Raw genomic sequence first — 71,854 nt, 5'->3', positions numbered from 1 at the left:
GCTGATTCCCCCAAGGGGTTGCTGTATGCTGATTCCCCGATTCATTGGTGGTTGTTAACTGCGGAACCCACCGATAACGGTTAACATTCCGAGTGTTCAACGAGTAAATTGGGAAGGTGAATATTCATATATGTGGTGGACAAGTTTATGGGAGGAATATTGGGTTTGATACTTAATCAACCCATGTATAAGATGGGAGGAAAATCAAAAATACAAAAAGAGACAATTTGAATGCAAAACTGTTTTGAATGGCAGCAGTTGGGAAACTTTGAAAAATCACCATAAATGGTGGAAAATGAGTTAGAGGTTGAATAATAAATGAAATTGAAGTTAAATGAGTCTATTTTCATATGAAAGAAATAGAGCAAGTAAAAGAGTTGAATATTTCGAGATATTTGAATTTTACTGAGACAGGGATGGATTGATTTCGAAATCCCGTGTCCCAACTTTGGAAAATCACCAAAAATTGTACAAAAATAATTATGCCTTTAAAATTATATTCCTGGATTCCTTATTGAGTTTATTTTTAATAGAAACAAACGAGAACATTGTTTGAAATTTGTACAGAGATTTATGTGAATTCAAGTAAGGGGAGGTCAGGACTGTCGGGCAGTGAAATAGGGGAAAATTTAAAGAATAAAATGTACTAATTGGCCCAACAAAAAATTCTAAAAATTTTATGGTGGAAAGGTATATGAATCTACGTTCGGGTAAAATTTACAGAATTCAATTTGGAGCCCTGTAGCTCCAGATAAAAATAGATTAGTGACCATGACGCAGAAAAACAATTTGCTGGAAATGGAACAAACAATAGATTTAATTGTGATTAAAAATTGTTTTAGGGTGGAATTATGTGAGAAATTTATTTATTCGTCATATGTTTACTTACTAAGCTATATGCTTACTCGTTTTCATTTTCCCCTTGATTATAGTGATATCCATCAACCCGGAACTTGGACGGAGTCAGACAATCATCCACACTATCATCATCGTTTGGGTATTTTACTACTAGTATTCCGGAAATATGGCATGTATAGACGACTTTATGTAATATGGCGAAACTATGTAAATATATATATTATGGTTCGGTTTAAATTGTGGTGTTAGTAATGGTTAAATTGTGTATGATTATACAACTGATCTTGGTTGGAAATATTGAAATGTGTTTGAAAATTTGCAGGAGGTTTAAGTAAAAATAAGCAGAAATGCTGTCGAAATTTTTTAAAAAGTTAGTAATGCCTCATACTCTTTTCCGGTAAGGAATACGGGTAAGGGGTGTTACATTTTAGTGGTATCAGAGCTACGGTTTAGTAGGTTCTCGGACCAATAAAATATGTGTGAAAGTCAGTCTATACATGCCATAAATATATTGTGATAGTGTGATGATTTCTGACAATTTAAAATTTTGTTTTATATAGTAAATGGATCTTGACCGAGGTATGGAAGATGATGTTGAAAGTAACGCACCGGCTCCCACACAAGGGACCGCGCATGAAGAGAGTAGACATGAAACACATGGACAGGATGAGGCTCGGGAAGCCTTCCTTCGGATGATGAGTGATTGGTATCTGAGAATATGTCCGCAAATCCGAATGTTCCACCTCTTCCACCCTCCTATTCCTCAACCGGTCCCGTAGCTCCAATGAAGTCGTTGAAGTGGTGAGATCAAGTAAACCACCCGTGGATAGAATTCGAAAGCATGGAGCTGAAGATTTCAGGGCTAATGTTGATGATGATCCGGAAAAAGCTGAGTTTTGGCTTGAAAATACTATCCGAGTAATTGATGAATTATCTTGTACTCCTGAGGAATGTTTGAAATGTGCTGTGTCTTTATTGAAGGATTCGGCATACCGTTGGTGGAAAACATTAATATCGGTGGTTCCAAAAGAAAGAGTTACTTGGGACTTCTTCCAGGAAGAATTCAGAAAGAAATATGTAAGCCAGCGGTTTATTGATCAAAAACGTAAAGAGTTTCTCGGATTGAAACAGGGCCGAATGTCAGTAGCAGAATATGAACGGGAGTTTGTCCGGCTTAGTAAATATGCCCAGGAATGTGTACCTACAGAGGCTATTATGTGTAAAATATTTGAAGAGGGGCTAAATGAAGATATCAGATTGCATGTTGGGGTTTTAGAGCTAAAAGAATTTGTGGTATTAGTTGATCGGGCCTGCAAGGCTGAAGAGCTGAGTAGAGAAAAGAGAAGGGCGGAGATGGAAACTCGAGATGTAAGAAAGAGGTCAATGGGCAGGACATGGCAATCCCAACCGAAGAGGTTTAAAGGGATGGATTCACGACCAACTGGTTCAGTTGGGTATTCACGCAAAGACCGAGGGAGGTCATATTCCGGAGCTATAACTCGAGCTACCTTAGTGGCAAGTGTGGGCAATGTAGGAAATACCAGACCTGAATGTCAACAGTGTGGCAGGCGACATACAGGTGAGTGTTGGGGATTTAAACGAGCTTGTTTCAGGTGTGGTTCTCAAGAGCATTTTGTAAAAGATTGCCCTTAGAGAATAGAGGAAGAAAATTTACAAAGAGCTGGATCGGGTGATATTGTCAGTAGAGGCAGACCACTGAGAAATGTGGGGAGCAAAGCCAGTGGTAAAAGTGTGGTAAAAGATGCAGCTGGAAGATCAGAAACTAAAGCGCCTGCCAGGACTTATGCCATACGCACTCGAGAGGATGCGTCATCTCCCGACGTGATTACTGGTACATTTTCTCTTCATGATATTGATGTTATTGCTTTGATTGACCCTGGCTCTACTCATTCATATGTATGCGTGAATTTGGTATCTAGTAAGAAATTGCCTGTTGAAAACACTGAATTTGTAGTTAAAGTATCAAATCCTTTAGGCAAATGTGTCTTAGTCGATAAGGTTTGCAAGAATTGTCCCTTGATGATTCAAGGTCACTGTTTCCCGGCTAATTTGATGCTGTTACCATTTGAGGAGTTTGATGTTATTTTGGGGATGGATTGGTTAATATTGCATGATGCCAAGGTAAATTGTAGACAGAAAATCCTTGAATTAAAATGTGAAAACGGTGAAATCCTCCAGGTTGAAACAGAGGAGCTGAATAATTTGCCTATGGTGATTTCACATATGTCTGCTCAGAAATACTTGAGAAAGGGATGTGAAGCTTATCTTGCTTATGTATTGAATACTGATATAACCGGGTCGAAGCTGGAATTAGTGTCGGTAGTCTGTGAATTTCCAGACGTATTTCCAGAGGAATTACCTGGGTTACCCCCGATTAGAGAAGTTGAATTTGCTATTGACTTGTTACCTGGTACTACACCGATTTCTATTGCACCGTATCGGATGGCTCCGACTGAATTGAAAGAATTAAAAGCTCAGTTGCAAGAGTTGACAGATAAAGGATTTGTGAGACCGAGTATTTCTCCTTGGGGTGCTCCTGTGCTATTCTTGAAAAAGAAAGATGGCTCTATGAGACTTTGTATTGACTATCGTCAGCTCAACAAAATGACTATAAAGAACAAGTATCATTTGCCGAGAATTGATGATTTGTTTGATCAACTAAAAGGGGCAACGTTGTTCTCAAAGATCGATCTGAGGTCTAGTTACTATCAGTTAAGAGTTAAAGAGTCCGATGTGCCAAAAACTGCTTTTAGAACGAGGTATGGACACTATGAATTTCTGGTAATTCCTTTTGGGTTGACTAATGCTCCGACTATTTTTATGGATTTAATGAACCGAATTTTTCGGCCGTACCTGGATAAGTTCGTGGTGGTGTTCATAGATGATATTTTAATTTATTCTCGGGATGAATCCGAGTATGCAGAGCATCTGAGAACTGTGTTACAGATTCTGAGAGAAAAGAAATTGTATGCTAAATTCAGCAAAAGTGAGTTTTGGCTTCGTGAGGTTGGATTCTTGGGACATATAGTTTCAAGTGAAGGTATTCGGGTTGATCCAAGCAAAATTTCAGCAATTGTTGATTGGGAGCCACCAAAGAACGTGACCGAGGTCAGAAGCTTTCTGGGCTTAGCTGGGTATTACAGACGCTTTGTCAAGGGATTCTCGATGATTGCTTCTCCTATGACTAAGTTACTACCGAAGAATGTCAAGTTCGAATGGACTGATAAATGTCAACAAAGTTTCGAGAAATTGAAGGCTTTATTGACTGAGGCACCAGTGTTGGTACAACCTGAGTCAGGAAGGAGTTTGTAATTTACAGTGACGCATCGTTGAATGGTCTTGGGTGTGTGTTAATGCAAGAGGGCAAAGTAATAGCTTATGCTTCAAGACAGCTAAAACCACATGAGAAGAATTATCCGACTCATGATTTAGAATTGGCTGCCATTGTTTTTGCTTTAAAAATTTGGCGTCATTATTTGTATGGTGAAAAGTGCCGAATTTTCACTGATCATAAGAGTTTGAAGTATTTAATGAGCCAAAAAGATTTGAATTTACGACAACGAAGATGGCTCGAGTTAATTAAAGACTATGAGCTAGTGATTGATTATCACCCCGGGAAAGCTAATGTGGTTGCTGATGCCTTAAGCAGAAAATCTTTATTTGCTTTAAGAGCCATGAGTACGAGATTAACTTTATCTGATGATGGTTCAATTTTGGCTGAATTGAGAGTTAGACCGTTATTTCTTCAGCAGATTCGGGAAGCTCAAAAGAATGACAATAAATTGCAAGCCAGAAGAGCTCAGTGTGAAGCAAGCGTTGATTCAGATTTTCAAATTGGTTCAGATGACTGCCTAATGTTCCGGGACAGAATATGTGTACCAAGAAATGATGAGCTAATTTGGACCATTTTATGTGAGGCACACAGTGGTGATTTATCGGTCCATCCAGGTAGTGTGAAAATGTATAATGATTTGAAGAAGTTGTATTGGTGGCCGGGCATGAAAAAGGATATCTCGGAATTTGTATCAAAGTGTTTAATCTGTCAACAAGTGAAGGCTGAGCATCAAGTACCATCGGGTTTACTTCAGCTGGTAACGATTCCAGAGTGGAAGTGGGACAATATTACGATGGATTTTGTGACATAATTGCCTTTAACTCCAAAGAAGAAAGATGCTATTTGGGTAATTGTTGATAGATTGACAAAGTCAGCCCATTTTATTCTGATACACATTGATTACTCACTTGACAGGTTGGCGGAATTATATGTTGCTGAAATAGTGAGATTACACGGGGTGCCTAAATCTATTATATCAGATAGAGATCCGAGATTTACTTCGAGGTTTTGGATAAAGTTACAGGAAGCCTTGGGTACGAAATTGAATTTCAGTACTGCGTTTCATCCGCAAACTGACGGGCAATCAGAAAGAGTGATTCAAATTTTTGAAGACATGCTCCGGTGTTGTATTTTAGAATTGGAAGGCAGTTGGGAGAAATATATACCATTGGTTGAATTTGCTTATAACAATAGCTATCAGTCAAGTATACGAATGGCACCGTATGAAGCATTATATGGGCGTAAATGTAGAACTCCTTTATATTGGACTGAGCTCGGTGAGAACCGGATTCATGGAGTTGACTTGGTGAAAGAAACTGAAGAAAAAATGAAAATAATCCGTGACTGCTTAATGGCTGCTTCAGATTGGCAAAAGTCGTATGCGGATTTAAAGAGGAAAGAAATTGAGTTTCAAGTAGGTGATAAAGTGTTCTTGAAGGTATCTCCATGGAAGAAGATTCTGAGATTTGGTCGTAAAGGCAAATTGAGTCCACGATTTATTGGACCGTATGAAGTTATTGAAAGAATTGGACCTGTAGCTTATCGGTTAGCTTTACCGGCAGAGTTGGAAAGGATACATAATGTATTTCATGTATTGATGTTGCGACGTTATCGTTCGGATCCTTCACATATAGTTTCTCCTACAGAGATTGAAGTTCGACCAGATATGACTTATGAGGAGGAACCGATAAAGATTCTGGCTCGAGAGGTCAAACAGTTAAGGAATAAAAGTGTAGCCTTAGTGAAAGTGTTGTGGCAAAAACATGGAATGGAAGAGGCTACATGGGAACCGGAGGAAGTTATGAGGAAACAGTACCCGAACCTCTTTTCTGGTAAGATTTTTGGGGACGAAAATTCCTAAGGGGGGAGAATTGTAATAGCCCGACTTTGGGCCTAGTCGGAACAGTAGTTTCGGGACCACAAATCCGACGAGGGAAAATATGGTTATTATTATATTTTTATGGTCTACAATTCTACGGAAAAATTTCGTAAAAATTTCGTTCGAAAATTTTGACGTTTGGGCACTCAATTTAGTCAAAAGGACTAAATTGTAAAAAGTGAAAAAGTTGAGTTCTATATGTTAGAAGTGTCTAATTGATATGAAATTATAAGTTGGGGGTCCTTATGTGGTAAATAGACCATTAGTAATTGATGGACAAAAAATAGACATAAGAAATGGGTGAAATAGATTTTTTTAAATGGGGGCATTTTAGTCATTTGGTAATAAAAAGAATAAAATAGGAAAAAGATGAAGAAAATCATCATCTTCTCCATAAGTTGCTGTCGAATTTTAAGGGACACCATAGCTAAGGTTTCTTTGCTTTCTCAAGCTCATAGTAAGTGCATCCTAGCCCCGTTTTTAATGTTCTTCGCATTTTTGGAATCCTCGTAACTCGGTTTAGCTTATTCTAGCAATAATTCGTGTTAGGGCTCATATTTGGAAAAATACCCATACGTGAAATGTGTCTATTTTTATATTTTATGGTAGAATATGAAGCTAGAAATTATGTTAAACAATTTTTGTTAAGCGATTTTAAGCGAAAACGGGTAAATAGACAAAATGGGTAAAAATACTTAATGTTCATAAATGTGTGTTAGAGTGGGAATTAGATGTTGCTATAGAAGAGAAAAATGTTCATCATGTCATAAAACATAAGAATGAGAGATGAAATATAATTTCCGAGCTTAGGGACGAAAATGTAAACATGTAAAAGTTTGGGGGCAAAATTGTAAATTTTCAAAAAGTTGGGTGGATGATTATTTTAATAAATGTGAACATTAAACGAGTTAAATTTGCTATTATAGATCAAGAGAGACAGGAAGATTATCTCAAACGAGGAAAAGAAAAGATAGTGGAATGAATTGCAAAATTACGATATTTTGCACCGAGGTAAGTAAACACGTGACTTAATGTATTATTTTGGTATTATTTGATATATGTTGAGATTTATTTGAATATAAAATAAATGTTTGGCAAGATTCCAAAAATGTTGTTAAATTGGGAAAGGTGATAAGGGGTTGCAAAACACGGTTTTTGGTTGAACACTCGGAATAGGCCGGAGCATATTGCATATAAAGGGGTTGCTGTGTGCTGATTCCCCTATACATTGGTGGTTGCTAAGTGCTGATTCCACCGTATTTTAAATGTGAAAGGGGGTTGCTAAGTGCTGATTCCCCCGAGGGGTTGCTAAGTGCTGATTCCCCTACCTATTGGTGGTTGCTAAGTGCTGATTCCACCGTATTTTAAATGTAAAAGGGGGTTGCTAAGTGCTGATTCCCCCGAGGGGTTGCTAAGTACTGATTCCCCGACCCATTTTGTGATTGCTAAGTGCTGATTTCACCGCATCTGAAATGTGAAGGGGGTTGCTAAGTGCTGATTCCCCCAAGGGGTTGCTGTGTGCTGATTCCCCGATTCATTGGTGGTTGTTAACTGCGGAACCCACCGATAACGGTTAACATTCCGAGTGTTCAACGAGTAAATTGGGAAGGTGAATATTCATATATGTGGTGGACAAGTTTATGGGAGGAATATTGGGTTTGATACTTAATCAACCCATGTATAAGATGGGAGGAAAATAAAAAATACAAAAAGAGACAATTTGAATGCAAAACTGTTTTGAATGGCAGCAGTTGGGCAACTTTGAAAAATCACCATAAATTGTGGAAAATGAGTTAGAGGTTGAATAACAAATGAAATTTAATTTAAATGAGTCTATTTTCATATGAAAGAAATAGAGCAAGCAAAAGAGTTGAATATTTTGAGATATTTGAATTTTACTGAGACAGGGATGGATTGATTTCGAAATCCCCTGTTCCAAATTTGGAAAATCACCAAAAATTGTACAAAAATAATTATGCCTTGAAATTTATATGCCTGAATTCCTTATTGAGTCTATTTTTAATAGAAACAAACGAGAACATTGTTTGAAATTTTTATAGAGAGTTATGTGAATTCTAGTAAGGGGAGGTCAGGACTGTCGGGCAGTGAAATAGGGGAAAATTTAAAGAATAAACTGTACTAATTGGCCCAACCAAAACTTCTAAACGAAAATATCAGATTGCATGTTGGGGTTTTAGAGTTAAAATAATTTGTGGTATTAGTTTATCGGGCCTGCAAGGCTAAAGAGCTGAGTTGAGAAAAGAGAAGGGCGGAGATGGAAACTCGAGATGTAAGAAAGAGGTGAATGGGCAGGACATGTCAATCCCAACCGAAGAGGTTTAAGGGGATGGATTCACGACCAACTGGTTCAGTTGGGTATTCACGCAAAGACCGATGGAGGTCATATTCCAGAGCTAAAACTCGAGCTACCTCAGTGGCAAGTGTGGGCAATGTAGGAAATACCAGACCTGAATGTCAACAATGTGGCAGGCGACATACTGGTGAGTGTTGGGGATTTAAACGAGCTTGTTTCAGGTGTGGTTCTCAAGAGCATTTTGTAAAAGATTGCCCTGAGAGAATAGAGGAAGAAAATTTACAAAGAGCTGGATCGGGTGATATTGTCAGTAGAGGCAGAGTATGAGGCATTACTAAATTTTCTCCCCACATTTCTCAGTGGTCTGCCTCTACTGACAATATCACCCGATCCAGCTCTTTGTAAATTTTCTTCCTCTATTCTCTCAGGGCAATCTTTTACAAAATGCTTTTGAGAACCACACCTGAAACAAGCTCGTTTAAATCCCCAACACTCACCAGTATGTCGCCTGCCACACTGTTGACATTCAGGTCTGGTATTTCCTACATTGCCCACACTTGCCACTGAGGTAGCTCGAGTTTTAGCTCCGGAATATGACCTCCCTCGGTCTTTGCGTGAATACCCAACTGAACCAGTTGGTCGTGAATCCATCCCTTTAAACCTCTTCGGTTGGGATTGACATGTCCTGCCCATTGTCAAATTCTTTTAACTCTAAAACCCTAACATGCAATCTGATATCTTCGTTTAGCCCCTCTTCAAATCTTTTACACATAATAGCCTCTGTAGGTACACATTCCTGGGCATATTTACTAAGCCGGACAAACTCCCGTTCATATTCTGCTACTGACTTTCGGCCCTGTTTCAATCCGAGAAACTCTTTACGTTTTTGATCAATAAACCGCTTGCTTACATATTTCTTTCTGAATTCTTCCTGGAAGAAGTCCCAAGTAACTCTTTCTTTTGGAACCACCGATATTAATGTTTTCCACCAACGGTATGCCGAATCCTTCAATAAAGACACAGCATATTTCAAACATTCCTCAGGAGTACAAGATAATTCATCAAATACCCGGATAGTATTTTCAAGCCAAAACTCAGCTTTTTCCGGATCATCATCAACATTAGCCCTGAAATCTTCAGCTCCATGCTTTCGGATTCTATCCACGGGTGGTTTACTTGATCTCACCACTTCAGCACTTCGTGGAGCTACGGGGACCGGTTGAGGAATAGGAGGGGGTGGAGGAGGTGGAACATTCGGATTTGCACGGACATATTCTGTATACCAATCACTCATCATCCGAAGGAAGGCTTCCCGAGCCTCATCCTGTCCATGTGTTTCATGTCTACTCTCTTCATGCGCGGTCCCTTGTGTGGGAGCCGGTGCGTTACTTTCAACATCATCTGCCATACCTCGGTCAGGATCCATTTACTATATAAAACAAAATTTTAAATTGTCAGAAATCATCACACTATCACAATATATTTATGGCATGTATAGACTGACTTTCACACATATTTTATTGGTCCGAGAACCGACTAAACCGTAGCTCTGATACCACTAAAATGTAACACCCCTTACCCGTATTCCTTCTTTGGAGCAGTATGAGGCATTACTAAATTTTTAAAAATTTTCGACAAAGATTTCGCTTATTTTACTTAAACCTCCTGCAAATTTTCAAACACATTTCAATATTTCCAACCAAGATCAGTTGTATAATCATACACAATTTAACCATTACTAACACCACAATTTAAACCGAACCATAATATATATATTTACATAGTTTCACCATATTACATAAAGTCGTCTATACATGCCATATTTCCGGAATACTAGTAGTAAAATACCCAAACGATGATGATAGTGTGGATGATTGTCTGACTCTGTCCAAGTTCCGGGTTGATGGATATCACTATAATCAAGGGGAAAATGAAAACGAGTAAGCATATAGCTTAGTAAGTAAACATATGACGAATAAATAAATTTCTCACAAAATTCCACCATAAAACAATTTTTAATCACAATTAAATCTATTGTTTGTTCCATTTCCAGCAAACTGTTTTTCTGCATCATGGTAACTAATTTATTTTTATCTGGAGCTACAGGTCTCCAAATTGAATTCCGTAAATTTTATCCGAAACTAGATTCATATAAATTTCCACCATAAAATTTTTAGAATTTTTGGTTGGGCCAATTAGTACAGTTTATTCTTTAAATTTTCCCCTATTTCACTGCCCGACAGTCCTGACCTCCCCTTACTAGAATTCACATAAATCTCTGTACAAATTTCAAACAATGTTCTCGTTTGTTTCTATTAAAAATAAACTCAATAAGGAATCCAGGAATATAAATTTCAAGGCTAATTATTTTTTTACAATTTTTGGTGATTTTCCAAATTTGGAACACGGGATTTCGAAATCAATCCATCCCTGTCTCAGTAAAATTCAAATATCTCGAAATATTCAACTCTTTTGCTTGCTCTATTTCTTTCATATGAAAATAGACTCATTTAAATTCAATTTCATTTGTTATTCAACCTCTAACTCATTTTCCACCATTTATGGTGATTTTTCAAAGTTGCCCAACTGCTGCCATTCAAAACAGTTTTGCATTCAAATTGTCTCTTTTTGTATTTTTGATTTTCCTCCCATCTTATACATGGGTTGATTAAGTATCAAACCCAATATTCCTCCCATAAACTTGTCCACCACATATATGAATATTCACCTTCCCAATTTACTCGTTGAACACTAGGAATGTTAACCGTTATCGGTGGGTTCCGCAGTTAACAACCACTAATGAATCGGGGAATCAGCACACAACAACCCATTGGGGGAATCAGCACTTAGCAACCCCCTTCACATTTCAGATGCGGTGGAATCAGCACTTAGCAACCACCAAATGGGTCGGAGAATTAGCACTTAGCAACCCCTCGGGGGAATCATCACTTAGCAACCCCCTTTTACATTTAAAATACGGTGGAATCAGCACTTAGCAACCACCAATAGGTAGGGGAATCAACACTTAGCAACCCCTCGGGGGAATCAGCACTTAGCAACCCCCTTTCACATTTAAAATACGGTGGAATCAGCACTTAACAACCACCAATGAATAGGGGAATCAGCACACAACAACCCCTTTATATGCAATATGCTCCGGCCTATTCCGAGTGTTCAACCAAAAACCGTGTTTTGCAACCCCTTACCACCTTTCCCAATTTAACAACATTTTTGGAATCTTGCCAAAAATTTATTTTATATTCAAATAAATCTCAACATATATCAAATAATACTAAAATAATACATTAAGTCACGTGTTTACTTACCTCGGTGCAAAATATCGTAATTTTGCAATTCATTCCACTATCTTTTCTTTTCCTCGTTTGAGATAATCTTCCCGTCTCTCTTGATCTATAATAGCAAATTTAACTCGTTTAATGTTCACATTTATTAAAATAATCCTCCACCCAACTTTTTGAAAATTTACAATTTTGCCCCCAAACTTTTACATGTTTACATTTTCGTCCCTAAGCTCGAAAATTATATTTCATCTCTCATTCTTATGTTTTATGACATGCTGAACATTTTTCTCTTCTATAGCAACATCCAATTCCCACTCTAACACACATTTATGAACATTAAGTATTTTTACCGATTATGTCTATTTACCCGTTTTCGCTTAAAATCGCTTAACAAAAATTGTTTAACATAATTTCTAGCTTCATATTCTACCATAAAACAGTAAAATAGACACATTTCACCTATGAGTATTTTTCCAAATATGAGCCCTAACACAAATTATTGCTAGAATAAGCTAAACCGAGTTACGAGGATTCCAAAAATGCGAAGAACATTAAAAACGGGGCTAGGATGCACTTACTATGAGCTTGAGAAAGAAAAGAAACCTTAGCTATGGTGTCCCATAAAATTCGGCAGCAACTTATGGAGAAGATGATGATTTTCTTCATCTTTTTCCTATTTTATTCTTTTTATTACCAAATGACTAAAATGCCCCCATTTAAAAAAAATCTATTTCACCCATTTCTTATGTCTATTTTTGTCCATCAATTACTAATGGTCTATTTACCACATAAGGACCCCCAACTTATAATTTCATATCAATTAGACACTTCTAACATATAGAACTCAACTTTTGCACTTTTTACAATTTAGTCCTTTTGACTAAATTGAGTGCCCAAACGTCAAAATTTTCGAACGAAATTTTTACGAAATTTTTCCGTAGAATTTTAGACCATAAAAATATAATAATAATCATATTTTCCCTCGTCGGATTTGTGGTCCCGAAACCACTGTTCCGACTAGGCCCAAAGTCAGGCTGTTACAAGAGTTGTGCTTGTGTGTGTGAGGTCTCAAGTTCGAGTCCCTTTATGTCTAAAGTGAAATTTACTTTTATTTTTTATTTTTATTTTTTATCGTGGGCCACCCTGGTATTGATTTGCTGAATGAGTTTAAATTGTTAGTACTTGGATAGAATATTTAGGAGTTGGTTGGATTTAATAATATTTATCTTGGTTAAAAAAAAAGAAATTATCTCAACAACCTCCCTTGCTTGTCGTCCCATATTCCTACTTTTTCCATATGTTTCTTTTGATTTTTGACTCTTAGAAACTGCCAAGAAATTTCGTTCAGTCATTGTTTCTATTCCCTGTTACTTTTCCATTTTTTCTCTTCTTGTTTCTTTATCATAATTTCTTAGGAGATCGTGCATTTTCCTTGATTCTCTTTGGTTTTGTTAAATTGATTTATGGCTTTTGTATTGCCATCGACATTATGGTATTGTGGTCTTGAGCAGGGGAGAGTAGTGCTTCGCGGTGTAAGTACTATTGTCTGTATCTTCTGTATTTTATTCGATTAATATCATTTTCGCATGCAAGATGGGTGAGTTTAATGATACGATAATTCACATTCTAATTGATTCGATAAATATAATAAGTAAGGGTTGTGGTTCGCATGACGTATTTCCATTAAGTTAGTAGTTTCGGAGGACTGTTGTCTTCATATAGGTAAGTGATCGAACACTCAAAAGGTTAATTTTTGGTTTGGTAATGTGTATGCTAGCATTTTTGACGAATTAGTAAATTTTTTCCAAATTTGTTGTTTAAAATATTATTTTTAGTTCTGGAAATCTCGTGGTTGAATTTGTATAAGAAATTATCCAAGTGTATGACTAGAATCCGTAAAAAAAGAACAATAGAAAGTCGAAAACCCCACTGTCGGCATCACATGGTCGTGTGTCAGGTAGTGTGCTAGGCCTTGTGCCAGACCATGTAGATCACATGGTCTTGGTTGTTTGGGGCATGTGGGCCACACAAGCATGTGTAGGCCGTGTCTAAGGTTGTGTGGGCCACATGAGTGTATGGGCCCAATTTCTGAAAATTTACCCTTAGGCCGTATTTCTCGTGCGCAACAAATTTAGTCCTTTCTTAGGGTCTGTATGGTATAAATATGTCTATATATCATGATTTCTGATGCTCTGTCTCTGTTAAACATGACTTATGAACGCATGAGATGTTTGTTATATGAATAGTATGATGTGTTAATGCTAATATGATCTAAATATGATGTGTATAGCATGTATGCCATACACACATTTGATATCTGTTTAATTTTGCATGTGCATTGGGGAGGAATTATGATTACGAAAGAAGTTTTGGCAATTTAATCTATCTGCCTTATCTTGTAACACCCCAAACTTGGCTTAAATGCTATGACCAGATTTTGAGGAATTACATCAACTTGTTTAAAATTTTTTGTTTTAATCAAACTCTAAGTGTGTTTCGAAACATAAAATTTGGAAAGACCCTCACAAACATTTAGAAATACTTAAGTTCGGAATCACTTATTTCAAACCCTGAATTTGATTTCAAAATCGTGTTTTAAAAGTAACAATTTTGGCAAATCTTTTCCAACTTTAAGACAACATATGTTAAAAACTATTTGTTTATTTTTAGAAAAACATCTATGGGGTTATTAATTTTGCAGCGAAAGATTTTCAGTGTTTTAAATTTAAACACCGAATTTTAAATTGTTAACCCGTGTGGTTTAACAGCTATGGTGTTAAAATTCCAAAAAACAAGCAAACAAAACAAAAACCAAAAACAAAGCTCAAAACAGATTATTAACTTAGAAAACCACCATATTTTAATTAATTGAGAAAATAATTGGAGCTTTCGTACGCCAACCAGTCCTAAGTCAGAAGTTTACCTAAAAATTCAAAAATCAAACAAAAGGGTGAGCTATAAAACTCAGTGTGTAACAAACTCAATCAAGAACTCAAATTACACAACCAACAATTCGCAGAATCGCAGAGAATTACATAACGATCATTTGAGCAAAACTAGGAATGCGTGCTTCTGCCAATGCAATATTTTTCAAAAAAAACGTAATGCAAGTTTTTATTCAGAAAACATCCTACCCAATTCTGCTGCACACGAAATAGAGTTACTCAGAACTTGTCGTGGTCCATGCCACCAGAGACTGTAGTTAAAACTGCCAAATTGGATATATGTGGACAAGCCACTATATTGCAACTAAGCTACCAGAACAACATATGTGTGGTTGAGCCACCATAAATGCAGACAAGCTAGTAGACAGAAATATGGATAAACCACCAAATAAAGCAAATCATTAAACTGTCAGATCTTCCTCCGTACCATAATATTCCAACCCCGTGCAATGTGACATGGCATGCATAAACTGAAACAATGATAAGCATGTCGAACATGCATTCATATTCTTAACATAAACCAATAAGCATGTGATTTCATGCTTTGCAAATAAATATATTAGAATTACAAATCACCTTAACTAGAAAACCACAATGTCAAATACATGGTCATAAAGTCTATTCAGAAATACAAATTAACATAATCGTAAATCATACACATATATACAAATATAGCAAATCAGGACATACCAACAGAACTATCAGTATCAGATCATACAAATATATTTCACATACCTTAAACACATCAACACAGAAGCATATTAACAGATATCTTGTTTCCAAGCCTTAATTAAGCAATATTGGCTAGCCCGTATGACCCATAGGACCTTACACACACTTGTGTGGCCCACATGACCCAATTGACCCAAATTATGTGGCGTCGACAGTACAGTTTTTGGCTTTCCATTGTTCGCTGTTTTTTGAGTTTTTCGATACACACCTGGTCGTTTTTCAATATAACACCCCGGCAAAGATTCAAAACCTAAAAATGACATTTAGAATGAATAATTTAGGAACAAAACACTAAACCCAATCTACTAATTTGGCACAACCCCCTAACCTTAGGCCTTAACAAACAAAAATCATCCCTTCAGGCATTCAATTACTTACCCAGACGGTAGCAGCAACCTTAATAACCCTTAGTTCACCGGAAGACTATTAGTTATAGAAACATCACCTAAACCAAAGGTTTCAAAGAAAACAAAGTCACGTTACACAAAGAAAATAGCAAATTCACTCCACAATCGTGAAAACTCCACAAAGTACGAATCCTTACACAAATTCCTTACCACTCATCATCAGGATTGTTCAAAAACAAGTGATGAAACTGATCCTTGCCAAGATAGATTGGAAAAAAAGGCAGCCAAAACGATGGAATAATGATTGTTAACAACAGTAAAATAACAAAAACTTATAGGAGCAAAAATGGAAAAAACTGAAAGTAGTAAGTTTTTGGGGAAAAAAAAATGGAAGGTAGAACTAAGGAGAGTGGGCGAGAGTGGAGAGATTTTAGGAGTATTTTTGGGAAATTTTTAAAAATAAAAGATTTCAAAAACTACCCATCACCCTCACTAAATATGATTAATTAACCTATCATATTTTACCTTTAGAGTTTAAAATAAAAAAAATAATTTCACTATGCACACATGGGGACTCAAACACAAGACTAGAAGGTAAGCTAACACCTTATCACTAAACCAACAAATTTATTCTATCATTAATTGCACGAAAATTAAATTTAAGCCAAATGACCAAAGGTAGCGATTGAGTCAAAATTTAAAAAATTACAAGGGAAGGATTCCAACCCAAAACCTCACACACACAAGCAATACATTTAACCACTGAGCTAAATTAATTCCTTTTACATAATTTTCAAAATCTTAACTCAAAATCAGGACATGACCACTCTTGGTTTCACTAACCCAATTTTTGGGATGTGACATATTTGGTGGCTTAGCCACGTATATATCTATTTCTGGCGGGTTACCGCATATTGTTCTGGCAGCTAGACTGCAATTTTTCTGAAAAGTGACCTGCGATCACTTAGTGGCGTGTGGGGCTGGATGGGTATTTAATACCTTAATTGGTGTGTAGGGATGGTTAGAGATGGTCTGTAGCGGATGGGGGTAGGATCTGAATCTGTCTCTATATCTGTTTATAAAATATATTTGAATGGTATTTGAGCGTGTAATTGCTACATTATCTAATGAACCATGTATGGTTGATTTATTGTTTGAAACAAGTTACACACTAAGCTCGTAAGCTCACTTTCTGTTTGTCTGCTCTCAGGTAATCTATAGACATAGGACGGATCGGTGCGGCGGGAGCTCGATTATATATATTGTTGTTGCATTTCTTTTAACTTTGTTCATATGAATCCATTTTATTTGGTGCACTATTTTCGAACTTTTGAGACTATTTTTTTTATAAATTATGGATTTTATTTTTTGTTTTAATATTTTTAGATTATATTAATTCTATCTGTATAATGTTGAATTTTCAAAATCAAATCGCGTTTTCCGAAATTATATTTAATTAAGGGCTTCCGCTGCAAGTCTAAGGGGTTTTATAAGTATTTTCCCAAGTAAACTGAAATTTTAATCATCAAAAGCCAATACAATTTATTTTACAAGTCTCAAAATGATTTTGGGATATTCAAATGAAATGCGATAACACCTCCAGATTTGATCATAACGTCTATGTTGGATTTGGGGTGTTACATTTGGCCACTCCAACCCATACACATTTTTAACTTCTTCATTCAATGTAATTGCATTGATCACCATCGAAACTTTTGACATGGGGTTATATTTTACACAAATATAATAATCTTCTTGTTTTGCTCATTATATTTTACACAAATATAATATTCTTCTTGTTTTGTTCATTATTATATTTTTCCTAATACAATAATAAATTATCTTTTAAATTTATATATTCGAATTAATATGATAGGTACGTATATTAATGCTTTACTTAGAATGAAAAGAATGTGGATTTCTTCCTAATAATACATTATGTATAGCAAATAATGCCTTACCAATATTTATTTCTTAATATTAATAGAAATTATTATATTCTAAATAAATTGATTACTTTAGTTTTTCTTAATACAATTTTTTTCTAAATTGGATCCATTCATTAATGTTGCATTTCTATTCAAAGTCTATACAATATTTTTTGAATTTCTTCTCGAATAAAGAGTGAACTTAAAAATACGAGGATTCAAATACTATATTAGTGTAATCGTATTCTTCCTAATAAATTATAGGAAAAATATATATAACACTATAATTGATAAACTGTAAAAGTAACATATTTTAATCCCATTCTTAATGCGTTTTTGGATGATTAATGATGTAAATTAGTGAATTTGATGCTTCTAATACTTTAAATTCATGTTTCTATACTTAGGAGAGCATTTGTGAGCGAAAAACGAGCCAAAATCAAACGAATAGAGCTGTTTCTAGGTCCACACGGCCTGGGCATTTCGACACGGGTTGGCCACACGCCCATGTGCTAGCCCGTGTCGATATCGCACCCTGCTTCCCAAATACACGGAAAAACTAAATTTTTTTTGGCTTTCTGAGCATTCTAAAGTCTATAAATATCAATTAAAAGAAGACCTAAGGGGATACTCAAAGAAGATTGAAGAGAACACTCGAAGAGCGCCATCGGAATCAACTTAGAAGCGGATCTCCTTCAAGATCGAAGATCTCCATTTAATTTCCTTCAAAGTTTTATTGAGTTTCTTTATGTCTTAAATTATCCTAACTTTGAGATGTTTCTATTCAGTATTATGAACTAAATTCCTTAGATACCTAGGGAGGATGAAACCTATGATGAATCTTATTATTTAATTTCTATTTTTACGCGATAAATACTTGATTCTTGTTCTCATTTATGTATGTTTATTTCGTGTTTTAATATTTTTATGATATTAATTAATGTTTAATGTGCTTATTTCAGTGGAGCAAAAGTCTCTGTTTAAGAGTAGATCTAACATAATTGAGTGGATTTGCATGCAATCCTAGAAATAGGACGACATAAATCTACCGGATTAGAGTCAAATCTAATAGGGGAATCCATAGATCGAGTTAATGCGACGATAGAGTTTTAATTAGAAAGAGATTTCAATTAATCAACCTAGAGTCAGTTGTTCTTACTCTCGAAAGAGATATTAACATAATTTAGGGATTTCTACGGATCAAGACACAAGTGAATAAATCGTTTAATTTAGACTCAGAATAATGGTGGATTCTTTCTTGGGTATTTTCTTTCTCATTGGTTATCTTCGATTATTTTTCCCATTTCATTCTCTGTTGCGTTCGTAGTTAAATTAGATTAGTAAATTTAGATTAAAAACAATCACTTCAATTTATCGGCTAAATAATAAAAAAACGATAATTATTAGTACTTTTAGTCCTCGTGGATACGATATTCCCTACTCGCCATAGCTATACTATTGTTCGATAGGTGCGCTTGCCTTTGTCGTAATTATAGTTAGTTTAGTGACCATCAATAATATGAATTAATGTTGGTACGAAAGCTGTAATTTTATTTTGTTGATAGTATAGTTTAATTTGAAATTTTTTAGGATATATTGGTATTTATATTTTATATTCAATTTAAGAAATAAATTATATTTTAATGCTTTATTAAGAAAAAAAATATGTAAAAAGAAACAATGTTGAATACTACTTCATTTGGGTTATACAACTATCTATAATTTATATTTGTCTTAAAATTAATATGACATGAGGAAATAACTAAGCTACGACCGCTTGAAAAGGACATGAAAGATTGATGTCTGTAAGAAGTAAGTAATTTAATTTGTTGATTATTGGTGAATCAATATTGTTGTTCGCAAAAGAAATTGGATAAAAAATTTCACCATCAAATTGATTCTAAAAGATAGTATACACAAATGCAAGAGAAATCATAATATTCCCAGATTAACTTGCCTTAAAAAGCGCTCTTTTCCTATAAAGAACAAAGCCCTCGATCAACTCAACCCTATAAATATGGATTTTATTCTACCCTTCACTTTGCACAATAAAATATATATATATATAACCAAAAAAACACACATAAAAATAAATCAGAGACAATATTGTGTGTTGTAGTGATGGGTGCAAAGAAAATGATGGCGATAAGCTTGATGGTGTCGATGATGATGAGTATGCTAGTAAATGAAGTGCGAGCTATTGAAAATTTAGATGTTGAGCGTAGTGAAGAAGAAGGGATAGGTTCCTGTGCTAAAGAGTGTGCACTTAAATGCCTTCCTCAAATCAATCCTCCACGTATTATAATTTGCACGGCTCTTTGCATAATAGCATGCAAACTTAATCCCCCACCTGCCATCTTCGATTGTACCACTGGCTGTGCAAACTCCATAATCAAAACCTACAACCCCACTGGTATATATATTACTTTGTATAAATACAATAAAATCTCCCAATATAACATTTTAATGGATTTTCAATTGTTTTTATATTGCAGATGCAAGGAAGATAGATAACATCGTCGATTCTTGCTACGAGACTTGCAAGAATAACAATTAGTAGGCCCGGAGATCTTGTATTTAATAATCTTATTTACTCTCCACCCATTTTAGGATTTAAATAGTTAAAAAAGCATCTTAAGTATTACTATTTTGCTTTTGTAACTAGCAATCAATTTGAATAAAAAATATTTTTATTTTAAGCTCTTAGTATATTTGTTTCATATCTAGTGGCATATATTTTGGGATTAATTGTATCTCTTAATTTTCTCTTAATCATTTTTCTTAACTCAGTTAAAGCTAAATAATTTGAACAATAAAATTGTTGAGTAATTGAATAAAAAAAGTTTAAGGATATCCGAGAAAATGTAATACCTTATACCCGACTCGGTCGTCGAGCCCGAGTAACAGGACGCAACACCAACGTCACATCATCGCACATTACTCTGTGTCGAACATCATCATAATCAAACAATTACAGGAGGTTTAAGTCTAAAATATCCTAGATGAGGTTAAAATTACTAAACATAGATTAAACGACCTTATAACGAGTTAGAAACATTCTTAAAGAACACTTGATGAAAATTTCCAAATAAATCACGTAGGTACCGATACTCACTCGCTGGTATCGATATTTCTCATAATGGGTATTGATACCATTTAGAAATCGGTACCTTCTTGGTATTCTGTTTCTTAGCAAAATTTAAAACCTAGCAATTTACCGATACAATTCAAAAAGTATCTATATTTTTACCCCGAGTATCGGTACTCAAGAATTGGTATCAATACCAAAATGAGCTACTAACTTCCTGCACATATGAAATAATATGGAGGTATCGAGATTAAATACCCGATTATCGATACCTCTGCACAAAACAATAAAAACAACACCAAAACAGCGCATTTAATTCAATCAGACATATACCACTTCAACAAGTTTATAAAACCTCAATATTCATCAACAACACATCCATATTTGCAGTTCAATACGTCATCAATAATTTAAGCTAAGCAAACCAATGAACTAATATCAAACATTCATAAATTCTATGAGTAATAAAATCATGCAATCATGTAAACCATCATAGCAATAATCAACCAACAAATCTACCACACTGCCTTATTCCCACAGTCCAAAATAATAACTATAAAGTCACCTACTCAATTACTATGTCTAACTTGGATCATTTCCTTGGTATTTTTGCATTGCTCACACTACAACGCTAACTATTTGCAAATGTTTAAAAAGAGTAGATGAGCTTAAACAAGCTCAGTGAATGATTGGAACAACCACAAAAACAAAAATGAATTCACACGTTAAATGGAAATGACCAAAGCACAATTACATACACAATTTACTATGATGACATACTAAAATATTCATGCAATATTTACCAACTCATCTAGCTTATTAAACACATGTTTATGCATACATCACATATCATAATATTTCATTTAATGATGAATTGGCACTTGAGGTTATGAAACATAAAAGTGGGTTCTATCACTACACATTGGATACTTGGATCTCCAACACACCATTGACTCGATGAGTCGAACATATCCCAAAAGCGTAGCATTTAACTAACACTCTCCAACACACCAACATATCCCGATGAGTGGAGCTGAGCTCACATTTCCTTATCTCTCTAAAATTATTCCCGGGCCTTAACGCCCCAGAAACACAACACAAAGGGGTGAGTACTCACAAATTCTATAGCATGCCAACTATATCTAACGATCCCAAAGATTATAAGGCCAAAATATCCGCAATTATTCACACATTTGTACTTACCATTTTCTACACTCTTTCACTGCACATTCACATTATAAGCACAACATTATCACTGCCAATTGGCTTGTATAACATACCCACAATTAACACATTCACAATAGTCACCACTGTAACACCCTAAACTCTGCCTAGATGTTATGGAAAAATCTGGAGATGTCACTGTAAATCAATTGAAAACCCATAATTTGATGTTTTTGTAAGGACATCATTGTTAGCTTTTATTACATAAAAATCTGGTTGTTTGAAAGCATCTCTTTCTTATTTGATTTGTGAAACTATTGTTTGTTTACATTTTCCAAAATGTATAAGTTCGCAGTGGAAATATTTTGCACGACGAATTTTGGAAACACTTTTTGTTGTTTAAAAATCCATTGCATTGCAGGAAAACTGAGCGTCGTCAATAAAAATTGTTAATCAATTTTGAGCGGAAAAACGATATTAAAGTCCAAAACCAAAATAGTCTCAAGTGTCCAAACAGTCCAAAATTTACAAAACACCTTAATTCCAAATTTAAATAAATTAAATGTACCAAAATATTATAATCGAACTCCTGTCACACCGATCCGCCTAAGTCTGAGGGTTATCTGAAAGTGACAGACAAACAAAGAGTGAGTTTTCAAAACTCAGTGTGTAACTTATTAAATCAATATCACAAATTAAATTCAGACATAACTCTTAACATAACACATACAAAACATATTCACATACAGAAACATAATCAAATGCAAATTTACAATCCTACCCCCATCTGCTACACACTATATAGGGTATTAAATACCCATCCAACCTTGCACACCACTTAATGCCGGTATGATACTTTTCAGAATATTTGCAGTTTAGCTGCTAGATCATTAAACAATTTATCACCATTTACAGATATATGTGTGGCTAAGCTACCAAATACGGCTAGTTATTACACTGCCCACACTTCTTCCATATACACAAATCTCATCCCAAATGTACATACAGAAATATCAAATGCCAAATATGTATATGTCATACATGCTCAATATCCAACTCAAGTCATGCTTATCAGATAACAGGTCATACATAACATTTTTCAATTTGTACACAACATATTATAGATTTTACCTATCTTATATCATTTCAAATATGTGTATTTTTATTTAAGTTTATGCTAACAGATGGTTAGAATTTCGTGTTTTACAGCTTATTCTATAACATACCAACCCTACGGAAGGCCTACGATCGATCCAAATGATGTTTACGGCTCTAGGAAAAATTCAGAATTTTAGGCCCACACGGCCTACATGGCCAGCCCATGTGGCCCACACAGCCTAACACACGGTCTCACACACATCCATGTGGCCCACACGGCCTAGCACACGACCATTTGGCGTCGACAGTATTAATTTTCAACTTTCGTTGTTCGCTGATTTTTGGGTTTTTTGTTACACACCTAGTTCGATTTTGATGTGAATACAAACACGAGACTCCCAGAACCTAAATACAATATTTAACATGATCAATTCTAGTAATGAGACACAAAATTAATCAAGAATCGAACATAACAAACTCATTCATCACTACCAAAAACACATTCGTATGTTTACTGTTAAAGGAACAACAACTACACGAAACTTAGGTCGCTGGAGGAACACCCAACTGCTCTCGATCTTCCCCTAAAACGCATCGGATTAATTAGCTAACATACAACACAAATTTAACAACACAACTTTGCAACTCCAAAACCCCTAAACCAAATGAACACCCTCAACAAGAAAATAAAGAAAGAACAAAGAACACTTACCTACCAAGATTGAAGCCAACCGAGCTGGAAGAAGAAATAAAATAGAATCAAATAAGCAGCAATCCAAAACTGAATGATTAGAGGACAAAGATTAAAGAAAGGAAGAAAAATTGAGGATTAGATTTTGCAATTCTTTTACTGGAAGAAACGTAAAATAATGAATTGGGGAAAAATATGAAAAAGTGGGAAATGAGGGATTTGGGGGATTTGGGAAAAGTAAATAAAATAAAATAAAATAAAAATAATATATAATTTTTAAATAAAAACCAATTTTTAAACTAGCTCTATATTCTGATAATATATCAGATTTTCGCTTACACATGAATTTGAACACAAGACCTGAGGGTAAGCTAACGCCTTACCATTGAACCAGCAAGCTCATTCTATAGATTTAACGAAAATAAAATTTATGTTACAAAGACCAATATAGGAATAGGAACAAAAATAATTGAATTTTCCCAAAAGAAAAATTTAAACCCATGACCTCTTACACACCACCAAAGCCGTTAACCACTGAAGCAGATAGTAAATATGACAGAATTTAACAAGTCGGATATTTAAATTTTAGGGCGTTACAATCACAAACATATATCACATGTCACATTATCCCATATTAATTCTCAATCCACAACACACAATTGCATATTTTGTAAATTAAACGAGGGGTATAAGAATGCTTACACTCGGAACTTAGAGTAGGGGTTTAGGCTACTCCTAATATCCCAATTAACACTATGAATCGCGTCTATTATCAGCGATTCCAAACATTCATTGTTTGCAATTTCGTCTAGTTGCTGAAAGCCTAAACTAGTTTTTCCTTTCTTTTTGCCTTGATCGTCTTAGGCTTCACCGGTTTTGAATCTTTACCAAAATTAACCCATAAGTTTGGTTGAAAATCAGGAAATCCCACAAGTTTGAACGATAGCAAAATTAATAGTGTCTTTGGTGTTTCTCTTTTAATTTGGAAGGGATTTGGTATTTGGAATTTGATAGAAATCAAAAGAATTAGAGCTTGGAAAATCAAAATAAGTGAAGAGTATATGGGGATTTCAATGGGCAGCACAAATAGGTGAGGAGTGCTCTTCTTTTTTTAATCTTCGAAATAGGGTGAAAAGGGGGAAGAATTAGGTTGATTTAAAACTTGGTGCATTTAATTTAAAACCACTCTTAAGTTAATCCCTTTTACAAAACAATCCTTTTTTCAAAATTGAACATCTTTTCTACATTAATTCAAAAATTGGTTTAACTATCAAAAAGCCATAGATGAAGACATTTTCGGTTTACCATGCTTCAAACTTCTGAACATGCCTAAATTACCCTCGAAACTACTTGGCCCAATTTTAGGGAAAATGAAAATTTACTATTTTTTTATATTAAGAAAATGGTAGAACATGACACAAGTAATTCATCTAAAAACATAAAAATGCTTTTGCCTATTTTTATAGTTAACAACATCAAAATAAAAGTTTTAGCTTAATTTTGTTCCTTGTTATTTGAGTGCATTTATATTTTTTGGCCATTTTGTTTTAGATTGCGTGCTTACATGTTTACTCATTAATTTTTTTATCAATTTATTTCTTAAATATTTTAGTCACTAAACAATAAACAATAGCTACGGAAAATAATATAATACTATTCTTATTTATTAAATTGTTTAAGAAATAATATTTCTTTTATATAGAGCTAATAGTACCTTCAACTACTCATATAATATATGAATTAAAATTTATATCCTTATAAAGCAATCATATTCTTCCTAATAAATTATAGGAAGATTGGAATATATACATATAATACGAATTAATGTTGGTAATTTTATTTTGTTGATAGTATTGTTTAATTTGAATTTTTTAGATTATAATGGTATTTATATGTTATATTCTTTTGGAGTGTTCTCTTATAAGTATTTCACTATCGGCACATTTTTCTTAGGCATTTTTTTGTGGAATTTAATTGATTGTATTGTGGGGTTTTGGGAGAATGATTATAACAATTGGGTACAAGTGGTGTGAGGGTAGATTGAGTTTAAATCAAGATTTCTATTGAATTAACCGATGAATAAAATCATGGAGTGATGAATCTATATTGTTGCATCGACAAACATGTTGTGTTGATTTTCTTTTTCTCTTTGCAAATTCTTGCATAAACTACATTGTTATATTTTCTCATCCCCACTCTTATTCAAGCAACAGATACAACATGACTTGAAACAAGTACCAGTCCTTGTAGATTTTGAACTTTGTCATTGAATGTAATTGCATTTATCACCTTCGATACATTGGACACAATATTATATTCCTCTTCATTTTTGCTCATTATTGTATTTTCCTAATAAAGAATTAAATTATCTTTTATTTTAAATTTGAATCAAAATGATAGATACCAATATTAATGCATTAGGGTCTTTTTCTTTCTATATTTTATATTCATTTTAAGAAATAAATGATATTTTAGTGCTTTATTAAGACAAAATATGTAAAAGAAAATTATGTCGAACGTTGCTTTTTTAGGTTATACTAGTATATAGTCTTTTTAATACTGCTTTATTTAGATTATCCTGCCTTCCAAAGCACTCTTTTCCTATAAAAAAAACCAAGTGCTTTATCAGCTCAACCCTATAATTACAGATTTTATTCAACCCTTCACTTCACACAAGAAAACATAAGGAAACATCACACGCAAAAATAAACAAGAAACAGTAATGTGCTTTCTACTCATGGCTGCAGAGAAAAAAATGGCGATAAGCTTCATGGTGTTGATGGTGATGGCTCTGCTAGCAACTCAAGTGCGAGCGGTTGAAGAATCAAATATTGATGGTGGTGTAAAAGGAGGGTTATACTCATGTATTGTAGAGTGTGAACTTAATTATCGTCCTGAAACCAGTACTTCACGCTTTGCAGCTTGCATGGCTCTCTGCATGATAGGATGCGAACATTCCCCGCTTGTTGCCTTCGATTATACCACTGGATGTGCAAACTCCATAATCAAAGCTTACAATCCCACTGGTATATATATTAGTTCATATAAACACAATAAAATCTTTATCTAAGAAATATTCCATTGTTTGCTCCATATAACATTTTTAATGGGGTTTCATCTGTTTTGATGCTGCAGATGCTGGAAAAGTTGGTAGCATTATCAGTTCTTGCTACCAGACTTGAAATAATAACAACTAATAGGACTGGAGCTCTTGTAACTAACAACGTTTTTTTCCTCTCTACTCCTCGTTTTAGGAATTAGGATTTAAATGTAACAACCCTAAAAATAAATTTGAAATAAAGTTTAATAAATCAAGATTTGTCGTGTAAAATCATCAAGAATAATTCAAGAACAAAATTAGATGTGGAAGCGTACTTGAATTCATTGATTTCTTGAAATCTTCGAATCTTGATTGTCCAAATTAGCATACAAGTAATCTAGAGAAGGTGACTCTTTCTTTTCTAAAGATGAGATATTAAAAAAGTTATGTTATATGTAATTTAGGGACCATAACTCTAATATATAACTTTTGCACGTTAACCCTAACTTCTAATCAACCCACCATCAAATAGAAATTAGGTACTAGAGTATTACACATATTTAACTCATATTTTGTTTAATAACTAAAACCAAATAAACCTTAACCAAATTAGATTATTTTAAATTTAGGCTAACCTCTTGTGATAGTAAATAATAAGATATAATTACTCTTATTATATGTGATGTCAATATTTTCCAACAATTTCTAACTTGGACCATATATATATATATATATATATATATATATATATATATATATATATATACCAGTTACCTTATAATTACATATCATTATATAACCCTATGAGTTAAAAACTTTACTATCAAATCCAAAAGAATTTTTTTAATTTTTATTTTTAGTTTTAGTTATTCCTTCAAATATTCAATTAATTTCCTACTAGAAAATGTTTAACTAACACATACTTATAAAATGAAAACTAAAACTAAAATCCATACCATAATAAACAATTACTAAAAGAATCCAAAATTATTTTAACCTCTTATGTTAGTAAATATTAAAATGTAATTACTCTTATTATTTATGTGATATCAATATTTTCTAACAGTCTCCAACTTGGACCACACATACATATACACACACATATATATATATATATATATCGGTTACCTTATAAATACATATCATAATAAACAATTACTAAAAATCCATACCAAAATAAACAATTACTAGAAAATGTTTAACTAACACATACTTACGAAGTTTCAGAAAATGAAAAACTAAAACTAAAATCCATACCATAATAAACAATTACTAAAAGAGTCCAAAATCTTTCTAAATTGGATAAACAGAGCAACTAAAAGTTAACTTAAGATGATATGATCATATATTAAGACTCCTCCGAGAGGGTTGCTATTAGGATTAAGGTGGCACTGCAAGGCTGCTCAGAACGATGCTGCATCGATGATAAAGGCTTAGTTTGGATGGGCGGTGTGTTTAGCTCCGGTGAGATTAAAAACAGTGGTGGCGGTGAGATTAGTTACTGTAGCAGTGAGATTGGATACTGTAGCAGTGAGATTAGAAACAGCGGTGGAGTGTGTGTTTGGATTCAAACGCAGCTATAGCGGTGAGGTGAAAATAGAAAATGACTTTTAAGGACATTAGATTAAAAATAATATATAATAGAAGTTTTTAAAATTATTTAACAATTACAAAATTAATAAATGATTAAAAATTATTACAATTATATTTATTTTTAATAATAAATAACTAAAAATGAATTAAAACTAGAGAAAAATTCAAAAATTATTACTATTCATTCTTCTTTCAAATCTCTTTAATGAAATATTTACAATACCCTTTTTCTCAATGTTTGTGCGTCTTATTGCATGTTATTTCAAATGTTTGTTATCAGTAACCCAATGCAAGACATTGCTAGTCCCAAATAACTTCAAAACTAAAACCAATTGTTGGCTAGTAACTGAAATAGCCTATGGCCACCATGTAGAACGTGCAATGTCGAGCCTTTAGCTGGTCATCAATGCTAAAGGGACTTATTCACATTTTTACTATTTTCTTCACTTTACATTGTTATTAATTTTGTATAAAACCTAAAAAAAGAAAAGAATTGAGGGATAATTTTATTGTTACTATTTTCTCGGTCTAATTTAAGATTTTAACCCTACTGTTAATTTTGTTTGGTATGTTGAATGATGCAAATTTTCCTTTTTAGCAAATCTGATATATGGTTTCTCCAAGATACCAGAGTTTTTGTTGTAAAGTGAAGCTTCTTGAACCTTTGCGTAGAGTTCTTGAGAAAAATTACATCTGAAAGAGTTTTCAGTCTAATACATACATGCATATGCCTATAAATACATAGAAGCTCTGGTCTTAAAATTGAGGTTATTGTGCTTCAAGTAATGTCCTAAACTCCCTTTAGTTTCATTTGACTCCAACAAGCTTTGTAGTAGAAATGCATGATATTCCTTGTTCGGTGGAATCATGGTATTGATCTGAATAGGCCACAAATGAAAGGAGGAAACTTATCATCATGATTGGACGGCTGTCGGTTGAGGAACATCGACTAAACGCTCTATCATCTGGAGCTGATCATAGGGAGCGATCTGTGTGATGACAAAGAAATTAAAAAAGTTCATATTGGTGTATATGCAATCAGATCCTGCTATATGTGATTTTCATGGGTAGCTAAGTGCATGTCACCAGACTATGTTACGCCGACTCTTTCGTTTTTTTAAAGTAATCTTGTCGACCCTTTGAGTATATGAAAATGTTAAGCATAATCATATTTGTTACTCACACTGAGTCTAGCATGCAGAAGTTACTGGCCAATCCGTTTTATAGTAGACTGATAATGCTGGAGGTTAAGCAAAAAGCATGGAAGTGTAGTTCCAATACTAGCTTACTCCATTGTTTCAATTGCAAATTTTCACGAACCTCTCGGTTATCTTAATGTTAGCATTAGGTTAGACAATTTCTCGACTTATAATAGCATCTATCACTCTGTAGAACTGTAACAAAAATCATAGTCATCCAATGCAAAAGAAAGACAGGAGCAAGTTAATTATCACCTGGCTAAATCCATCTGGCCACGTAATTGACATAGCATGGTTTCCCATAGGTCGAATTTCTTCAGGTTCAATATCTTCTGGAATGTCACCGTACTGCAGCTTTTTAGGAAACCTACGACATTAAATAAAAAATCAAGCATAAAAAGCTTTTTATGTCAGGTACATGACAAATGAATCCTGCTACTCCAGTCATTCTTATCCACCACCATCTTCTTACCTATAATCGATCTTGTGTAATGTCAATTTACTCGATCTTTCAATCACATGCATCCGTCGATCCGTGCCTTATATCGTCAAACCAATATAAATGGTTTTCTATCACCTTACTCAACTTTGAGATGAATTTCATCATATCTAACTACATCCTTAGTCTTACATCTATCTTAACATTTGTCTCACGGCTAGACTAGTGTTTTGTATATATTGCTTCTTGTTACCCCAACATTCCCTACCGTATAGCAAAGCAGGTCTCTTAGAACTGTCCTATAGCAAAGCAGGGCTCTTTTGTCACAAGTCTCCACCTTTAATCCTATAGTTAACATCTCCATTAATCTCTCCTATCTTTCTTATTTATATTTCCCCTAAGTACTTAGAACAACTCTTGACAATCAAATTGCTTCTTCAAATAAATGTATACAACTATAGACTCGATTTTCAATCTATACTCAATTGCAGTTATATATTGCAAAAAGGAAAGACACTAGAAGATGCAACTAATATTGTACAACAATATTTGTTCACAAAAATTTAGATTTGAATCAATCAAAGTGTGATGAAGCTATAGTATACAAACAAATGAATATTTGGTTTCCAAACATGTAAAAAAAATTGTCATACAAAAAAAGCATACTTGTGTGTTAACCCAAATCAAGGGAAAAAACTGGCAAGAATCAAGCCTCTTCTTTCTTTCTCAAGGTTGCTGTAAAATAATAGGTATAATGAAATAACAGATAAGAACAGGATTTAAGAGTAATCAGAGAGTTTGATGAGATTCAATAAGCAATGTATTTAGCATAATCTGAACAGCAGCTTCATAGATAGCTCCATCATAATGCATAACAAATTGACTAGATCCTATGCCAAGGCGCATAACAAATTGTTCACAACAAAGTTGTTCTCAAAAAGTGCTCATGCAAAAAACAATATTTTTCGAAACTTCTATTAATTTGACAGTTAGCTACACCCTCAAAATTTTCAGCCCTCGTACTGAGCCAAAAATAACATTATTTCTATTTCCTTCTTTACAAAACATATGATTAGCTTTAGTTTCAAGTTGCATGAAAGATGCAGCCCATAATCTAGAAAGAGCAATGTCATTCAACCAAAACATTGCAACATAATAAGAAAGAAATCGTAGATTCATTCCAAGTTCTTATTTGAACCATGTCTAAGCAAACAACACAAGCATAATATACACTACTATCTCATAACTTCAACAGGTAAACAGAAAAGAGATATCTAGCAGCATTTCATCTTATGAGATTAAACCATCTGTTTTTATGTGAAACGGTCATATACTGTAAGATTACCAGTATCAATCAAATTACACAAGGAAATTCACAGAAGTATCAAAATTATGTACCTGCGCCTGTATTCCTCTGCGTTTGAAGGATTGGGGTTAGACTGCTTGACCTTCTCACGCTCTTGCTGTTGCAGCTTCTCAAAACTCTCTTCCTTCTCATCCCTCGCTTCATGGATAAATTTGATTCGTTCCTTGAAGAATTGCTCTTGGAAATCCATCTGGAAAGGGCAAAAGAAGAAACACAGTTAACATGAAGCAGAAAAAGAATTACTATTCTATCAAGTAGAAAATTCCTAGGGAGGACAATCGCATGCTTTTCTTCGTCCACTTCCAAGTTAATGACTGAAGATCCAACAAAATCAGCATAATTCATCTTCTAATTCATTAAAACAGCATAATCCACAATTCCAAGTTAATGACTGAAAACCCAATAGATAATCTGTAATCTTCATCGGCTACTACACTTTCTCTCAATTTGATAACAATCAGCATAAGTCATTAAAATAAAAATATTAGAAATCAAAGAACGACCATCACCTTAAGCAAGACCCAGCGAAGAATTCATGGTAGATTTGCATGAGAAAGAGAGAAAGAAAAGAAACAAAACAGAATATGCTGAGAAGAGAAGATGAAGAACGGAAGAAGAAAAAGGAATGAAGAACGAAAGAAGGAGAAGGAGCCTTACCTGGATGAAGGAGGAACCGGAAGAGGTCCTTGACCAAACTGATTTGCAACCCAAGGGAAAGGGGAAGGGGAAAGGAGAGAACAACGGTAACCAAACATACAGAAAAGCCTGAAGAATATATGGGTAAAAGAGGAAAAGAAAAAGCAACTGGAGTTGCTAAATTTTCCCTGGAGCAAAAGGCTCCAGTCTGGAATTCAGCCTCCGGTGAGATGAAATGCATTTTCAACGCACTGAAAAATGCTTTCCAAACAGCTTGGCGTTTGCTAACGTTTCAGTTGTAATTTTTTTTAGCCTAAAAAAGAAAACGTACTGAGATCCAGTTGCATCCAAAGGGGTCGAGGAACCTGGTTAGGAATGAGGCTGCGTACGACCACATTGAAGGACCTGTCGGATCTAGGAAAAGAAACAGTGGAAGTTGCTGCACCATTGCTTGTTCATCATAAGGCCACATCTCGCTTATATCTGAAAGACTTGATTGATCTAGGAAAATAATTAGTAGTTCTTGTTCGCCATCATCACCATCTTCCAACTTGTGATCGAAACTTGTTCGCTATCATCTCCGATCTCGACCTGTTTAAACTCGTTTTCGATCACCTTCAACAGAAGCGTACTCTTACTCAATAACTTTTGAATATCTGGATTCGGAATCAACTCCAATTCTTGTAATTTGGCTTCAAACTCAGCACCATGTTGCCTTACAATTGACTTGAATTGGTTCAAGTGTTGTTCAAAAGTAGCTTTGCTGAATGAATCATCGGTTTTTAAATCAACCCATTCATCCATATCCTGTCTGTTTGATTCAACAAACTCCATATAAAAAATCTAAGAACAAAGATGTAATCTAATACTGGTTTTACCCTAAGCTTTCACTTGGACCCTTTTTAAGCTTATAGATAATATATTAGAACACTGTAATTAAACTTCGTGAAGGCTTAAGAGTTCTAAGTGCTTTCGATAATCTAATTGTACTTTAATAAAATTTACAACACTTAAAAATTAGGCTTGCCATAGAAAAAAAAATCAATTTAATCTTTCATTTAATTCGTCTCTTTTATTCCTTAAATTTGTATTGTTTGTCAAATCATTTCAAAATAAATGAAAAAGTTAACATCTTTCAATTTTGTTGACGTGGCATCCACGCATTTGCCACATTAACAGAAGTTAACTTTTTCATTTATTTCGGGTTAATTGACAAATAATATAAATTTAAGGGCTAAAAAAACGAAAATTTAAATAAATAACTAAAATGACATTTTTTTACAAAATTAGAGGACCAAATAAGTCATTATACCAAAAAAAAAAATTTAACTTCTGTGTGGGATTAGTGGTTCTAAGTATGTAAGTAATCTAATTGCATTTAAACTAATCTTTTAGCCTAAGAAAAACAGATTAATTTTCATTAATTTATATGAGATTTTAATTTAAAACAAAAACAGATTACTCATGTGTTTGTGTTGCTTTTCTTATAGGGACATGTTCTTGAATATTTACCTCAATGGCTTGATCACAATATAATTCCTATTTTAATCCAAATTCAAAATACATATTAATTGACATTTGTTTACAATAATATCATATATATTTAGGTACGAATATACAAATACTAACTTTCAAAAAGTTAAAAAATAAAAAAGTTACATGTGACACCAACACCGACCCCGACCCCGACCCCGACCCCGACTTGGAAACTACACTATTGCCTACATAACATAAAAGGGAGAAGAGGAGTGAAATGTAGGCATTATTTGTTTTGCTGATATTAGTTCAGCTATTGTGAATAAGAGGGGTCTTTTGGTGGGATGATTCCAAGCCACAAACTTCAGTTTTCAACGTCTTCTTTTCATTGGATTGTCCCCATATCACTGTGTAGAATCCCACTAAAATGATAATTGATCCAATCACACTGCATTCAAACAACTCATTTTTCAACATATCACCCCCGAATTCAATTAAGATAGATGGAGTTGAAGCAGAGTATGAGATACCTGCCAAGAAAAAGAGACTCGCCAAGAAATATGACAGTGAGGGCGACTGCAACAGCAATCCCTAAGGGCTTGAACATGGAAACATACACAGGTCCCTTCTTTTCTAAGCACCATGTATGAATTGAAATTCTGTACAAACTTCCAAATACTGCCTGCAAAACAAAGTGTTGGTTCTAAATAACTTTTGTGAAACTATGTTACTTGAATTTGAACGTTAGTGTTGGAGAAGATATGTATTTGATACGATTATAATTAAATCTCCAACAATGGTCAGTATTGTCACCGGGTCATGTGCGGGTTTTGTCTCCCACTTTTTCCGAGAGCCAGCCTGCCATGAGCAACCGGTTTCACAGAGGGAAGTCCCTCGAGGAATCAGGCCATACGTGGGCACACTCAAGCAGTACCGTATCTCTTTAAGTGGTGAACTATATACCATAGGTTAGGGATTCAAACCCCACCAAGGGGACAACCAAGGGCGAGACACTTACGTCCCCTTAGTGGGTGGCCGTGCGCCCACAAGCAGTCTGATTCCTCCAGACACTCCCCTTATGTGAATCCAGGCAGTGGCAGGAGACAACCCCAGCACAACCTGTGAACCATATCCACCATTGTTGGGGGCCTGATCAACTTTCTGGAGGACAACACTTTAAAACTTCTCCCAAAGGAGTCGGCCGCTAAACAATATTCAATCTTTCTAAATATTTCTCCTGAGGGTCCGTGTCATATTCCTAATCTGTTTTATCATTTAACAAAATTATAAACATCATTTAAGGGTCAATAACAGCAAAAACATGATTGATGGTTTTAATGGTCTGTGCTTTACCGAGCATAAAATGGCAGCTACTTCTTCAGTAGACTTCAATCTCCATGCAGTTGGATTTCTTTCCAAAATTACAGAGAAAACCAAAGATTGGATAGCTATAAAGAACGTAAAGAAGAAGACAATCGTCATTTTATCTGTATATTCCTTAACAGTGGCTGCCTGAAAAAACATGAAAATCATGTCAATTTCTCAACCTTGATAATATATGTACATACATGATCACAATTCACAAGCATGTTACAAACAACCTTGTTAATATATGTTATCCAGATTCTTCATTTACAGACATAACTATCTCCAAATACAAGAAAAAATGAACGTTTTTTCTATTAACTTTCGGACACATACTTGTATCAAACACTCAGTTTCAAGTCGAAGCATACATCGCGAGTATCTAACTCATATTTCAACATGACTATGCGAGTATTATCCTCAAAATACATAGAAAAACTTACCTGAAGAACATTCCATGTTGCAGATGAAAGGCAAACCAATAAAAGAAGAAAGCCTCCAATAATCCACTTAGATTGCTCTGAAAGGCCTCCAATAATCCACTTAAATTGCTTTGAATCAAAAGGGTGATGAAGAAAATCTGAAGGAGATGAAGACATTAAAACTGGAGGACCCTTATAGAGAGTCACTACGAATGCTCCTGTTACAGCTACAATGGCACCCAACAATTTAGCTTGACTGCTTGATTTTCTCATTTCTAACTTTTCCATCCTATATAAATAAATCCCAAACCATCATCAAACACTTATCAAGCATAAAAATGAAATAAAATTCTTAACAAAGTCAAACCATAGCACATATACATTTTTTTCTTGAAATACCCATATTCTGTACAACATGGATACGAGGATGTGATCTGTAAAAACTTCGTATATATGAAAATCTTGGGGGAAAAATAATCTGGGCTTGGTCTCACATTCAAGTCCGACTAATGTAGTTACTAAATATTGGAATTTTAATGAAGAAATGAACTTAGAACATTGTTCATAGTACCTAAATATGACCGCAAGCAGGAAAGTGAAAACGGGGATAAGGTTTACTAAAGCTGATGAGAGAGTAGGGGAGCTGAATTTGACTCCAGTAAGAAATATAATCTGTCCTGAGCTTCTGAAAATTAATGAACAAATATGTCAGCTGTCACAAATTTATTTCTCAAAAATAGGAAACAAAATTCCTGAAGAAATTAAAAAATAATTATAGTTATATGAAATTAAACCCTATCAAGCCTAAGAGGAAGAATCTCCAAAGCAGTGAGAAAGTCAAAGGAGCTTGCTTATCTCTGCAGGGAAAAAAAACCACAAAAATCATAAAAAATCTCTTTAAAAAAACATCAAAGTATATTAAACTGCAGATTCAATACCTGAAAAAAATGTAGTATGGAAGAAGGATCAAAGTACCCAAAGCATTGAAATAAGTAACTGAAACAACGTTGCTCATTCCTTTACTCAAAGCTGCTTTACTTATCACTGATATACCCACATCTGTGCATTCCACTGTAATCATTGCCATAAAAGGGAGTGCATTCCATAGGTAAGAACTTAACCCCATATTTTGACTAACTGCCAAACCTGCAAAAGCAGAGAAATATGTGGAGATGTTTGGTTTTCCAACCAAGGAAAACTTGATTTTATATGTATTACATATGTATTGTCCCATCTTGAAAGCAACACCTTAGCTGCAATTTGTTTATACGCAGTAGTGTGTTTCAAAATTAATATCACCTCAAAAGACAAACCTCACCATTATTTTTATCAGCCACTTGCATTATACAATAATCTACAACATTTAATGGACTAGATCATTTCCTCTCATCCTATTCCATGTACCTTTTAGTGCCACTTGATTTCTCCACCTCATCCACTTTAATATCATTTTTCTTTGAAATTGCAGTTTTTGCTTAATTATATATTTAAGCAAATTCATAGTATATTTAAAATATTTAAATATATACTTAATAAAAGTGCAGAGGCACTAAAAGGACATGTCTCAAATACAAGCACCAATTGAATTCAAGATTCATGCTCCTTTGGAAATGGAATATATATATATATATATATATATATATATATATATATATGAGTTAGTATTTCTAACACGGACTATTTAAAATAAAATTTTTTATTTAATCTCCTTATAATTTATAAAATTTTAAATTAGTAATAATAAAAATACATTTTGAGGAGTCAAAATGATAAAATAATCTTATAAAATTATAAAGATATTTCACTATTTTAATAGTGAAAAAATCACTTTTCAGGTTGAAATGTTTTTTAAAGTAATTGTTTTCGATTTTCAAATGATCATAATACTTTGAACCATTAATAAAACATTTCCCAATTGTGCATTTGCATGCATTTCATCCATGCAGGCTATCCATATTCTTTCTTATATTTTGCATAATATAACTAACTTCAATAAAACATACTCACAAAATTCAATTCATGCAATAATAGTGAATCACAAATTTAACACACTTCTTCTTGCTGCAGTTTTGGTTTCTAAATCAATAGTTAGATCACTGTCTTTAATTTTGTCTCATTGTTGATAGCCATTCTCATAATACTATATTTACAGTGTCATATGAATGTGTGGTAAATCGACACGTCTTCTTTAGTTTCTTGTAATTTCTTGTAAATTGTGAGAATAAAACTTTAAATTATTGGTGTATGGAGATAAAATAAGCTTATAAGAAATTAATGAAGGCTTTAAAGCATGTAACCATGTCACTTTCTTTAAGGTTCTATCCACAACTTATATTTTTGTTTGCAAAAGATGTACAAACAAATAACCTTGAGAATACAATAAAGCATAACTATCTAAATGACTATCTACGTTTTACACTGACGGAAATAGCCCACTAGCATTGAGTGAAGCATAACAAGAGTATCAAATTCTATAAAGGACTTCTGCATCAATTCTTTATAGAACAAACTTTAAAAAATTGGAAGATCGAGGAGAATAGATAAACTTTTATTTCTGACTTTTTGGTACATATTGGTATGTCTTGCAAATGAAATTCACCTCCTATTTATAGAAGTCATCGTGTCGAGGCATAATTATCCAAATGAATAGTCACATCTTTTAACAATAAACATAATAATTCAATAGTATCTACTTGAATAATTGATAAACTATAAAAGTAACTGTTGGGATCGACCCGATTAAGCAACAAGTTAAAAGAAAATAGCGGAATAAATTGGGAAATTGACCACACAAATTTAACGTGAAAAAACTCCTCCAAAGAGAATAAAAAACTACGGGAAAAGATAATTTTACTATAATTGCAAAAGAACGAAGAGTACAAAAGATGGAGATAAAAACTAAACCCCGAAAACCCGAAAACAAAGAACCCTCAAATCGTAAACACAAAATTCTCTATATGTGTTATGAGTTCTAATCTCTAATGGGTGTATTTTCTAATGTTGTAAAAGAGCCTATTTATAGGCTAAATTCATAGGTCAAATAATAATAAAATAATCTAGACTAATCAGAGTTTGATTGAAACATATAAACAGAGTTTAACTGAAAGATTATTTCTCAAATTTGACTGAAATAGGAGTCATACTCAACAAATCTCCACCTTGACTCATATTTCCACAATGCCATCTTTACCAAAGCCCTTCACGGGCCTATCTTAAACTATGCAGGGAATTAATTGAGTCGAATCTGTGTTTAGAAACTGAAAGACTTCTAGCCTTCGACTTGTACACTGCCAAATTATAACTAACCCGAATCTGACTTTCACGAACACAGTGCCCTAACTTTTCAAAACCTGCATCCAAAAGAGAACATCTCTTCAACAAAACGGTCATACCTTTTTCCTTTCTATGACCAAGTTGCCTCCGCTCCAAACGAGTTGACTTCGACTCCGTAACGGACGAGAGACGTCCGATTTCATCGATCACTATAGAACGTTCTAGAATATAAAGATTGCGGGTTCTTTTACCTTTTAAAAAAATAAGAGCTCCACGAGATACTTTAATGTCGCTCAACTCGATGTTGATTCAGCATCCTTTCAAGTCTAAAATACTCAAGAAGATGAAATTCTTTCGTAAATCAGGTACATACCTGACATCTGAGAGTGTCCTAATCATCCCATCGTGTATATTAATTTTAATAGAACCAATACCAATTACCTTACTAGATGAATCGTTTCCCATGCGCACAACTCCACCTTCAACCGAACTGTATGTGAAGAACTATTCTCTATTGGGACACATGTGGAAAAAACATCTCGAATCTAGGATCCACTCGGGCATGAGCTTAGAGTTATCGCTCGTTGACACTAACAAGAAATCATCACCGCTTTTATTGACCGAATTAGTACCAGCTAGATCTTCCTCGTTACTTTCAGCAACTCTTTTATTTCGTAATTTATAACAATATGCTTTGACGTGACCTAAATTTTTACAATAACGACACATTTTGTCTCGTTTCTTTTATGCTACAAAAACGAAAGCTTGCCTATCTGCCTTGCTATCCAAACAAAACTCATTGCCGAGTTTGTCTCTACTCAACAAATGACCCTTCACATATTCGAACGAGAGTTTATCTCTACCATAAATCAGAGTCTTCCTGAAAGATTTGTATGAAGGGGTAAATAGCACAATAATAGCATAGCCTAATCTCTTTCGTCAATATAAACCTCAACGTTCTTTAAATAATTTAAAAGAGTAATGAATTGACCGATGTGATCTCTAAGAAGCTCACCTTCGTTCATGTGAAACGTAAATAGACGTTGTTTCAACACTAAACGGTTAGCCAGAGACTTAGTCGCATAAAGAGTTTCTAACCTTTTTCCATAAGGCAGATGAGGTCTTCTCTATCAATACCTCCTACAATACCGTATTCGCGAGGTACAACTAGATTGCAGACAATGGCTTTTCAACAAGCTCTCCCCATTCTGTTTGATTTAGATTCTCAGGCTTTTTCCCGGTAACAACCTTTTTCAAGTCGATTTGAACTAGAATTGTCATCATCAGAATCTGGCACAGATTGAAAATTGTCTCACCATCGAACTTCTCAATTTTAAACATTGTTGCTGCCATCTCTAAACGGGCTAATCTATGAAAATTGAACTAGCACTGATATCACTTGTTGGGATCGACCCGATTAAGTAACAAGTAAAAAAATAGTGAAATAAACTAAGAAATTGAACACACAAATTTAACGTGGCAAAATCCCTCCAAAGAGAATAAAAAACAACGGACAAAGATAATTTTACTATAATGGAAAAAGAACGAAGAGTACAAAAGATGAAGATAAAAGCTAAACCTTGAAAACCCAAAAATAAAGAACCCTCAAAACGTAAACACAAAATTCTCTAAATGTGTTATGAGTTATAATCTCTAATGGGTGTATTTTCTAAGATTGTAAAAGAACCTATTTATAGGCTAAATGCATAAGTCAAATAATAATAAAATAATCTAGACTAAGAGTTTGATTGAAACAAATAAACAGAGTTTAACTGAAAGATTAATTCTCAAATTTGACTGAAATAGGAGTCATACTCAATAGTAACATATTTTAATCCTATTTTTAATGCATTTTTGGATGATTAATTATGCAAATTAGTGAATTTGATGCTCCTAATCCTTTAAATTCATGTTTCTATACTTAGGAGAGCATTTGAGAGCGAAAGGAATGAAAAACAAGCCAAAATCAAACAAAAAAGAGCTGTTTTCAAGATCGACACGGGCTAGACACAAGCCCATATACCAGCCAACGTCGATTTCGTACCCTGCTTCCTAAATACGCGAAAAAACTCAATTTTTAGGCTTTCTGAAAATTCTAAAGTCTATAAATACCAATTAGAAGAAGACCTTAAGGGGCAATCAGAGAGATTAAAGAAAACACTCAAAGAACGCCATCAGAATCAACTCAGAAACGAATTTCCCTTAAGATCGAAGATCTCCGTTTAATTTCTTTGAAGTTTTATTGAGTTTCTTTATGTCTTGTGGTTATCCTAACTTTGAGATATTTCTGTTCAGGATTATGAACTAAATTTCCTAGATACTTAGGAATGATTAAACCTATGATGAATCTTATTATTTAATTTCTGATTTACATGATAAATATTTGATTCTTGCTCTCAATTATTATGCTTATTTCTTGTTTTAATATTTTCAGAATATTAATTCATGTTTAATGTGCTTATTTTAGTGGAGCAAAAGTCCCTATTTAAGAGTAGATTTAGCATAATTGAGTGGAGTTAGATGAAATCCTAGAAATAGGACGTCATAAATCTACTGGATTAGAGTCAAATCTAATAGGGGAATCCATAGATCGAGTTAATGCGACAATAGGGGTTTTAATTAGAAAGGGATTTCAATTAATCAACCTAGAGTCAGTTGTTCTTACTCTCGAAATAAATATTAACATAATTTAAGGATTTCTACGGATCAAGACATAAGTGAATAAATCATTTAATTCAGATTCATAATAATAAGTGAAGTTTAAGTGGATTCTTTCCTGGGTATTGTCTATCTCAATAGTTATCTTCGATTATTTTCTTATTTCATTCTCTGTTGCGTTATTAGATAAATTAGTTTAGTAATTTTAGATTAAAACACATCACCCTAATTTGTCGGCTAGATAATAAGAAGACGATAATTACTAGTACTTTTAGTCATCATGGATACGATATTCCTTACTCACCATAGCTATACTATTGTTTGATAGGTGTGCTTGCCTTTGTCGTATTTATAGTTAGTTTAGTGACCATCAATAATCATAATTCTTTGTTAATAATCAAGTAACATAACTTTTATAATAAGAGACTTAACTTATCACTTTTGACTAGTGGCAACTCTATATTAATAACCAAGTGTTATAATGTTTGATTACTCATAACTTTTCAATTATAATTATTAGAATATTATAAATATTTTGAAATTGTTCCAACAGATATGATGGATGGTAGGTTTTTACTATAATATTTTAGCTTGGTTCCTCAAGTTGGGTTTGGTTTGAACTGGAGTGGTGGAACTGGCTTTCTTGTCTTGATCAACTGCAGCCAACTGTTATAACATAGAGATGACGACGGTTTGTGAATGTGGTTCACACCATGAAGGGAGTAGAGAGTTGTTACTTATGGGTTTTAAGGGGATGAAGTTTTTGTAGAGGGAGGTTATGTTCTCTTTCACCCTACCCGTTATCCTAGGGGTATTTATAAGGGAATGAGAGGTTAATCGTAGGTTTCCCCTTTTATCGATCCTAGGAGCCATTGTAAGGTGGAAAATGTCAACTTAGAGTATTGTTGGACTTGACCCAAAATGATCTACTAGATGTGATAGATTGATGGGTGTGTGTAAGGGTTCTTCCCAATATATCTTCCTTGGATTATATAGGTCTTAGGGGAATAGCATTTGGGCGATGCTATGGTAAGTATCTTAAGCGTAAAGCGAGTTATTCATGGGTTTGTTTGGATTAGAGTTTGTGGGATTGGACATTCTAAGTTATTGGGTTTCTCTTGTTAAATACGAAGGTATAACAATTTTATTTTGAAATATTTGATAAATTTGTTACTTTTATATGATTCATAAATAGTTTTTTTATCACATAAAATTTGAAACATTTTACTTAAAACATAAAATAAGCATCTCAAAATTTTTATTACTCATACAAAAAAAAATTGCAAGACGAGAAGCTTATACGCTTATCTACTAGAAGGAGAAAAGGAAAATAAATAAATCATATCCAGGTTTGAAGAATGGGAAATACCGTTGGAGGCATCCAAGATAAAGTTTGCATATAGTAGGTGAATCCATGTATAAGGCACACCAAGCAAACACTAGTGACTACAATCAAGGCCACCATTGAAATGTCTTTTCATCAATAAATCAAAGAATGTGCATCTTTTTTCTCAACTTTGCTAGCTTCGTGATGTTAAACTACTTCGTTGTTACAATCATTTGTTTAAATTCATCCTAGATATGGTTTTTCAATAATTATAAAAATATTCTTTAAAGATTTTTTAAAATATTGTCACATTAGCCTGAGGTATAAGTGGCATGTTACATATTAGTATATGATTCCTCCATCAGCCACATCCAATTTGCTCATTAATCTAATGTTGTAACAGCCCGTTTTTAGTGAAATCGGGACAATGGTTTTGGGACTACAAATCTAAGGCCGAAAGAAAAATTATTTTAATATTATTTTATAGTTTGCATTATGATAGAAATATCGTATGAAAATTTAGATAAGAAATTTTACCGATTATATGTTTAATTTGATGAAAAGGACCAAATTGCTTAAAGTGCAAAAGTTAAATTCTAATAGCTAAAGGAACAACCCAGTCGTAAGATGAGTCAGGAAGAAGCCAATGGACGAGAGAGTTCCAAGGTGAATCTAATTAATGCCATCCTGAAAGTGCAACAAGGGCGTTGCGAGAATGGGTGGAGGAGAATGTCACAGGCCAAAGTACAAAACCCATGACCATGACACGAGATGCACCCCATGGAGGTCTATCAATTAGAAAGGAATCATTTAGCCCACGAGAACTGGTCCGATTCAAAAAACTATTGGAGAAGCCTATCAGATTGAAGTCTAGTTGGCCCGATAATAAAGATATAGCAACATAGGCTATTTTTAGTAAATATGTGAATCATATCTTGTAGATTTAATTTGATATGGTGTATCTTGTAAATCTTATGACTTAAGGGATAGGCTAATCCCGTCCATCGATGCAACTTAATCTAGACTGTCGGTTTTGGGGGAGCTCAATTATAAATAGAGAGCCTTCCCCTCACTTGTAAATCATCCATTGTAATTTGAATTCTTAAGAGTAACAGAATTTTGAGAGCATTTACTCAAACACCTCTCGTGCGTTCTTTTATGTGGCTTTCTGTTGTTCTTTTGTGGCTTCTTTGGCAAAAATTACTTCCGTTATACAAATTGGTGCTTTGGAGGAATTCTAAAGGAATCCTGACTTTTGGTGTTAAGGCTGACTTAGGCAAGTTTGACGAATAGATCGCCTAAGGCCCCACGGATCGCGAGACGAAAGATCTAATCCCGTGACACTAGTACAAAGGCCTGAATGGTACTTTTAGGGTTTCATTTGGCATTGCGTTTGGATTGGAAAAGTGTTTTTCAACCCCCTAAAAGTAATGTCAAACACTTGGCTTTTGGGGTTATGTTGGGATTTAAAGTTGTTAATTGCTTGAATTGCCTAAGACAAATGGAAGTGTCTGATGGCAGTGGCCACTACAGCTGGCACTACAAAAACTGTGTAAACAAAATAACAAAGAGCACAAGGGTTTGTTTACGCAGTTCAATTTTCCTACGTTTGTGGAACCTAGCTTAGTAAGTAATTCAACTATCTTTAATCCATAATACAGCATGCGACTAACACTTTATCACTCCCCAAGTATAGAGACCTCGCCTTTATACCTAAAGACTAGAACACTCACATATAGATTCTCTCCCTGAGAATTTAAATTGTAAACATGATTGGTTTATACTTCAATTGCACTCACATAATAAGTTCTTTAACAAACAAGTAAAATGCTCTCTTGCAATACCTATACAAGTCTCATAATATATAGAGGTTTTGAGACATGCTAATATACTAAAGATTGGTTAAAATAAAACCCCTTAAAATCAGCAACTACAAAATAACAAAAGTAATATACTAATAAAGCCCAATAAAATGTGATGAGGGAGATTTAGTCTTCAAGGTAAATTCTAATTTAATCCCGAACGATTCTCCATAATCCAAGGGTTGTAATTATTCAATCTAATCCAATCTAATCTTCACAAGGCAACAAATTGATTTCCAAAGTTGGGCCTTCTATCGAGTGCCACTTAGAATGTTCTCCACAACTTGTTTCAACAAGTTAAAAGCGTGGTGAAAAAGTACTTTCCCACCTTAACGCAAAGTGCTTTAGCTTTTGATTTTTGCGTTTTGGAATGCAAATTATCAAAATACTTTTATTTGTATTAATTATTTAAAATGTATTTAAAATTTTAGATTAATTTTTATTTTTTGTATCATTATATTAAATAATTTAAATATCAATTATAAGTATCATTATATTAAATTACTGAAATATTAAATAATTTAAAATGTATCTAAAAATTGAAAATATTTCATGTATAATTAAATTTAAAAATATTTTATTAATTATTAAAAACATTTTAAAAAGTATATTTTATATATAATTATATTAAATTATTTAAATATTATCTAATTTTTTTTTTAATTTTCAACCTCATTTTTGAAATGAGCATTTTAATTTTCCATCCCAATTTATATTTTTTCACAACAAAAGGCACTTCTTTTCAAACCAAGTTTGTCAAAAATAACTTCTCAATCATAATAGTAATAGGAAACTGAACCTCACCCTCTAAGAGAATAGCAGGGGCGAAACACAAAATATTTACAATACTTTGAACAAGATGTTTTCAAATTCAAGCTAATTTTGATCATCAAATTAACATTTCAAAAAAGTTTATTTTTTTTTATCAAATTAATATTGAAATATTGCTTTTCATTTAGATATTGCAATTAGTTAATGTTGTTTTCTTACCAAATTAATATTTAGATTATATTAACGTATCAAAATAAACTTAAAATGTTACCAAATAGTTTATAACCAAATTAATTTTATATATTACTTTGTATTAAACTAAAATGTTACCAACTTTAATATAAAATTTATAAACTATATAAAAGAGACCAAGTTAAAAAACTTTAGAACTTTTTGAGGGCTCATTAATTATAGTATTAAAATAAAATTTGAAAGACAAATGGATATTTTCAAAATTTAAGGAGACATCCTCTCAACCCTCTCTATATCTGCCTTTAGAAATGTAGTTATTATACAGTAAATCAAAGATTAAATTGATCCTGTTGATAAATATTTTATTCATTTCAATTATTAATAAAAACTGAACATTATAAATAAGTGTGAAGTGTTATTCCATCGCTGGCAAGTGAGAATCGGGTTGTAGACCCTATTGCAGAAATCAGAATTGTAAGATGTGGATATGAGTCAGCATCTATCAATTCATGGTGGAATGTTAAAAATGCCCTCAGGCACATGTTTACCTGGATCAGCCGAACGAAGAGACAAAGCTGGACAGTGATAATGCTAAAGCGACACGCATCATTAATAATCGGTCCAATCAATCACACTACCATGAAATGTATTAGATATTAGATGTCAACAATTAATATCTTACCTGAAATGTCAAATTCATCAATATTTCTATCATATTTAATATCTTCTTTTTATTTATTTATTTATATCTATATATTTAAATTTATTATAGTTCTTTAAAAATATTTATGTATTTTATATTTCTTTATTTTTCAAATACTAAAATCAAAGTGAGATAAATTTGTATGATTAAAGGTTAATTTAAAAAAAGAAAATAAGTAAATACATAAATTTTGAGAGTTAGGTTTGTTACTATACGAACTTTTAAACTACTACCTCATTATTTAATCCAACGCTTAAAAATATTTAATAGAAATGGACCAAAAGTACGATTAATTGAATGATAAAAATTAGGTCAAACAAAAAATAAATTTTAAGCTAACCTATACTGTAGTTTAATTTTAATTATTTCGTGGATTCAATTCTAAGTGTTCACTTTTCAATCCAACATGAGTAAGTTGAAAAATTTTAAAATTTTATATTTTGAGTTGGATTATTTAGTTGGGTAATTTTTTTAGGTTTTGAGTGTATTAGATTAGTGATTTAATATAAACATAAACATATATATATAATTATTATTTAACATATATAATTAATATAATATTTTCTATAACATAATAAATATTCAAGTCAAGTCAGATCAGGCTCAAGTAAAAAATATATTGCCTAAGACTCGACCCATATAAAAAATGGATCTTAATTTTTACTCAAATACATTTTTCAAGCCTCATATTTTGTCCAAATTTTTTTATTTTTCAGACAGACTTTTAAGTGTGAAGGTTAATTCAACCCATGAACAGTACTAGATAGCTTTAGTTTTCACTAATATTAAACCTGCTACTAAATTGTGCATCCCATCTCACTAACTTCGAATCCAGCTTGTCTCAATCCTGCTGGCTTTAATCCTGTAAGCTTCAGATCCCATAACCTTTCATTTATCTTATTAGATTCCTACTAAAAAAGAGATTAAATTTCTTCAACTCTTTAAAACTTTTTAGATTTTTTTTGGTTAAAGAAAAAGAAAAAGAATATATATCACTCCTTAATATATAGTTTCTTTTCTCATATTTGATTAAATTCTATAAGCATATATATATATATATATATATATATATATATATATATATTCCCAAGACCTTGGAAGTGTTTTATTTTCTTCTTTTTTTAATAAAGTGAATTTATCTATTTTTTTAAAAATCATTTTTTAGAATTCTTTTTCAACACAGCCTCAACTTTGCGGGCCGCTACATTCAAATGTCCAACTTTGAATCTAACTAACTTCGATCCCACTAGCTTTAATCCTGTTAGCTTATAAGGATGGATATTGTTGCGATTTCGCAACTCAATCAAAGTCTACAATGGATGGCTACATATGCAAGCTTCAATAACGAATCCTACTGTCAGTTTAGCATGACTAATTCCCAGGCTGTATAGAAAAGCTAGAAAGTAGACTGCAGTTTACCTCCTCCTGCGCTTCCTCTTCAAGCTAGGCATTGCGCTTAGACCACTGATGAATGTTGTTCCGACATCACTTGCCTCCGGAAGTGATGCACTTTCCTTGGAATCATCTTTATTTGCAGCATTCCGATGGTTTAGATTCAGAGCATCATTTGCTTCATCAGGTGTCTTCCCTCCATTTTGAAGTTTATCCAGTAGTGATCCTTCAGCATTGACAGATGGTTCAGCTGAATCAATGTTATCGTCAGCTTTGTCCATAAAAGCAAAGCAGTTTGAAGACTCAGTAGCTTGTACAGGATCTTCATAGTTACCGGCATCTGGGTTACCGATTGTCTCACTTTCTTCCATGCAAAATCCACCTCCCATTTTCAGGTAATCATTGGCTGATCCGGTTTCAGAAAAGGGATTGACATCTTGGCTTGTATCAGGTTGATCAATGTCTCCTTCCATGTAAAATCCACCTCCCATTTTCAGGTAATCATTAGTTGGTTCAGTTTCAAGATCAACGTCTTGGTTAGCATCAGGTAGATCAGTTCCTCTCTCGTCCATACAAAATCCGCCTCCTGTTTCGAGATAGTCTCCATAGATGTTGTCAAGAGAAGGCTCTCTAGCTTCACACTGAATCTTTTCCTTTACATCTTCACCAGCTTCTTTCTCCATTGCATCTTCACCAGAGGATTCTTTATGGCTCAAGCCACCCTCGTCTTCTAGGTCCTTCACAGTGTAATTCACAGGGTTTCGAGTGTGCATGGACTGAAGAAACGAATGGTGTTGAAGCAAATCATTATATCCCAAAAATGAATTCAATTGGAGTCCTTTTCAGGAGCAATTAAACCAAGAAAATGAAAATAGCTTACCCTTCGCACTTCCCGTGGCTGATCTAACTTCTCCCCATCAACTTCCTGGTTAACATTGCCGCTATCACCACCAGAAGAGCTGGTTTCAAACTGCTGAAAACCAGAACTTCCTTTACGCCTTCTTCCTTCCCCACCACCTCTACCTCTTCCATTCCCAGCTGATTGTTTGTTGGTTTCTCGCCTGCGCAACGTCTGCAGTTGTGGTTCTGGAGTTCTCATCTCAAATGAAACATCCTTTCCAGAGCTCTGCCGTTTCCTTGATGTCTTAGGCACTGATTTGTCCGTGGATTTACTCTGACATCGAGAAGCAATGTCCTCTTTCTTGTTTGAAGGTTCCCCTGATTTATCATCTCCACTTTGAACTGGACTAGCTCTTCTCTTTCTCCTACTTTTAGAAACTTGTTGCATGCCATCATCTATCAACTCCGAGGATTGGTTTCCAGTGATTCCTTTAACAGCTTTCTTAATTCTCTTGCTACGTATTTTAGCAAATCTTTCATTGAAAGTGTAAAAGGCTTCCATTCGCAATTGAGTCTCCATTAAACAAGTACAAAATTGTATCAGGGATTTCATCTATGACAAGCCCTTGAATAAAAAAAAAACCATGAACAGTCACCAGAACTGTTCGTGACTCTACTTGGTGCAGCTGCAAATGCTTTTGAGTGAATCATGTTGACATCATGTACATATGAGAAAGAGAAGTAATCTAACCTCTCGTTTTTCGGACTCTCTTAAAACAGGCAGCAGCAACTCATCTGATTTCTGACTACCCCATCCAAACTTCTCCCAGCACAGTCTGCATGCAATCGAAGCAAATCAGAAAATAATTACCACATACTTTCATATCCACATAGCAGACTCCAGTAAGAACCAAAAAGGTGTTTATATTTAGAATTGTTCTTAAAACGTTTGCTAAAAAGCAGAGCTTCAAACATACTTTAAGGGCATGTTTTTAAAAGATAAGATCAAACTGTAAGGTAACTCACTTGCGAAGAACAAAAAGATCTGGCCTTCCCCATGTGAATGGTTCAGTTGACTTATCTACTTGTGGCAAAGAATATGCAGAAATAACTGCTTCACTTGGGAATGATGAGGGTATGTGCCAGTTTTTGCTCACATTTCTCTGTTAATTATAGAATAATAAATTCATAAAACACAGAAAGAAAAATGATAATTTTGTGATAAGGCAATAGAAAATAATGAGGAAATAAGGTATTCACATGCTTATCCATGAAAATCTGCTTTATATCATCGGTACAATCTGTAGACTGCATGTTCTTGTCAGCTTGAAAACTGTTCTGGTCAAGTGAAGACGTTCCATTGTTGCTTTCAGATCCTCTCGTGCTGGTTTTTGTACCATTTACATCTTTTTCTGTGGATTTTGGCCCTCTTTTCCTTGCACTAGATCCTTCTTGCACATTGAGCTTCCCCAAGATAGTAGGATCAGGGGACTCAATCCACTCCCGGAATTTATGAAGTCCATCTTCTTCTGGGAATGCATTCACTACCTCAATAGCATTAACAATACCAATTCCACTGCAATTTAATGTACATCAGTGAGCGGACTTTCAATGCAGAAGATCATCAAACTAAGAACTAAATACTGACAATAAATGCAACCAATAAAAACATAAACAATTCCAAAAGAAGCAGATCTAGGAAAAGCGTTGGGAATGAAAAGGTAAAATTGTATTTCTTTTAATTCATGAATTCAGTAGAGTCAAAATGCCTCCATTATTCACCTAACCCCTTCAGTGTAGTCACTCCCAAGAAGCAATGCCATTCGCATTAACTTTTCCCTTGTCAAACCAAGTTCCTTCTCAATGTCCTGGACCAAGAGAGAGAGCACAAGAGAAACAAGTTAAACCAAAAAAAAAAAAGAAAAAACAGAGGAAAAGGGAGGGGGGAGAAGAAGAGAAACCTAATAAACACACAAGCCCTAATAATGCAAAAAAGGTCAACAGTGAATGATCTTTCCAGGAAAAGAAAATAAAAATAAGAAAAAGAAACATCATCACAATAAGGCAAAAGATGCCCAGATTGTATATGTGATAAAGAAGCCAGAAGGCCAAGGAAAAAGGAATAGGAAAATGACACATGAAATTTTGCATTAGAAAGATCTAGGAAAATTATCAAAACCTTCGAAAAGTCCAAATCCACCCAACTGAGTAGAGCCTTTTCACTGTTATGAAGCCCCCCCAAAAATGGTGTATAAAATTAATCTTACTCTATGAAAGAGTTACTTAAAATGAAAAGTAATTGAGGGACAAGAAGAAAATAAGAACTGCTTGATAGCTTTGTCGAATCCTGACCTGCATAAAGTAAGTCTCCACATATTTCCTATCATCAAATATATTCTTGTAAACACTTCGTGCCCCAAACAAGAATACATCAGAATCATCAGTGACAACACCATCAACAAGGTTTGTTAGCTCCATATAAGCACATTGAGCTTCTGCCTCCATCGGTGCAATAATGTAGGGTAAGCCAAACATTTGCAGCAGTTCCTGCAGAGCATTATGTCACCAAATATTAGGCAGAGAGCAACTAACATTCAAATACACCTAAATCTCTCAATATGAACCACATCAAGTTAGATACAGTTTTCATGACTGTTCTCTACCATGTTATACCCCTTTTGTTAAGCAGCTAGCACACTAGAAAGTACATTATAAGAAGAAAACTAACCAAACATGAGGGGCAGAGCACATTAATTCCAACTTTCAAGCAGCGTGTCTCATGTATTTTTATGTGCAAACTAAATGTTCAGAAATACATAATCATTAACTTTTTTGCCTAAGACCCTTTCCACAGTATTATAGACTTCAAATGCTATCTTACCAAATATTTGGCTTCCACAACATGTTAGTAATGACTCCAGAATCCATAAAGATAAATAACAAGCCAATGCAAGAGATCCGTTGATCATGAAAATGGATGTTCTAAAATGTAAACAGAAATTCAGAACAAACACCTGACACTCTGCGAACATTTCACTACTGACAGATTCTGCATTACGTTCAAGCTTCCTCTGCTCATCTACCATATTGATACATTCCTGATCTAGAATTAGCAGCTCCTCATCCAAGCTAGCCTTTGAGAACTTAATTTCTTCATTATCATTGCCCTTAATGGTAGACATGTCTGTATGCTGCTCTGCTTTGTTGACACAATTTTCATAAGTTATATCCCCTGACAGTTCTTGCTCAATGTGAAGATCAGATATTACTTTATTTGCAGATGACTGCACCGTGGGAATGGATAAGTTAACTGTGTCAACTGATTGCTGCGATGGTTTAGCTTCAAAATCAATTTTCTTATCTTGATCCAGAATTTCAGCTTCAATACTACTTTTATTGTCACTGACCAGGTTAGATGGTTCATCTTCAGAACCAGTTTTCTTATCAACCTGAATGGTATCAGGAATGTCACCATGTGCTGCATCAAAACTATGAGAATTATCCTTAAACCAACTGTCAGAGATGGTAGACAACCCGTCAACCTCCTTAGAAACATCCAAGTGTTTCCCAGTAGGAAAATCGACCTCCTTCTCCAGTGTTGCAACAAATTCTGCAGTTTCATTGTGCCTTGATTGCTCAGAATGAGAACCATCAGATCTTTCAGAAAATTTACTCAATATTGTCATGTTTTTATCAGAATTATGTACAGGTGATGGGCTCTCAGGAGAATTAAAGGTTTCTGATATACTTGGTTCATTCACAGTACATGGCTTCCGGGGTCTATCTAAATTTTCACAAGACTTATTCTGCCAATTAACAGCATCCCCTGGAAAACTACTTGCACCTGTATCACCTTTCTCGTGCAGAGATCCAAAATCTTCATCCAAGTTTTCTCCTAAGTTTTTTGATTCAATAACATCAGAAGGAAAAGAATTAGATTTTTCAACACCTACATCTGTTAGACTTCTCCTTATTGCCTCCTGTAGATCAGACTCCTCTTCCCAGTAACCTTTAGAGAGCATTCTACCTGATTCAACAGGTCCAGAGGAACTCTTGGGAGCATCAGAAGGCTCTTCCTCCCATTCCACTTCACTATCATCAGTAATATTGCTTTCCTTATTCAAAAGATTATGTTCAGCATTCATACCAGGAGTAACACCATCCCATTTTCCTTCAACCACTCCTTCCTCCCACTCAAAATCTGAATCAGAACCCGAAGGCTGCTTTCTCAAAGATTTTTCCTCAGGAGAAGGTAGTGTTACAGGTTCACCTGCTGCTAAGCGTGCAAAAATATCATCATCATCAAAATACTCCGTCTTTCCATCATCCTCAAAAGTTATTTCCATACAAGATTCAGTTTCAAAAGCAGACTGCTGATTGCTCTCATTCACATTTACAGATTCACCATTATCATCATGTGAAGTTTCTACAAACTGATTTCCATTAGATACACTCTTTGAAGCATCAATTTTGCTCTTATCTGGAACAGACTTCACATTCACACCCTTATTCAAATTTGTTCTTTCCTTCTCAATCTCTTTCATCAAATCTAAGTTCCTTTGTAAATCACGAGTCATACGAATTCCCATACCTCTCACTCTACTGACACGTATACGGCCTGTCGCATCAACATATGTCCCAACATCTTCATCAGGAGCACTAGTAGATTCATCAGGGACTGATTCTGCCGCCACATTGGACTTACAGCTTGATTTAACACTACCCAGAAAACCTGAAGGATGATCTGAATGTCTCTCTTGTTGCTTATCTTCATCAATCTCTTTTCTAGCAGACGTAAGTGCCCTGGAAAATTTAAGAACGTACTACCCGACATAGTTAAAATTCTTGTAAAAATGCCAAAAATTTAAAAATTAATGAAAGAAAGAAAGAAAGAAAGAAAAGAGCCAGTCCTTGTTAGAAGAAGTTACAAATAGAGCATTAAATTCTGGTTTTAAATAATAAGTTCTTGGTCACATGGAAAACAACAAAATTACCACTTACTGTTTGTCTCCAGTAAATGATGATGAAAAAATAAATTCTCTGTTGGCTTCAGAAGCTATCCTGGAAGTCTGTACACCAGCAACCCCTCGCCCAGCAGCAGCTCTCTGAACTTCATCTATCTCTCGACGGAAAGCAACAGTTTTAAGATAAGACTGTATTTGTAGCTCGGAGAACTTTTCAGGTGCCTAGAGCAGAAAAGAATAAAAGAAATAAGACTCATAAGGCTCAAAAAAAGCTACCTAATCAGAGTGACTATGGTAAAAATTTCATCAGTGAAGTGGTTCTCATAGACATTATTAAGAAATTAAAATCAAATGGTATCCAAGCTACTGTCCAGCATCAACCGAACTTTCAGAAATATTTCCCAATTCTGGCTAAATTTGATGAAATATAAATATGTAGGCATACCAAAATTTTCCTGTGTTAGGTTGAACCTAATGTAATCATTAGCAATGAAACAAATCCTCTCTAAGGCTTCATGGTATTAGTGATATAAAATTAACTTGTTGCTTCCATCATACAGAAACAGCTCAGCACTCAATGTCTGGAAAGAGATGGGGCCAGCTTCTTAAATATAAACCAATAAATATGAATCTAGCTGAGGTTATTGAGTAAATGCCAGTCCATCAAGTACACCTTCAGCAGAATCCTGTAGATTGGGTCATTCAATATGGTATGCATTCCCATTGGATATTAAATCATCAAAGAATGTACCTTTTTAACTTTTTGATACTTTTGTCTATTTTCAGCCATCAATCTTTCCCGCATCTACAAAAAAGAACATTGCAACAATCATCAAAATATATTGTGAAGAAGCTAGAAATCCAGAAATGACAAGAACATATAACCATATTATATATATTTTTTCACCTGACCAAGAAGATCAAGTTGCAGAGATGGAGGCAAAGCAGCTAAAACAGCTGGATCAACATTCCCATGCATTGCTGGCTAATATTAAATGAAATGAAAAGGTCAATAAAGAAATATATAAAAATAAGCTGTCATGAAAGGACTAAATTAATAAGATCAGGTAACCACACAGAAAGTCTTGATTTAGCAAATAGGGCAATAAAAAATTCCACAATAATACTGTTCTCATTATTTTCCAAAGGAAAAACTTACAAGTATCATCTCTTCATCTTCATCACCATCGTCCTCAGAAGGGATGGCTGCAACTGATGTTGATGCATTAGCTAAATTGCTATCTTCCTGGGTTGCAAGAGATGCTGCCAACCTAAATTGACTCATTAAAACAATCAAAACAATCTAGTCAAGAAAAATAGTTCGTCTAAATTCAACTAAAAATGTTGCTTACATTTCATCCAGCTTTTCCTGACTGTAACTAGTTGATGTCATAGCATCGTGTTCTGTGCCACTCCTCTCCTTGTTAGATTGATTCAGGTCATTTAATAAAATCTTCTTACCCTTAGCATCAGTCAGCAATTTAATCAAATACAGGATGTAATCGATATCAAGCATAATAATAAAAAATTTAAAATAATGAAAAAAATAAGTAGAAAACAAAACCTGGAAGACGGACACAACAAAATATCTCAACCAGCCTAAATACAGTTCCCTACCTGCTTAAGAAGCTGTCGTTGCATTGATTGTGGCAATGCCGCTAAAACATCAGGATCAATATTTCCATCAATATCTGGCTGCAAATGCATCAAGTACAATAATCACCATAAACTACATAAGTTGAAAATATCAAAAGCAATGAGCAGTTAAAACACACTTTATTTGACATCCCAAATATAAAGTACTTCTCCAACAAGAACTTGGATAATACTTCCATTAAAGTGGTTCAATCCAGCAGATAACCATGAAAAACAATACTTCCATAAAGATAGTAAATATAAGTATATAGATAGTAAGCTCTAACCAGTATTATCACTTCATCTTCATCTTCATCTTCATCTTCGTTGTGACCCCCATCCTTTGCAATACTAGGCACTTCCAATCTTTAAACAAAATAAAGAAATAAAAAAAATGAGAAAAAGAAAGCACATTTAACAACAAATATGGAAAAATATCCTTAAAACAAAAGGTGTCTATTCAACCGGCAGCTTACTTTTCTTTCAGCTTTACGTCACCTTCTTTTGTCAATTCCACATTGGCATTACATCCCACAAAGTTAGTGTCAGATTGGTTATCTGAAGAAACCATCTTACCCTTATCCTTATTATTATTCTTTTGCATTTTCCTCTGGTTGTCAAGATCCTTTGCCAACTCTTTCAGTCTCATTTGCTTTAGCTATTAATCAATAAAACATAGAACAACAACCCAAAAATGAATAAAGTTTAATCCAAACAGGAAAAGGAACAAACATTTTCTCCACCACACATTAGAAATTATATCTTAACAAGGAAACAAATAGAAAATAAAAATGAATTAGCAATTTTCATTCAATTCAGTTGCTAGAAGTGTTTTTTTTTCAATCTAAAACTTAAAAGATGCTATATTTTTAAGGACAACATTTGAATTCAATTATTCTTTTTAATTAAATACTACTACTTTACTTTCATTTTGTCAACTAGTAAAAAACAATAGTAAATGACCAAATTTAGCCTAAAAAATCAGCATTTCAAATTACAAAGTTGATAATAATAATAAAATGGGGAAAAAAAAGTACCTGATTTAGAAGCAATTTTTCAGCCGTTTTACGGATCTTAGCCTGAGCGTTTTCTCTCTGTCGACGTCGAGCAATGACGGTGCGGCGCTTGAGAATAGGTGTGGCACCGTCGAAGACGAAAACAGGTTTAGTTTTTAGATATAAAAGTTTGCAAATTCTCCTAAAAAACCCTAACAAATGCGCGTTTCGAATCATTTCTCCCTTCTCATCTCGCATCGCTTTCATGAATTGAACCATCCAAATACTTGCATCTTCAAAAACAAAACACACACACACAAAGTAAATAATTTGTTAAAACAATTTAAAATTGCAAGTGTTAGGGATTCAGAGTTCACCGATGGCGAGTTTCTTTCCGGCTAGGGTTTCGACGGACACGCGGCGGCCGACGGGAGCTAGCAGTTCCCATAGACCGTGAACTCCCATTTTGGCTTGCTCAGTAAGAATTCAAAATCTTTTGTTTTTTTTATCGCCGACTTGTATAAGTTTGACATGAAGTTGGTTACCATTGCCGCCAAGAGGCAGAACGATAAATAAACGACGCCGGTTAAGCTTTCTGGTGCTCTTTCATTTTCATTTTCACTTTTTTTTTTCTTTTTTCATTAAAAAAATTTGTTTTAAGTAGACAAGTAGTACTATTAGCTTAAATTTTTAAAGGGATTTAATTTTTTTAATATAATTAATTGTATATGTTATTTATTTATGATTGAATCACTCATCCCATTGCTAAAATATAAAATTTAAAAATTATATTTAATACCATAAAGTATTTATTATATTTATGGTAGTGTTTTTAATATAAATACTTTTTAATATATTAGAAAACTTTTATTTTAACATTTTTTAGTAAATTTAGTCATTATATTTTTAAAATAAAAATTAATTTAAAAAAGTCAAATATGGACAAGTCAAGTTGAGTATAGATTACTTATCTTAAATTGGATCGGGTTTGATAAAAAATAAGTCATTTTTAGACTGAACCAGACCCAAATTTAAAAAATTGATCTAGATTCTAGACACTTTGTATAAACCTAACCTAACTCAACTGGGCCCAACCCATTAACACCATTGATCGTTCGAAAAAAAACATGTTGTACTAGTTAACTGACTGAGAGTGTTACATGATTTACATTTAATGGTGGGCCACATGTCAGGTTAGATATGCTCCATCAACTGTATGGGTGAAGAGCTTGAGGAAGATCCAAGAACTTGTGTCCTCGGGTAAGTATTTATTGTTCTATTTAGTGTTTTCCTTGATAGTAGTTTTAGGAGGAGTTGAATTTGAGTTTTTATAGCTTTTGAGTTGGAACTATAGACGTTTCAAACTCTTTGATCTCCTCTAAGGATACGGGGCCTCGTGCTCATGGTTCCAATGTTCCTTGGGCATGTTGCCTGGGGAGACTTAACTCGTGGTTTGTTACAAACTCTTTAGACCTTTTGGGTATACAAGAAGATCATGGTTAGTGCTCATACGAGGCTTTATCTCCAAGGCACACTCTGACACTCAAGTTAAACAGGTGGCTTATTAGATATTGCATGGATGCTTGGCAACTTGATGTCACGCATCTTGATGACTTAGAAAGTGTCAAGTGTCATTCATTTGTTGGTGGTCTAAGAGCTGCACCAGTGAGTGTACGAGATCTTTTTTGAGTCTAGAAATAAAGGGTTTCTGATAGGTCATATGTAATTCCGTCCCCAATAAAAATAATGTATTTTTAACAACAACCTAACTCAACTCAACCTCACCCCTTTGGTTTTATATTTGTTGTAACAAGACCCATATATCAAAAACACTGAAATCATAAGAAAAGTTTGACATTAGAAACTATAATAATATCAGCTTCAACTATCAAAGTATCATTAACAATGTAGCCTTTTGATCTGTCTTGTAAATCCCGCAGTGAAATGAAGTGTCGAGAACCGAATCCAATACATGATGCAGTAAACCAAGCTGAATCTATAAAAAGTGGGGGAAAGTTAAAAAATGTAATTTTATATATTAGAGAAGTATTTAATTTGTTAAAATTTATTTAAAGAAACCTTTGTATTTTTCTTTTAAGTTAAATAAATTTTTATTCTATAATTTTTATGTATAAAAAGCCTCTATTGTAAGGTTGAAATATTTTTTTTATTTTAAATCATTTTGCATTTTATTGACACAAAAATTGGCATGATAAATCAATTAATTCTTAATTCGATTGACATAAACATTGTTGTCAATGTAGGAGAATGTGGGTTTGAATGCGCTCAACATTTATAGGTTGAGAAAATGTGATTTAGTAAATCCTATTTTAAATATTAAAAAATGTATACAAATGTTTATATCTATATTTATTTATATTAAGTTTTTAATTAGGTTGGTATCACGGGGCAACCAAACATCAACTTAGGGTGAGTTTGGATGGGAGGTGTGTTTACCTATGGTTAGTGTAAAAACAGTGGTGGCAGTGAGATTAGGTAATATAGCGATACTGTACGGTGAGACAAAAAGTAAGCTAAACGCACCGCACCACGTCCAATCACCCATCCAAACCCACCATTAGTTGAGAATTATTAAAATATCTATTTATATACGAAGCAAGAAATATTAGTACGAGAGTATTTTTGTCTTTTCATATTTTAATAAAATAATATTATGATAAGTTTTAAACTTTTAATTTAACCATTCAATCAAATAGTTTTGGTTTTAATATAATTTTTTTATAAATATAATTTGTACGTATATATTTTTTCACCCATATTGTGGAGTGTGTCCTAATCTAGTATCAATAATTTATTGGAAAAATACCTCTCCATCTCTCTCAATTTCAAAATTGAGCAAATGGATCTCTCTAAAAAATAAAACAATTTAATCCTTATCAATTTTGAAAGTGAGCAACTAAGGACGATTAATAATGACATTAATGTCTTCATTCAATTGTATATGTTTTTATTAGTATAGTAACAAATTTAGCATTCGATGTTTACATATTTTATCATTTTGGCTTTAATTCTAAATAATTCAACAAATTTAGCTTCAACATTTACACATTTAGACAAATGTTATGGATAAATTTGTTAAATTAGGACTAAATTGATAGAATATGTAAATTTTGAGGGCTAAATTTAGTATTATACCAATTAAAATCTTGTACAACTGATGGAAAATATTAAAAGCCGTGATTAATTATCCTTAGTTGCTCACTTTCAAATTGACAAAGATTAAATAAATTTTTTGAAAAGGACTAATTTACCCAATTTTAAAATTGAAAAGAGACTAGAAAAGCCTTTTTACCTTTTTTATGAATATTATATTTATTTCAATTATTATAATTCATATTATAATTATGTTACTTTCTATGTTTTATTTGATTTATTTTCACTATTATATTCAAAATTATGGGTGTAAAAGAAAAAGGTAAAATTACCTGTAAATTCCCTGGTGTTAATGGAATTGAAACTGTCTCTGACCCTAAACTTGTATTTTGCGTACACTTTTCCTTTAGGTGGAAGCTTTTGAGCCTCAACCAAACCCAAGAACACAGAAAGTGCATTGTTCTTCGCTGTTCCGTTTCCTCTAGGGTAAACTATCAATTCCCTGTATTTTTAGTAACCAAAAAGAAAAAAAAAACACCAATAAGAGATGATATCTAAATAGAGTCACGATTTAATTCCTAATATCGATTTGTATGGGTATAAACGAGATGCTTGCAAACTACTTAAATTTGATTTAGTCATTATCAGATTATTTAGCAAATCGAACTAATGCTTGATTCAAGTAAATTGCAAGCATGATTGAGGTCTTGTTTTTTAAGAAAAAGATTAATACAATTTTTAGTCTCTTAATTTGACAATTAAGTCCACTTTGATATATATATATATATATATAAATATATATTAGTTCACGTTGGTACCTAAACTTAGTAATTAAATCCATTTTGGTCCATGAACTTAGATTTCATTAAGAGTTGATGATGTGAGACAATCTTGGAATGTTACATCATCAAACTTGTACATTTGTCAAGTTCAAAAACCGCAATGAACGTTACTTGTCATGTTCAGATACTAAATTGAATAATAAAAAATGCAGATACCAAAATAGACTTAATTGTTAAGTTCATGAACCAAAATTTATATTAATCTTTTTCATAATTAGTATTGAGAAAACGTAATTTGAACATAATAAGGGAATTATAGGGTTACCATTTTGAGTCTCCAATAGTTTGAACATCAGAGGTATAGCGTTCATAGAATGGCGCTGAATACTGTCGGAGTTGGAAGGTTATGATATTGTTGGGTGGCTGCTTCATCATTGAAAGACGTTCCAATTTCCCCGTTTGTTTGATCACAAATACTTCAACCCCAAATGAGCAACAATCATCAACCAGGTATCCATTTGAAGTTTCATTGAAATGATCCAAAGACAGCAATTGAGCAATGCCCCATTCAGTTTTCATTTGATAATATCGTTTAATCACCCCATCACTTTCTGCCAATATTAAAACAACAACAAATGTTTATTAGAAATATTCATGAGCCAAATCCCATTTGGATAGGTATTCGCCTAACCTATAAAATTGTTGATACATGGTATCAATAAGGGTAGAGAGAAAAGTAAAAATGTTAAGTCGATTCACTCAAATAGGGGTAAAAGCCATCACAAAGAGAGATGGAGAGAGTTTCCTATACATTTTAGGTGGAGTGGAAAGGTTTTTATACGAGGGCTTGAGGTGTCATGTGGGAAAGTCCCATTGATGGATGGGTCTCATTGGTAAAGGTACGTATGTCACATGGTGGAAATGTTGCGCTGGCGAGAGTATCCACATAGGTGATATAACAATTGCACTCCACCGAAAGAGGATGGGAAGTCTACTTTCTCTTTAATCACTTTTTCTCTTAACTGCTCTCCACTTTCTCTAGGTGAATCAACTTAACACCTTCGCTCATCTCCTTTCCTTTATTAATACTCGAAATATATTAAAAATAATTCATAAACCAACATCAATTCGAGCCATAAACATGTTCAATTATTTGTATGCATGCACGTATAAAAGAGATACACCTTCAATGGTTAAGTATTTGTCACGAATTTGATCAAGAATGAAAAACCTAAAGTTAACATTTACTTCCCAAGTACGAGGAAAATATTGGGTGTCTTCAATTTGTAAGTAAAGAGAGATGAAGCCTTCGCCATTGCTTTTCTTGTTTCCATTGGGGTAGAGTGACAACCTCCTGTAGAAAAAAAAATGATGAATTATGTTTGCCCATCTAACCTAGATTTATATATAAGAAATTCTTATGTAAAACAGAAAAGCTACCATTTATAATTCTGAACATCAAATGCATGGGATTCATACTTCTCCACCCCTGTATCAACCAATAAAGAGAATGACTCTATACTGAATATATAGTGAGCTGGTGGAACATCTCTTGTAATTCTTCTTATTTCTACAAAACATCATCAACAATTTTAGTCATGATATTAACAAGTTTAAAAGAATACCGAAACAAAAAGAATTTTTTGATTAAAATGTATTTATTTGATCGATCATTCAGATAAATCGTAAAATTATTTTAGAAAAAAAAAATCAAAACATACCAGGTTTTCTCAGAAACTCTTCCATGAAAAATTTTTTTATCGCACGTAGGATATTTAAGTTTTAAATTATACATGAAATATTGTTTCTTTTTGTAAAAGAGCCTTAGGTATTCCATTGGATTCTTAACTTGCAAAACTTCATAAAAAAAGACCTCTTCGAGAGGATATTCTTGTCCCATAAACACAAATGACTTAAGGAAATGCCTATGAACATCTAACCCATTTTGCTTAACTTCTTTGCATTTAAAAAGGAATAAAAACAACTTCTTTATTTCAACCATTAGAATCTTATCTTAAGCATAAGGCAAAAGAATTTTATGCTACTTATATATAAAACAAAAAAACACAAATACAACTGTGAAAAATTTACAATTACATATAAGTTAAGAATAGTAAAATTATACCAATAACTTTTTGATTTAGGGATAAAATTATTTATTATTTGATTTAAGAGCTGGGTTTAATTTTTAGCAATCTCACCTCTTACCTTCAATTATAAAAAAATTAAAACACTTTATTTTTAATGCAAAATTCTCTAAAATAAACATTAAAAACATCAATAATTATTTTATACATTGATGATGGTTTTTTTTTTTTGTTTAAAAAGTGAGTATTCTAAACTATTACATAATAATTAATCTAGGAACAGATAAACCAGTAAAGTCTTCATGTAGCACATTCAGAGTAAAATCAGGGGTTGGGACCAAAGGTGAAAGCCAATGTCCATTTCTTCTGCAATTTTTGCTAAACAGTCAGCCAACCTATTGCATTCACGATACACATGAGTTAAACTAGAATTTCAATCACACCTCAACAAATCTCGAGTCGCATTTACGACGTGCGATTTCGGCTGATTAATTATCGCATTCCCCTTGATATGGTGCAACGCTTCCAAACAATCTAATTCTAACAACACATCTCAACAACCAAGCTTCCAAGTCTGTTCAAGACCATCAAGTATGCCCCAGAGTTCTACCTCACATGCACTACACAACCCTATGTTCTTTGTAAATTCCAAACACCACAAACCATCTGCATCTTCCAAATTCCAAATTGCATTAGTTCACACCACCAGCCATACATATTCCAAATTCCAAATTCTAGCCACCATCCACATTAATTTTTCATTTTCCCACCGGTGGTGGGGACCATGAAAGTTGTGTCCATCTTCTTCAATAGAGGTGATCATGGGTTGGGCTACCCGACCCGACAGCCTGCCCAAAAAATGGGAGGGTTCAGGTAAAAATAGAGGCCCGAAATATGAGTTTGGGCAAAAAAATACCCGTTTAGAAAACGGGTCGGGCCTCTGGTAAAACTTTTTTGGCTTGAGCCCGGCCAGGCTCGGCCCGAATTATATATTAAATATATATTTTTTATTTTTAATCAAATATACTTTTTAACTTTCCTGTTTTTAATCAAATTTTTTATTTTGCAGGTTTTTGATGCTATTTTGGTGTTGTAAAATTTAATATGGGCCGGGCTCGGGCTTAGCAATTTTCTTTCGTGCTGGACTTGGGCCTAAAATTTTGTCTGAGCCCGACCCGAACTCGGCCCAGCCCGACTCATGATCACCTCTATTCTCCAATTCCTTGTGGACCCTTGCCCATGATTCAGTCGACTGACATATATAATATCATCTTTATATCTCATGCAACGACAAATGAATCCTTCATTATCCACATAATCAACTTTAAAAATACAATTTTTTTTCCCTCAAATGCCAGCATGTGACCGCAAAAAGAAAAAGAAAAAAGAGACTGATATGATTTTTTAGCCTCATATAAAATTAAAAGCATTAGATGCAATCTTTTTCTTTTGTTAAGAGAATGGCATGTTGTTTGAATTCGACCAAACCGTTCAGTCAAATTAGGAATTAGTTTGAGAGAGAAACATCAAATCAATTGATTTACGAATCGGTACAAATCAATTTAATCAGGTTAAAAAAATCAATTGAACTATTTTTTTATTAATTTTTTAATGATTTATTCAATCAAACTATACAAATGGATTAAACCAACAAATTTTATTGGGCTAAGAATCCAAATTTAAAAGCCTTTATTACTTACTTGATTCCAATTCTAGGAAATTACAACAAAAAAAAAAGTCATTTTCAGTTCATTTTCATCCTTTGTCATGCCTAAGTTTTATAAACTTAAATCTCCATCAAAATAAAGGAGAAATATAAAAAAATCAAATATAAAATTAAACCGATAAGGTCTGTAGGTCACGGCTTCAATTCCTTTAATTACTAGAATATAAATAGATTGAAGCAAAGAGTTTAGTAAACAAAAAACTAATATTAAACAAATAATCTTAATTTAAATAAATATTAAATATAAAAACTATTTTAATAAAAATTAATCGGGCACTAACTCAATTGAGTATAACAAAATACCCTTATTTTACAAAGTAAATTGTATTATTTTAAACATGGTTTTATCTTTCTTATATTTTTATATAAAAAAACATACACGTAATAACATTTGAACTCAAACCTCGATAATTTTCAATATTTGTACCTTACATTCAATTGAAGCCTTATTTGTTTTTTCACCCAAATCATGAGTATACTATAATCGATATACATTCTATATTCAGGATTCATAGCTATCCTTCTCAATAATATTGTCTCCAATATTTAAACCTTTATCTCCCTTAAAAATATATCTTACCATTTTATTATTAACCGCTTGTAATTGACATTTTATCATTAACTAAAATAAAATGTAAATAATATAGATTCCATCCACAATAAATCAGAATTAAATGTTGACATATGATGTCGAAATTATTTTTAATTTCAAAAAAAAAAAAGGACAAAAAAGAAAGACAAAGTTTAAAACACACTGAAAACCTTCTGTATGACGATGAATATTCTCCATTAGAAAAAGACAACATTAAAAGTTCAATCTTCCCTACTGTTGCCGGCTTAAGTAAAATATGAAGGCAAAATGGCTTAAATTTCCAGCTCTATAACATTAATCCAATCCATAAAACTACAAATTCTTGTTGTATATTCAGTCAATGAATCATTACCATTTAAATTGTAATAATTACCTCGAGATTTCCTCCATCTTCCACAATCAAAACAATGAAATCCATTCTCATTAAACTCTAACTTGAATTACAAGCTTGTTTGAATCAAAGTTCCATCCAAAAAAAAAAAACATGAAACCAATCTCAAAGAGTATTGTTATGTTCTCAGGTTATATTGCTTTGGGATTGGTCATTATTGGTTTAATTCTTTGCAGGCTGAAAAAGAAGAAAAGAGAGAGAGTTGAAGCACCAAGTCCATGCAAGGTAGCATCAGTTGATGATATTGTTGATACCAAGCCTAGTTTTACGTCGACGGATTTTAAGACCGACGTAAGTAAATCCGATTATTCGATCTATTCAACCGAAAGTGCATTCGTCCCGTCTTCATTAGTGGTTCTAACCAGTCCTATAATAAGTGATTTGAAGTTTGAGGACTTGCTTAGTGCACCAGCTGAGTTGCTTGGGAGAGGCAAACATGGTACCCTATATCGAGTTATCTTCGAAAACGGGATGGTTTTGGCTGTTAAAAGGATTAAAGGTTGGATGATTTCGACCGATGAGTTTAAACATAGGATGCAGAGGCTAGATCAAGCGAAGCATTTGAACGTCCTGCCGGCTCTCGCCTTCTATTGTTCCATACATGAGAAGCTTCTGGTTTATGAATATCAGCCTAATGGAAGTCTCTTCAGTCTTCTCCATGGTAACTACACTCATTTCTTCATTAAAAAATGTGACAATTTATGTATGTATGCAGGCCATGACATGATTGCTTCTTTCATGCATGTATGTGTGCTGGTAGAGTCCAATAGTCACATAAGCTACACTCAAGTACAACATCATGTAAACAATGTTAAAAATGTTAGTAGTTTGCAAGGCTAGTAAACCCACTAACAGAAACACAATATAAAAAATATAAATATCAAATTTTTATTTATTTATTGGGCTTAACTTGAGCCATTAGGACTTGTCTGGTGTTATAATAATAATTTTTATTTTCTAAAATCGAAGAGACAATATATTTTTTTTATGAAATAATGTAATGGAAAAACATACCTTATGTCAAAAGGTATGTACCAAAGGACATTTTTTGTGTGTGTCTGTGCAACGATTCGGTACCTATACAAAACTCAGATTATGTCATTTTCACGACTTTGCTTTGTTGTATCTTAGAAGCAAAATAAAAATTCAAAGAAAGTGAATCACGCCTCAAATCGTATTTTTATTTTACTTAACAAAAAATTCCTACAATTATCTAAACATGATAAACATTTTTAGCAACTAGCTGCATATGTATTCCAGGAAAGCAACCGAGACGAAAATTCGAATGGGCCAGCAGACTCAAAATTGCAGCCAAAATTGCAGGGGCATTGGCATACATGCACCGGGAGCTGTACGTTGATGGCATCCCTCACGGTAACTTAAAATCCACAAACATCTTGCTGAAAAACAACATGGAACCTTGCATAAGTGAATATGGACTTATGGTCATGGATCCTCAAGATCCCTCTTCAAGCCTTAATGGCCTAAATTCAATGCAACAACAAACCAAGGGCACTGCACCCAATGGTTTCAAAGCAGACATATATGGCTTTGGTGTGATTCTGCTTGAGCTACTAACTGGAAAGCTGGTCCAAAATGATGGTATTGATTTAACTTCATGGGTTCATTCGGTGGTTCGCGAAGAATGGACCGTCGAAGTTTTCGATAAGTCGATAATTTTAGACGGTGCGAGTGAAGAGAGGATGCTGAATTTGCTGCAAGTGGCTATCAAATGTGTTAATCAGGCTCCTGAGTCTAGGCCAAGCATTAGCCAAGTTGTCTCCATGATTAACACCATAAAGGAAGAAGATGATAAATCACTAGTCTATGAACCATAAGAAAACAGATTATGAAGGAAATTTGCCAGTTCCCCATGTTTTCTTCGAAATCTTTCATTTACAGTTAGTTCAGCTTTGAGTAATATTAGATTTTGCTGAGAATATTTGTACTTTGAGCTGAATAATTGACCAGCAACTCCTGCTTTTACTTCCATATAATATATATAATGCTACATTGTATTGCAATGAAGAATTCAGATAACTGAACTATAGAATCTCCTGGCTGCTAATTAAGATTATAAAAACATCAACTAAATATGTGTCGGACATAGACTTCAAGCTTGTGAATAGGATAAATATCATTTAGAAATTATTGATCGTAAATATAGGTAGTTAGCACATGTGGTTAGTTAGCTTTAAAGTAGTTAATTAGTTTGATTTTCACCATTGTATATAAACTAGAGATTATAACTTTATTTGGGTGAATGAAAATACTATGCATTTCAACATATCAAGAACTTGGTAACCTCTAAGGTGAGGTTTTATTAGAGTGGGATAATTTGGGATTCTTTTTAAATCAATGATTCTGGGTAAAAGATAGAAATGAGAAAACTATAGATGTTTGATCGAACGACATCAAAAATTAGAAAATTGTGCTAAAGACCTTAAACTTGTTAAATGAGTTACAGAATACATTGTTTTTATCCAAAACCAGTTTCTCACATTCTTTAATGTTGAAACTAGTTAAATTAATTAAAAGGCAAACTCACATTTCTTGATGCAAATCTTACATAAATTTGTGTTTTTCTTTTATGGTACCAAAAACTTGGTATTTAGATGTGAAGTACATCCAATTGGCAATAGAGGAAGTGCCCAACACTACAAGTGACATAGAATCATGAGTTCGAGCACTTATGTTACGAGTGCTGTGTTAGTCAATCAAAGAATTATGGAAACTTGAGACATATCCTTCCACAAAATGAATACATACAATGAATGATTCTCATAAAATATATATGATCAGTTTCAGGAAGTCAAACAGTTAGAATCTACCCTTCAATGGTTTTATTCAAAAGGTGAATCATAATATCCAATGTTTAAACAGTATATTTATACCTACAAAATATTATTTATTTGATTATTAACAAGTAGTTGACTGCAATGATAAAATATATTGTACTTTTAAGGGAGTACTCAAGTTTAAACCTTATAAACGATATTATTAAAAAGGACAATTACGAACCCAAATATGGATCATAAAGCACGAAGAATATAAAAATATATATTTATTTAGTTGGATAGGAATATTATTTTGGATATGTTATCATGAAATCAAATAGGGAATATTTGACTTGATTAATATACAAGTTTAATCGATTTTTTCCTTTATTTTTTATTAATAATTAAAGTTGAACAGTAGCACAAATATAAATAATTTAATTTGAAGCCATATATATGAAATTAAGTTCATTCCTGTCTAAGTAATCGACTTTGAGCAATTCGATTTCTAAACACAATTGCAAAATCACTATTTGTGGTGTGTATGTTCAAATAGGAGATACAACAACAGTTGTGGTGCTATCAAAGTTCTTTGGTTGGCATGTTTGATTATATCTTGTTTAAACCAATAAATGAGGATAATTTCATACAAAGTGAGGAGCCCAAGCTTATCCATTTAACAACTTTTAAAAAAGAGTTTAAAATATATATAGGACCCTATCTTTACCTCTTAAAGAGTTTTAAAGTTGTTGGGAGACTTTTCTATGAAGGCTTTTATAAGACAATTACTTAAGATAATTCATGAGATAATTTCAGCTTTTATATGAGAGTTTAAAGCTTACCAAACACAGTTGGATGATCACTTGAAAAAGCTTATAAATATGAAGCAGTGTGGTGTCTCTGTTTATCAATTTTCGGAGTGTTTTTGTCAACTGTTTTGTTGTAATTTGTAACAAATTGAGTTCGACTTTGGAGCTCCAATTGTTCATTGTGAGGGATTAGATTGGGTTAAGCTATAACTATACCAAATAAATTGTTGAGTGAAAATCATTTTCTAAGCAAATCTCCATAGACATAGGATTGTTGATCCGAACTGCGTTAACAAATATTTTGTGTTATTTATCTCCTTACTTTGCTTCTTGTTTTACCTTATAATAAATTGTTATTTCCCACATTTGTTCCAACAGAAGTTCGAACAACAAAGTTGAAACGAGTGCAAGTTGAAGGCTTTTTCAAAAATCTTTTGAACTCCTTTTCAATACCTACGATTTTACCCTGCATGCATATCAATCACCTTCAGTAACAACCCTTTCCCCCCCACCCCACTGCAAAACTCAACCCTCATCAATCATCCCTAGCCTACATTATTTTCTCTTTAAGCTCACTAGATGGAAGAAGCCAATAAAGTATAAAGAGCTACGACGAGCATCTAGAAACTAGGAAATTTATTGATCGGCCCAAAGGAAAGTTGATATTTAATAAAATTATATGTACGACTGTGATAATAAACATGTGACAGTTATTTGGTTTTACATGTGAGTAATAATTCAACTCAAAGGAAGATTTATTGCTCGACATGTTCTTATTGTCAATGTTTGATTGCTTCAACAAGATATCACTTACAAGTTTATATTTTATCCAAAGATGAAATATTAATGTAGTGACCAATATCTTGAGATGGGATTTACCGTTATTCAAATTATTTTGGTTTAAAATTTGAAGTCTTATATAATTAGTTTGTTTTAATTGATTCAACTATTATTATACTTGTCAACGTCACTACATGCATTGAAACATTTAGGGGCACTATGTCAAGTAAGATTATCTCAGCTAAGAATTTCATGGTCAGCATTGAAAAGGGGTTTTTCAAGAATGAAAAGGCTGAAATTGATACGTTCAAGTAATATCACTACATGCATTAAAACATTCATAGGCATGTGGCAAGTAAAAAACAACAAAAGGATTGATGTTTTTCTTGTGGTGCGAAAGATGCACTACTTAATTTTGTTTGTTCTAAGGTTAATTTGACTTCGGTATCTAGACACACTTGGTGGATAGATTTTGGTGTAACAACTCACATTAGTGTGTCTATGCAAGATTGTCGAAACTATCGAAAGCTTAATGATGTGAAAGATACATCTATATAGGTGACAATAATTCGGTAGAAGTTGAAGCAATAGAGACTTTTAGATTATTATCAAGGATTTGATTTTATTTGGATTTGAATGAGACTTTTTTTGTACCATCTTTTAAGCGGAACTTGATTTTCATTTCAACATTGGACAAATTCGATTATTTTTTTTCATTTGGAAATGAAAATCTTAGCCTCTTTCATAATTCAAATTTGGTTGGTTCCAGTTCTTTATCAAGTTATGATAATCTATATTTACTTGATATTATTGCTTCATTTAATAAATCTTTGCAAACTATCGTAATATGTAAGAAACACAAATTAACCGCTAATAATTCGGCTTTGTTGTAGCACAAGAGATTAGGTTATTTCTCTAAAAGGAGATTTGAGAACTTGTGTCCAACAGTATTCTTAATCCATTTGATTTTTTTTTCCAGATAGTTCTAAGGGTTACAAATTTTATAGTCCCACTATTACGGTTATTTTAAGACAGATAATGCTCGTTTTTTGAGGATGTAACACGCCAAACTCGACCCTTTAGAAGGATCCGAGTATGACATGTCACATCAGAGAAAACATCTATCTTTAAAACTATTTTTGGCGTGTACTCTATAAAACTAAGGTTTGTATTAAACATTTAATAAAATAATAAAATAACTATAAGCCATGTGACGTATAAACTTTAATAAGATAATTTTCATCATATGAATTATAACATTGGAAAACCATTTCATAACTCAAATAAAGCTTCATTAAAACATAGTTTATCAACACAGGTTTCGAATACAAATTCTTTCAAAAATACAATTAGACATCACCCCTATCATCATGCATAATACAAAACAACAGAAGTCTCACAGTAGTAGGTGCCCTCTGGCGTAGTCTAATAATATGCCTTCCTTCAACAGTAAGCCTAAAAAGGAAAAAGGAAACGAGGTAAGTTCAAAAGAACTTAGTGAGTTCCAAAAGTCTTATCAATAACCACTAATACTTCAAGCAGATCACATCAAAGAGTCAAGCACAATCACAAAGTTTGCCAGATGGCGAGTACCATACACAGACAATCTATCCACCGGTTTGCTATTCCTTTAGCACATACATTACGCCCATATGACCATATAGATAAACCTTCTTCATGCCAGCCACATACCCAAATCCTTAGTCAGATTCATATCATAAATTTTGTTCATATTCCTTTGCTTGTATCCTTTATCGTAATTTGTCAATCTGGTTTGCAACATACATTTGCCCTACCAAAGGCTACACAATTATTTTCATGTATCGCGATCTACCAATTCAATGTACATTCCATTAAAGGCATCACCATGAATATTTCCTTAAAATCATTTCCATGATTCAGTCTATATCATTCTTATCAAAACCAAAAGGTAGTGGCTTAAACATGAATAATGGTTCTCACACTTTAACACATACATTACAAGCCCATACAACTCTGAACAACCACTTTTCATATACATACTTCACCTTTATAGAGCATAAGTACTTACCTTACATGAAATATAAAATAAGAATACCACACACATGGAAGTATGAAGGAACTCACCAAAAATACAACACAATCTATATAGTAGGACCTTTGCCTTTATCATTCGAACCTTTTACTGTGTCTTGAGCTAAAACATAAATAACTAAACTTATAAAATTATTACACCATTGAACCTAAACATGCATGCAAGAAACATTAACATTTAACCTAGAACCAATAAGCTTTCTTCCTTACATACTAATATGATACTTATGCATTCAGAGTTAAAAATACGTAAATAACTATGAAAATAACTTAGGGTTCATCAATATTTACCAGAGAGCTAAAAGAAACGTAGGAGTTGGTTGAATACAACGAACCCAACTTCAAATAGGTTTTTGAACTTAAGCTTTTCAGAGAATGTAGAGGAAATCAAGAAGAAGATAAATGTAAAGAAAACGCAAAGTTTTTCAGTAAAGACACTTATATCCTTATATACCAAAGCGCGAAAACAAGGTTTAGTGAAAGGATCAGATTATTCTACTAACACTCTTGATTTTCGTGATTAAGTGTAATTATCATCATTTAAGTCTTATCAACTAAAGTGCCTTAGTTTTATTCTAACTAGTTCTCACTTGGCTAACTAAATAATCTTATAAAATAATAAACAAATCTATTAACTACAAACTTAACTAATTTGCCTAAACTTTTGGGTGGCATATACTCAACAAAAGAATCCGCCAACCCAAAGATCTCGCCAAAACACGTTATTCACCGAAACAAAGGATTCACCAATTGGCACATAGATAAAATATTATACTTAGACAAAATTGACATTTTACTTTCTTAGAGCTACGCTTAATACCATAACACAATAAGCAGTAACCAAATGTAGAAACTTTGTCGGGTGAGCTGTTAC

The 71,854-nt window shown here is 33.5% G+C and overlaps 6 protein-coding genes across 12 annotated transcripts; 2 read left to right on the top strand and 4 right to left on the bottom strand.

Annotated features, from left to right (window-relative positions):
* The first annotated feature begins 19,808 nt into the window (after window positions 1-19,808).
* LOC105768560 (uncharacterized) lies at window positions 19,809-20,226 on the top strand. Its single transcript, XM_012588541.2, has 2 exons — window positions 19,809-20,073; window positions 20,156-20,226. The coding sequence occupies exons 1-2, from the start codon at window positions 19,815-19,817 to the stop codon at window positions 20,215-20,217; spliced, it is 321 nt and encodes a 106-aa protein (XP_012443995.2). The 5' UTR covers window positions 19,809-19,814; the 3' UTR covers window positions 20,218-20,226.
* Window positions 20,227-28,967: 8,741 nt separating this feature from the next.
* Window positions 28,968-32,920, bottom strand: LOC105768555 (fe-S cluster assembly factor HCF101, chloroplastic). Of its 4 annotated transcripts, XR_008197544.1 has the most exons (5): window positions 31,848-32,920; window positions 31,371-31,528; window positions 30,639-30,707; window positions 29,789-29,900; window positions 28,968-29,323 (listed from the first exon to the last, which is right to left on the bottom strand). XR_008197544.1 is itself a non-coding variant. In XM_052633117.1 (4 exons), the coding sequence occupies exons 1-4, from the start codon at window positions 32,213-32,215 to the stop codon at window positions 29,296-29,298; spliced, it is 666 nt and encodes a 221-aa protein (XP_052489077.1). In that variant the 5' UTR covers window positions 32,216-32,905; the 3' UTR covers window positions 28,968-29,295. The 4 variants fall into 4 exon arrangements, 2 of the variants coding, with proteins under 2 accessions (XP_052489077.1, XP_052489079.1); XR_008197543.1 differs by having other exon boundaries at window positions 29,789-30,707; XM_052633117.1 differs by lacking the exon at window positions 30,639-30,707 and having other exon boundaries at window positions 31,848-32,905.
* A 561-nt stretch (window positions 32,921-33,481) lies between these two features.
* Window positions 33,482-36,545, bottom strand: LOC105768549 (WAT1-related protein At5g40240). The gene is made up of 7 exons (XM_012588513.2): window positions 36,176-36,545; window positions 36,032-36,094; window positions 35,809-35,922; window positions 35,259-35,526; window positions 34,804-34,962; window positions 33,981-34,132; window positions 33,482-33,898 (listed from the first exon to the last, which is right to left on the bottom strand). The coding sequence occupies exons 1-7, from the start codon at window positions 36,469-36,471 to the stop codon at window positions 33,760-33,762; spliced, it is 1,191 nt and encodes a 396-aa protein (XP_012443967.1). The 5' UTR covers window positions 36,472-36,545; the 3' UTR covers window positions 33,482-33,759.
* Window positions 36,546-47,270: 10,725 nt separating this feature from the next.
* LOC105768580 (DNA repair protein UVH3) lies at window positions 47,271-56,466 on the bottom strand. 4 transcript variants are annotated; one of them, XM_052633245.1, is made up of 18 exons: window positions 56,227-56,466; window positions 55,892-56,142; window positions 55,331-55,512; window positions 55,142-55,220; window positions 54,837-54,914; window positions 54,572-54,681; window positions 54,379-54,490; window positions 54,127-54,204; window positions 53,971-54,024; window positions 53,257-53,441; window positions 51,270-53,058; window positions 50,608-50,802; window positions 50,038-50,123; window positions 49,516-49,831; window positions 49,282-49,418; window positions 49,007-49,091; window positions 48,296-48,829; window positions 47,271-48,191 (listed from the first exon to the last, which is right to left on the bottom strand). In XM_052633245.1, the coding sequence occupies exons 1-18, from the start codon at window positions 56,312-56,314 to the stop codon at window positions 47,439-47,441; spliced, it is 5,112 nt and encodes a 1,703-aa protein (XP_052489205.1). In that variant the 5' UTR covers window positions 56,315-56,466; the 3' UTR covers window positions 47,271-47,438. The 4 variants fall into 4 exon arrangements, with proteins under 4 accessions (XP_052489205.1, XP_052489206.1, XP_012444060.1 ...); XM_052633246.1 differs by lacking the exons at window positions 55,142-55,220; window positions 55,331-55,512; window positions 55,892-56,142; window positions 56,227-56,466 and having other exon boundaries at window positions 54,379-54,482; window positions 54,572-54,672; window positions 54,837-54,901; XM_012588606.2 differs by lacking the exons at window positions 54,837-54,914; window positions 55,142-55,220; window positions 55,331-55,512; window positions 55,892-56,142; window positions 56,227-56,466 and having other exon boundaries at window positions 54,379-54,482; window positions 54,572-54,687.
* Window positions 56,467-57,615: 1,149 nt separating this feature from the next.
* Window positions 57,616-61,573, bottom strand: LOC105768606 (uncharacterized). The gene is made up of 6 exons (XM_012588628.2): window positions 61,467-61,573; window positions 61,186-61,315; window positions 60,930-61,099; window positions 60,071-60,356; window positions 59,296-59,465; window positions 57,616-57,845 (listed from the first exon to the last, which is right to left on the bottom strand). The coding sequence occupies exons 1-6, from the start codon at window positions 61,489-61,491 to the stop codon at window positions 57,688-57,690; spliced, it is 939 nt and encodes a 312-aa protein (XP_012444082.1). The 5' UTR covers window positions 61,492-61,573; the 3' UTR covers window positions 57,616-57,687.
* A 2,886-nt stretch (window positions 61,574-64,459) lies between these two features.
* LOC105768615 (probable inactive receptor kinase At2g26730) lies at window positions 64,460-66,586 on the top strand. The gene is made up of 2 exons (XM_012588640.2): window positions 64,460-65,202; window positions 65,802-66,586. Exons 1-2 carry the CDS (start codon window positions 64,635-64,637, stop codon window positions 66,377-66,379), a joined length of 1,146 nt encoding a protein of 381 aa, XP_012444094.1. The 5' UTR covers window positions 64,460-64,634; the 3' UTR covers window positions 66,380-66,586.
* Window positions 66,587-71,854: the final 5,268 nt, after the last annotated feature.

The sequence above is a fragment of the Gossypium raimondii genome, chromosome 7, assembly GCF_025698545.1.
Source record: "Gossypium raimondii isolate GPD5lz chromosome 7, ASM2569854v1, whole genome shotgun sequence".
Classification (NCBI taxonomy): Eukaryota; Viridiplantae; Streptophyta; class Magnoliopsida; order Malvales; family Malvaceae; genus Gossypium; species Gossypium raimondii.
This window is presented reverse-complemented; position numbering and strand designations above follow the sequence as displayed.

Excerpts from the sequence above, each read along its gene's own strand:
- LOC105768580 (XM_052633245.1), bottom strand. The coding sequence starts at position 56,314 with ATGGGAGTTCACGGTCTATGGGAACTGCTAGCTCCCGTCGGCCGCCGC. Across the intron at positions 54,682-54,836 it reads AACGACAGCTTCTTAAGCAG|GGTAAGAAGATTTTATTAAA; the intron begins GTAGGGAACTGT and ends ACTGATGCTAAG. Across the intron at positions 54,025-54,126 it reads AACTTGATCTTCTTGGTCAG|ATGCGGGAAAGATTGATGGC; the intron begins GTGAAAAAATAT and ends TCTTTTTTGTAG.
- LOC105768560 (XM_012588541.2), top strand. The coding sequence starts at position 19,815 with ATGGTGTCGATGATGATGAGTATGCTAGTAAATGAAGTGCGAGCTATT. Across the intron at positions 20,074-20,155 it reads CAAAACCTACAACCCCACTG|ATGCAAGGAAGATAGATAAC; the intron begins GTATATATATTA and ends TTTATATTGCAG.
- LOC105768549 (XM_012588513.2), bottom strand. The coding sequence starts at position 36,471 with ATGGGACAATACATATGTAATACATATAAAATCAAGTTTTCCTTGGTT. Across the intron at positions 34,133-34,803 it reads TAGCTGCCATTTTATGCTCG|GCAGTATTTGGAAGTTTGTA; the intron begins GTAAAGCACAGA and ends TTTGTTTTGCAG. Across the intron at positions 33,899-33,980 it reads GAGTCTCTTTTTCTTGGCAG|TGTGATTGGATCAATTATCA; the intron begins GTATCTCATACT and ends GTTTGAATGCAG.
- LOC105768606 (XM_012588628.2), bottom strand. The coding sequence starts at position 61,491 with ATGGAAGAGTTTCTGAGAAAACCTG. Across the intron at positions 61,100-61,185 it reads GATGTTCAGAATTATAAATG|GAGGTTGTCACTCTACCCCA; the intron begins GTAGCTTTTCTG and ends TTTTTTCTACAG. Across the intron at positions 60,357-60,929 it reads CAAATACTTAACCATTGAAG|AAAGTGATGGGGTGATTAAA; the intron begins GTGTATCTCTTT and ends TAATATTGGCAG.
- LOC105768615 (XM_012588640.2), top strand. The coding sequence starts at position 64,635 with ATGAAACCAATCTCAAAGAGTATTGTTATGTTCTCAGGTTATATTGCT. Across the intron at positions 65,203-65,801 it reads TCTCTTCAGTCTTCTCCATG|GAAAGCAACCGAGACGAAAA; the intron begins GTAACTACACTC and ends TATGTATTCCAG.
- LOC105768555 (XM_052633117.1), bottom strand. The coding sequence starts at position 32,215 with ATGCATTTCATCTCACCGGAGGCTGAATTCCAGACTGGAGCCTTTTGC. Across the intron at positions 29,901-31,370 it reads GCAGAGGAATACAGGCGCAG|GTTTCCTAAAAAGCTGCAGT; the intron begins GTACATAATTTT and ends TTAATGTCGTAG. Across the intron at positions 29,324-29,788 it reads GGCCAGATGGATTTAGCCAG|ATCGCTCCCTATGATCAGCT; the intron begins GTGATAATTAAC and ends GTCATCACACAG.